Below are 72,089 nucleotides of genomic sequence, written 5' to 3'. Positions count from 1 at the left end.
AACACCTCTTTGATCCTTTTGTCTGTGACATCTTTTGATTATCTGCTCCTATCACTGCTTGCTTGTCCCTACAACCACCCCACCCTCAACTTCTCTCTCCCCCCGCCCCCCACCTTAAACCAGCTTATATTTCACCCCTCTCCTAACTATACTTCAGTTCTGTTGAAGGGTCATGTTGGACTCGAAACGTCAACTCTTTTCTTCTTCACCGATGCTGCCAGACCTGCTGAGTTTTTCCAGGTAATTCTGTTTTTGTTTTGGATTTCCAGCATCCGCAGTAGCTTTTTGTTTTTATTTATTGCCTATTACTAATTACCCTTGAAAATGTGATGGCAAGTCATCTTCTTGAATGTAGCTGAGTAGCTTGCTAGGCCATTTCAAAGGTCAGTTAAGAGTCAATAATATTGCTGTGGTCTAAAGTCACATACTGTATAAGACTGGGTAACGTTCTTTTCTAAAGGACATTGTTGAACCAGATGGCTTTTTATGACAATCTGATAGTTTCATGTTCACCATGACACTAGTGTGTTACTCCAGTTTTATTTAATTAACTGAACTTAACTTCCCCATTTGCCATGGTGGAATTTGGATGCATGTTTCTGGACCATTAGTTCAGCCCTCTGGTCCAGTAAAATAATCAGTATGCTACTGTACTTGCTGTCACCATTTTAAAAAATCAATCAGGTTCATCAGCATGACCGACCTTTTACTAAATCCATGCTGGCTCGTGCTGATCAGCTGAAAGTTTTAATTATAGACTCTGATAATTTCTTGATGTCAGATGTTAGATTAACTGGCCTATAATTCCTTTGTTTCCCTTTTCATATAGTGGCATGCAACTTTCCAATCTGAAAGTGCAATTCTTGAATCAAGTAAACTTTAGAAGACCATAGTTAGGGCACATGCAATCTTCTCACCTACTTCCTTTAAAACCCAGGGGTGAAAATCATGTGGTCCTGGGGATTTGTCACTCTTTAGCGCCATTATTTTCTTCATTACTATTAATTCACTTACATTAATTATGGTGATCTTTGCGTCTGATTCAGTATTAGTTTTTTTAGGATGTCCAGCATTCTATCCTCTTCACAACAAAAACAAAAATACCTGGAAAAACTCAGCAGGTCTGGCAGCATCTGCGGAGAGGAACTCAGTTAACGTTTCGAGTCCGTATGACTCTTCAACAGAACTAAGTAAAAATAGAAGAGAGGTGAAATATAAGCTGGTTTAAGGGGGGGGTGGGACAAATAGAGCTGGATAGAGGGCCAGTGATAGGTGGAGATAGCCAAAAGATGTCATAGACAAAAGGACAAAGAGGTGTTGAAGGTAGTGATATTATCTAAGGAATTCTATCCTCTTGCTGTACTGTAAATACAATAGAGGAGTAATTAATTAACATGTATGCCATTTCCTTATTTTAATTTACAACATCACCATTGTCAGTTTTTAAGGGGCCCCATTTTGCTTTTAACATCCACTTCTTTCTAATATAAATTTACCTTTTTGTGTTGATTAAAATTAATAAAATTGATAAAGAGGGAGAAACTAGATTGAGAGTAAACTAGCAAGACATATAAAAGGCAGTAAGAGCTTCAACTAGTATATAAAAAGGAAGAGAGTAGCTAAAGTTGGTCTCTTAAATGAGGAGACTGGGGAGCAATGAGAAACAAGGAAATGACAGAGACTTTGAACAAATATTTTGTGCTATCTTCATGGTAGAAGATACTATAGGAACGCCATTAGAGAGGAACTTAAAACAATCATTTTCATGAGAGAAGTACTCGGAAAACTTATGGGACTAAAGGCTGGCAAGTCCCATGGTCCTGATGGCCTACATCCTAGGTCTTAAAAGAAGTGGTTGCAGAGATCGTGGTTGCATTGGTTGTAATCTTCCAAAATTCCCTAGTTTTTTTAAATGTCCCAGCAGATTGGAAAACTGTAATCATTATGCCCCTATTCAAGAAAGGAGGGAGCCTGAAAGCAGGAAACTCTAGATCTTTTAGCCTAACATCTGTCATTGGGAAAATGTTGGAATCCCTTGTTAAGGAAATAGTTGCAGGATGTTAAGAAAATCATAAAGCAATCAAGCAGAATCAACGTGGTTTCATGAAAGGGAAATGGTGTTTGATAAATTTATTAGAGTTCTCTGAGAATGCAATGAGGGTGGATAAAAGGAAACAAGTTGATTTAGTCTATCTGGATCTCCAAAAGACATTCAATAAGTTGCTACATAAAAGGTTACTGCACAAGGTAAGAGTTCATGGTGTTGGAGATCATATATTAGCATGGACAGAGCATTGGCTAACTAACAGAAAACGGAGAATCAGAATAAATGTGTAATTTTCAGGACAGGAAACTGTAATTAATGGGATGCCACAGGAATCAGTGCCGGGGATTCAACTATTTACAACCTATATTAATGACTTGGATGAAGGGATAGAGTGTATTATAGCCACATTTGCTGATGATACAAAGGTGAGAAAGCAAGCTGTGAGGAGGACATAAAGGGCTGAATTATATAAGCCCTTTGGAGGTAGACTGGAAGGCAGGCTGGTAAAATGGTGTGGGAAGACATTGCAGGGTGCCAGATATCTTACCACCACTAAGTCATTTTGCCAGCAGTGGGAAATATGACAGATTGGCCATCCATTGGGTGGTTAATTGAGCCACTCAAGTGGCCAATTAAGTGCCATTTCCTGCCCCCACGGGCATTTTGACTGCATCAGGGGGCCTGCTGCCATGTGGAGAGACTACCTAGTAAAACCTGATGGCATCCCAACAGTCTCCATGGTCAGGAGGCCTCTTTAGGGGCACTCTATGGCCCACAGAGGAGCCAAGGGCAGCAATGGCAGCTTCCGTTGCAACGCAACTGCCTGCTCTCAGCAACTGTCCCCTCAGTCACTTGGGCCTGCCTGCCAGGCCACATGTGCTGGCAGCCGCATTTACCATGGTTTAATGGCGCCTGAACTTTGAAGCGTCCTAAGCCTGCGCGTGCAGACTCAGCAATGGCCACTGCTAGCAGTGGTGCTGCTGAGCTGTGATTGGTGGTGGGCCAGCATCCTTAATAGGATAGCAACCTTAGCAGCAACGTGTTAATTGGCTGCCACCGGCAAAATATGGCCCAGGTCCCATTGTCCACTGAAGCAGAGACTTTTGTCGCCTCAGAAAAATTCCAGCCAAAGAGTCTGCAAAGGGATATAGATAAGTAAAGTGAGTTAACAAAAAGGTATCAGATGGAGTATGTTACCATCAGGTGAGGAGAGGTCAAATGGCTCCCCTCTTTCCCACTCCTCATGTGACTGTAATAGGGTTTTTGTGAAAAGGATAACTTGCCAATTCATTAAGCATTTAACTGGTCATGCGCTGTGATCATAAAATAACCAATTAGACAGGTTTTTTTAAGTTTAACAAAGAAAGAGGCTAGTTTTATTATATTTAACATGGTCTAAGTAAAATAGTAAAATATGCTCCAACTTTCGCATTTACAAACATGTGAAGTTCACACACACAGAAATAGTGGCATGAATACTTTAATCACACAAAATGGTTCACTTCAAGGACTAAGAACATTCTGGAAGAATTTGTGTTTTAAAAGACACTGGCGCTTAAAGGGTTAATGCAGGACTCTGAATGCTATTCCTGGAAAAAACACCCGTTTACAAGAAAAGGTAATTAAGCAGTTTTAAAGAAGTTGGAAACCTCTTGATCGTGGTGGACTGTGTACAAAAGGGGTCACATGGTAGTTTATGGCTCTGAAGAAAACCATGCCTGAAAACTGTGTTCAAAAGTTTTGGCTTTGCTTTGAGAAGAGAAAGGACCAACTGCTTGTGAAAGGAAGACAGCAGCTTTCTTGCAGTCCATATCAGGAAGTGAATATAAGCTGCTCCTAAGTGGCTACATGCTGGAATAGAGTACCTGCAAGCATTCCTCGAATCCGCCTGAAGAGCAGTGCAAGTGTGATCGTTTGTTTCGCAGATCAGCGCTGAGAGACCAACCGTATAACTTGGACACCATTTCAAGGGCGCCACCATCTTTCCTTTTCCATGAACCATTGACTTTTAACCTTTGGCAGCGTCCCTCTATTTTTATTTTATTATGTGCAAGTGTGTGTATGTGTGTGTGTGTGAGAGATTTAGGGTGTCTCAAATGAGACACATGAGACATACTTTCATATTCCATACTGTATGGTAATAAACTTTGTCTTTCTATTCAACAATATTGGCTCTAGAATAAACTAATAAGTTTGTTGTTTATTGAAAGAGGCCTGGTTAAAGTCTCTTTTATTCTGGGTAACAGTAGCAAATGTAAATGATTGGCCATTTTGGTGAGTGAATCAAACTTTTGAGCTAATGTTGCGACCTGTGGAGTAATGGGGCAAGATCAATTGTGCACTCCTCCCATTCCCATCGTAAAAACAGAGTCGGGGAAAGGTAGATTAATCGAATTAGAGTCCAGAGAAATAGAAGGGGTATACAGTCCATAGTTTGGTGACTTTGCTAGCTTCAGGATGAATTCGGTGATCCTGTCGTTTCCCTCATGGGTGCAATTTAAGGATGTAGTCAATTGATTTGGTTGCCCTTCTGGGGACAGTAATGTGGGATTGATTTCCTTCAAGAAGTCTCTGTCTGCAGCAGGGATGTCCCTGGGTGGTCGCAGTCAACAAACAGGGTTCAAAAGCTTGCAAAATGGATTGGAGAGACAGGCAGGAAGGAGGGACCCCACTCGCATCTTCTATCATCAGCTTCTCAGCTGCTTGTTTTCTTACTGCAGAGAAAGCAGAAGTTTAAACACGTACAGGGTGGGCTTGTCACATGACATCACCCAGTGATTAAAACATTCCCCCTTCTAGCTAAATCAGTTCATGTCTGGCAATCTCTGGAGCTGGAGTCCCATTGTTCAAGTGATTAGATTTAAAGGTTTGTCTCCACTTGTTGAATATCGCAGGTGATTGCATTGATGCCTTGCTGATGGGGACAGGATATGTGGCTCACTCATACTCCCTTCGTTATTGTCCTTGATGGCTCTTTGCAGACATTGGCCTGGATTTCCGCTCCCGGACTGGGAGCGCTGAGTCAGGACATTTCCGAACTCTGCAAATCCAACCCGAGAGAAAGTGGCCCAGAAAGTTGAATTTTTGTTCTGGGGTGGCAGGGTTCTTTGGGAGTTGGGCTGGGCAAGCCCAGTACGAGTGGGGAGAATGCCAGGTGTGGAAACAGGCTGGGCAGAAGGCCTGCCTCGATCTACCGGCAACATATTGAAGTTTTTAAAAATATATAAAACAACCCTACACTCCTCACACCCCCTGGTGCCCAACATACTCCCCATGATCCATTCATGCCACCTCATGCCCGCATTTACCCCCATGTCCACTCATACCCTTCATGCCACCTATTCCCCTCTGCCTATTTCCCATGGTCCTTCATACCCTCCGTGTCAACCTATGCCCTTCTACCCACCCACATGGTTTGTTATAAACCCTATGCCAACTTAGTGCCAACTCATACCAACTCTTGCCTCCCCACTCACCATCCTTTTCCCTTACACTTACCATGTCAACTCACCCAGTATCCACCATGGGCAGACCTGAGGACCCATGCTGAGATTAAATAAAGTTCCAAGTATCTATTGCAGACTTTATTTTTTAAAAAACACTGTCATTCATAAAATCCTATTTACTACATTTACATTCCTTCAACTATATTATCCTATATGACAACAAACATTTCATTCAATGGCATAATCCCTTATAAAAGCAAGCATTGGAATTCATTATCCCACTTCAAAGAGTCCATAACCACTTCATAACTTGGAGCTGTCAATCAAACTGTGAAATGGCAGGTACCCTACTGAGATAATGGACAGCTGTGAAATCAGTCATGCAGCACTAATCTAGTAATGGTAGACCTAAGGCAAGGTACAGAGCAAAATTGCAAGCAATCTTTTTTTCTTTTTTTTTAATACTCCAGACAGTTTTTTCAAAGAGTTAAAGGGTAAGAGTTTTAAATGCCAGCTTGACAGCTCTCTTTGATAGTTCATCTTGATACTTTTGACAGTTATTATTGGACAGCTCCTCTTGACAATTCATCTTGATAGTTTAGACAGTTCTTGACAACTCCTCTTGACAGTTCATCTCGACATTTTGGATAGTTGTTTTTGACAGTTCCAATGAACTTCACATTCCAATGACTTTATGCACTTTTTACACACATTCATGTCTAATTTTAGAAATCCCAAAGGGCACCTGACCTCCCCCAGAGGTGTTTTGGGACCATATCCAAAGGAGTATCTTACTTTATGCAAATGAATTCACAAAGCTCAGACCGGCTCCTACCAGGCCTAATCTGCACACATCAGGTTTCAGACACCTCTCACACCAAAATCACATATGAGTAGAGGTAACTACTGATTTCTATGGGCAGTCACCTCCTCAAAATGTGCATGCATGAAATGTGACTTGACCCCACCCTGCCCCCCATGAAAATGGTAGGTGCTGTGTTCAGGGCAGGATTCTGATTTTCGGACTCGTCCGTCATTTTCACAACGATGGAGAGGCTCTCCGTTATTGCAAAGATCCAGGAATGGAATGTGGATGGCTCAAATTGGGTAGCCATCTTTGTCTGCAACCTCACGTCACCTTTAGTCTCTGTTTTTAAAAACATTCAATTTGGGTTTCCAGCCAATGGATTAAAAATTATTTGACATAAAGCACATTTTTGTGACAGAGTATAATGTGGAAAATGTAAGTTTTTCCTCTTTGGTAGGAAGAATAGAAAGGCAAAATATTATTTAAATGGATAGAGGCTACAGAATGCTACAGTACAGAGAATTCTCAGTGTCCTTGTACATGAAAGACAAAAAATTAGTATGAAGGTACAGCAAGTAATTAGGAAGGCAAATGGAATGTTGGCCTTTATTGCAAGACGGATGAAGTATAAAAGTAGGGAAGTCTTGTGACAGCTGTACAAGGCATTGATGCAACCACACCTGGAATACTGTGTACAGCTTTGGCCTCCTTATTAAGAAGGGATATACTTGCATTAGATACAGTTCAGAGATGGTTCACTAGGCTGGTTTCTGAGATGAAGGGATTGTCTTATGAGGAAAGGTTGAGCAGGTTGGGCCTATACTCATTGGAGAATGAGCGGTGATCTTGTTGAGACATATATGAGGCGGCTTGACCTGGTGAGAGGATGTTCTCCCTTATATGGGAATGTAGAACTAGGGAGTATAGTTTCAGAATAAGGAGTCTCCCATTTAAGATGGACATGAGGAGGAATTTCTTCTGTTAGAGGGTCATTAATCTTTGGAATTCTCTTCTCCAGGGAACAGTGGATGTTAGGTCATTGGATATATTCAAGGCTGAGTTAGACAGATTTTTGAACTATAGGGGAGTCAAGAGTTCTTGGGAATAGCCAGGAAAGTGGAGTTGAGGTCAAGATCAGATCAGCCATGCTGCTGTACGAGCCATATGACCTGCTCCCATTTCTTATGTTATTAGGATTTTTACACCCCTTTTTCTAATCCCGTTTTGTAGATCCTACTATTTGTTTTGCTGTTCTTTTTGTCTCTTCAATCACCAGCACTTTACATTTTCTCACCTCTTTAGTCACCTGTGTGTTTCTGGCATTAAGGCTTTTGTCCCTAAGGGGTACCAACCAATCCTGCATCACGTCAAATTCTTTTTTGAACACCTCCCACTGTTCTTTTATCTTATTACACATTCGACAGTCTTTGCCTCTACTCCTTTAAATCAATGGGCGGAATCATCTGTGCCTGTTGGCGTCGGGCTTGTTCGGTGGTGTGAGTGGACAATATGGCAAGAAGGCCAAAAATTGGTTTCACGATGCATGAAACCAGTTTGCAATCGTCCACTCTGCCTGCCAATGGTGGGCCATCAGACGTCGGGAACCTCATTGTAATACATCTGCATGTTATTATAAGGCCAGCCCAGTGGAATCGTTCCCCACTCCCACCCAGCTGGATCGTCCGCCCACGTTGGCGTGATTGCATGCCGACATGTTTCACTACAGCATATAAAAGGCATGCATTTGGCGGGCTGCACTTTGAGGGGAGCTTGGAAGTGAGTACATAGTAGTTGGACTTCAAGGTTGAGGTGCGTTGTGGGGGGTGGGTGTGCAAGGGCTGCCCTGCGGTTGTGGCGTGTTCGGGGGAAGGGGGTCAAGGGCTGCCCTGTGGTTGAGGCACATGGGGGGGCAAGGTTTGCCCTGTGTTTAACGGGACTTGTGGGGGGGGGGGAGCGAGGGAAGCAGCCACGCATCAGGGCTACCTTGTATAAAGTGACCATTCCTCTGCAGCTGAGACAGTTTAGGCACAACCACATTGATACGATTTTAATCGGGCCTCTAGCTTATCTGCCCATTCAAGCAACGCAGAGGCATGAAAGTGCCACCAAGTGCTCCAGAGCTCTTCACCCCTCAGGCACAGACTGCAAACTAATGAACGTTTTAGTGGACTGCAAAACAGTTGGATAACTGCGCACATTATCCAATCTCCTTGCGAAAGCTGGCCATGGAACAGTCACTGCTGGAGGTGCTCACAGCCCCTTGTAACGTCATCATCCCGGTTTGGACCAGTCACCCCCATGGTTCAAACTAACAGTGCAGCCTAGCAGCACGGGTTAGGAGAATGACTGCGCCTGAACTGAGAGCACAGCATGCAACTCAATGGGCAAAGGTACTGCCAATCGGTCGGATGGAGTGGGGCAGAGGAAGGTGGGGTTTCAGGCAGCCATGCAGTGCACTAATCTCTGACCATCCAGGTGGTGGCCAGCGTTCTAAGATGCATTAAGGGGCCTTCGGACTTTACCAAGAGAGGTTATTAGTACACCCATGCTAACACATGCGTCTCTTTCTTTCATCCTGCAATAGGAGTACATCAGGATCATGGAGCCTGGTGAACTAGCTGCATGCCTTGTGGCTTACAGAGAGAGAAGGTGATGGAGAAGAGAGTGACTGAGGCTCCTGGCTGCGCAGTGGGCGGAGCAGCACCCTCTGGAAGAAGGTGCGGCTAGGGCACCCGCACTTGCCGGTGAAAAGCCAAAGCGAGCCGTCGCTGGTCATGCCTAGCTAGGCCCAGGGTCTATAAACGCCGCCTTTCATTCCTGCAGATGACCAAGAACCAGTGTCGCTGAAGACTGCGCGTGTCTAGGGGACTGGTCGGTCACGTCTGCCACCTGCTGCAGGATTTGGTGCCATGGGGACATGGAGGGCATCCACTGCCAGTGGCCGTGAAAATGACTGCAGCGCTCAATTTCTACTCCAGTGGCTCCTTTCAGGGCTCCGCAGGTGACCTCTGTGGGATGTCACAAGCCTCAGGTCATGGATGCCATCTTTGCGACGGCACACAACTTTGTGCATTTTGTCCGGGACCAGTACAGCCAGGATGCAAGAGCGATTGGATTTGCCCAGATCTTGGATTTCCCACAGGTGCAGGGTGTCATCGAATGCACTCACCTGGCACTCAGATCTCTGTCACAACAAGCAGTCAACTATGCCAACCACAAGGGATTCCATTCACTGAATGTATGTGTGACCACCACAAACGCATCCTGCAGGACTGGGCATTGTTTACAGGGAATGTCCACAACTCTACATTCTCAATCGGTCACAAATCTTTGACGTCTTCCAGGGTCCACAGAGGCTGCAGGGATGGCTCCTTAGGGACAAGGGCTACCCGCAGAGGCTGTGGCTGATGACACCCATGCGGCGGCCTCAGACTGCAGCAGAGTGAAGGTATAACGAGGTTCATGCTGCAGCTCGCAACTTGGTGGAGCAAACCATTGGGATGCTGAAGATGCAGTTCCAGTGCCTGGACCTGTCTGGTGGAGCCCTGCAATACAGTCCACAGAGGGTGTCATACATCCTCTTCGTCTGCTGCACCCTTCGCAACCTGGCACTGCAACGGGGAGTGGAGGTGCCTGGGGAGGAGATGGAGGAGCTGGGGGTCTCCTCCGATGAGGAGGACACTGATGGGGACGAGGGTGAGGAGGTCCTCGAAGGCGACGATGATGGGGATGAGGCCCTCGCACTGGCCAGACAAGGCAGGAGTGCTCAGGAGGCCCTCATTGCTGCTTGATTTGTGGAGAATGATGATGACGATATGCAGTGATGCATTGGATCCTCACATTGTATCTGTGAACATTTGACTCTAGTCTGGCTTATGGCAATGCAGATACACTTTGTGATAATGCTCCTGTCATGGAAACGCTGTGAAGGCCCTAATAGTCTCTTGGTTGTAGGAGGATGATGACAACATGCAGTGAGGACACTTCACAGAGCCCCTGAGAATGTCTAACTCCTGTCTGGCTGAGGGCAGTTCGCTTGCACTGTGATCAGGGTCATGTCATGGAAACACAGCCGTGAAACTTTAAATGCACCTGGTCCTTTGTCAACCTTCAGTACCTGCCCCCTTCAGGAGCACAGCGTCACTGGTCACAGATGCTGAAGAGATGGGGGGCCAGCCCCACCTGTGCTGAGAGCACAGAGAGAATGACGGAACTCTGTGACACCTGCCCACAACATTCTGGCAGCAATGACAAGCACCATCGAGGTGCAGGCATCAGTAATGTGTCCAGGGAGTGTGAAGCTGGACCATCACTTTAGTCTGAAGACTGCACAATGCATAGGGAAGAGGCCCGAACAAGGAGCCATAGGCAGGGAGACATTCTTGGGAGCTTATTGACAATAGTGAACACTATGTACAAGTGATTAACACCAGTGCCTAGGCTGTGCAACTACATCTTCTTAAACTTCCTAATCCTGCCGCTACGTCTTGGTGCTCAGGCAGCCTGTGATGACTTGACAGGCATCCTCTGGAGGGCCCAGACCTGGAGGGCCCCGGCATGCTTTCGTGGCAGTGGCACCCTCCTCGAGCTGTGGTGCTGCAAAGGTCACAGGAAGAAGGGATTCGAATGGGCCGGTCACTCCCGGATTCACCTGGATGGATGGCCCTGGAGGGTACACCTGCTGATCCGCCACCCTATGGGTGCCCAAGGGCCCCTGGCTGATACCTTGAGGAAAGGGGTAACTGGAGTGAGATCAAGCTGTCCCGCACCTCTCTCATGTACATACACCAGCTATGACATCAGAGATGGAGTTCAGCCTGTGCAGCAGTGCAAGAGCGACGTCCTAGACTGAGGTCTCCATGGTGGCCGCAATCCTACTAATGTTGACCTTGGTGCGTTGGCTTGTCGGTACTCCATCCATCATGCCTTGCAATCTGAGGAGTGCAGCTGACATCTCCTTTCCTGATGTTCCCGAGTTTGCCTTTACAGCTCCAGGAATTGTGACATGACCGATTCCAGAGACTTGTCATCTGACTTGGACTCAGCAACGTTCTGGCCTCCAGCAGTCTTCCAAGTGCTGGGGACCTGGGATGTCCCTGCTGTTGCATGCTGCGGAGCAGAAAGTGCGATGTGCTCACCAGATTTTGATCCCGAGGCTACTCTAAAGCTAGGTCCCAACGAGGTGTGTGTGTCTCTGCGCTGGTGGAGGGTGTGGGTGAGCACTGTGACGGGATTTCAAGGAGGGTGCCTCCAGATTCCTCTTCAGAGGTTTCTTCGGGGCTTGATTGAAGGCCCTGGATCATGGACTCCATCAGCTGTTTCCTAGATGTGCCTGCAAAAGCAACGAGAGATAATTAGTGCATGACAGTGGCCTGTGGAATAGGACACATCATAGCTGTCTGATGGATGTTGCACTGCTGGACCTCACTTCACAGGGCACCGCTGGCCCCACCATCAACACAGGACTGGTCCAGATCCTCGCCGACCAGCTGGGTGGCTCTGTTTTCAAAGGCTGTGAGGACCTTGATTTCAGGCATTCCTCCACCATTCTGCGACGTCTCCCTCTTGTTGAGTGCTAGCTTGTCCTGCATGGATAGAAATGGAGAACATGTAAGCAGGGCACCTGCCAGGCCAGATGATAACTATGCCTGGCATGTGTGGGTGGTGAGTAGCTGGACTTTAAGTATGGCACCCAGCATGCTGAAGCGGCGAGGTGATGGCATGGCGCGTGAACGAGAACCCATCTGCCATCAAGATGACATGTTTCCTGGGAATGAATAATTAATGCGGCGGGATTGGGACGATATGGCATGAAAAGCTGCCATCGCAGCCGGTGGGTAAATCGTCGTTTTACTCACCTGCTACTGCACATAGTGCAAATCTGGGACGAATCTTAGCCATTTCAAGATTGTCCCATTCAAACAAAATGTTGAATCACTATTAGGTAAATATTCGCGCACTGTTAGGCTGTTAACTAAATCTGGTTCATTATTCATTATTAAATCTAATAAAGCCTGTTCCCTTTTTGTTTCTACCACATATTGTTGCAGAAAACTCCTGAACCTATGCAAGAAATTTGCTCTTTCTGACATAAGCTCGACAGCTTATCCCCATCTATATGAAAGTTAAAATCCCCTACCTCTCAGCCTTTACTACATGCTCGCCTAATCTCTGCGCTATTACATTCTGTCACTTCATAGCTATACCAGGGAGCCTATACACATGCTCCCGTGCCAAGTTTGGGAGCGGGGGCATTTAATCGGGCAAGAGAATGATGGGGGGGCACCCCTCTGCCTTCCCGCCTCCACCCCGGTTAAGTCCGTGGCAGGAAAGCTCGTGGACAGCCTTCTCGCCCCACCGCCAATTGAGGCCTTTAAGTGAACAATTAATACCCACATAAAGGGCTCATCACACTGCCACTAGTATTAAACTAGTGGTGGGTGGGGGGCTTACCATGCGGGGAGTACGACAAACAAACCCTGGCATGTTTGTTTGCAGGCTCCGGGGGTGAGGGGTTTCCTCATTCAAAAGCACTCAGTGCCCGGTCGTGGGACCCAGCATCAGATGGGGGTGTTGGCCTGCTGACAGCCAATCCCACTGCTGTACCTGCCAAGCCCCCTCCCCCACGACCCCCCTCTTCCACCATCAATTACTTGCGATCCAGTGATGAGAGTAGGCCTTGGAGGAGTGTAGTGCCAGCAGCAGCCACCAGTTCCCTGGTGGCACTGCCGTTCAAAAGACATTTAGGTTTTCTGTCCCTGAGGTCCTTGATCCTGGGGAAGACCAGCCGCTGTCCAGTTATGTGCCTGAGTGGCACTTAATGCCTTCCCTAAAAGAAGTGATGTGGGGCACTTACTGACTCTCCAGCGGGCAGGCAAGACCCCCCACACCTCCATTAAATGTCACCCCAACTGTCTCAACACTTGCTGCCAGACCTAAGTATTTCTAACATTTTCTGTTTTTATTTCAGAATTCCAGCATTCACATTTCATCTCCAATCACTAAGGCTACTCTTCCACTCTGCCAAATTCCTTATCTGGCCTACTGGGGGGAGGTGGAGGGTGTCCCTTGTTCACGGGCAATTGAGGAAGTCAGCATTGGGATGGGGGAACCTGCAGGTAGACACTTCCTGCCCTTACTTCCGACACCTGCCAGCTGGCGACCCCCTCCCTATGACCCTCATCCTGCCCACACTCATCTCTGTTTGAGGATCCATGAGCAATCCATCTTGCAGGCCCAAATGTAATACCAGCAGTGGCCACCACAACCAGTGGAACTGCTAGAACGAAAGAGCAGCTGGCCTCTGATTGAGATGGGGTTTCCGCCCTACTGGGGCCTAATGGAGTGGGGGGGCCCAACACAGTCCAGGTAAGTGCCTGATTACCTGGTAATTGCATCAGGCTACCCGGAGAGAAGTGACATGGTTCTCCAACCAGTGGGCGAGAATCCCGTCACACTCATTAAATTCCACCCAATGTCTCTAATGCCTACCATGTTGAACCCTCTAAGTACAATTTGCGCCTGCAATTCATTCAAATTGTTTCTTACACCCCAGGCATTTGTATTAAAAATCTTTATTCAGGCTGCATAGGTTAACCTGTCCTCTGCTGTAATATTTTTCTCTTACATTTCTTATTTCTCCCTCCTGACTTAATTACTTTACACCTTTTAGTTTTCCCTTTACCTGTTGTACCTAAAGTACGAATGCTGTCTATTGTTCTACTGACCTTCTTTTCATTTGTTTTAGAATTATAATTTATACTACCTTTTTCAGCTGTGCCCTCCCCACATTTACTGGTTTAAAGTCCTTGTGACTGCCCTATTTATCGTTTCTATGAGTACTTTCATCACAATCCAGTTTAGGTGGAGCCCGTTCCAACAGTAAAATGTTCATGAAAAGGAAATAAATAGAATATGAGGGTAAATGAGCCAGGAATATAACAAAAACAGACTGTAAGAGCTTTTGAAAGTGCATTAAAAGGAGAGTAGCTAAAGTAAACATTGGTCCCTCGAGTCAGAGACAGGAGAAATTATCATGGGGAGTGAGGAAATGGCAGACATGTTGAAAATAAGAAATAGGAGCAGGTGCAGACTATATGGCCTTTGAGCCTGCTCCACATTGAATATGTTCATGGCTGATCTTCTGCTTCAACTCTTTTTTCCTGCCCACTCCTCATCCTGGATTCCCTGAATGACTAAAAATCTATTTCAGCCTGGTGGAGCATCCACAGCCCGCTGGGATAGAGAATTCCAAAGATTCACAACCCTTTGAGTGAAGAAATTTCTTCTCATCTCAGCCCTAAATGATTGGTCCCTTATGTGCCCCTTTGTTCTAAATTCCCCAGCCAGGGGAAAACAATGTCTCAGTGTCTATCCTGTTAAACCCCTTCAAAATCTTGAATGTTTCAATGAGATCACCTCTTATTCTTCTAAACTCCATAGAGTATAGGCTTGATTTACACAGCCTCTTATTGCAGCACAACCATCTCAACCCAGCGGCCAATCTCATGAGCCTTTGTTGTACCACCTCTAATGCAAGCATATCCTTCCTTAGATATGAGGATCAAAACTACAGAAAGTACTCCAAGTGTGGTCTAATTGTACAACTGTAGCAAGACTTCCTCATTCTTGTAGGCCAATCCCTTTTCAATCAAGGCCAACATGCCATTTGTCTTCCTAATTGCTTGCTGTAGCTACATGTTAACTTCCTATGTTACTTGTACAAGAACATCCAAGTTCTTCCTAACATCAACATTTACAAGTTTCATAGCTTTTTAAAAAATCCTACCTTTCTATTCTTACTACCAAAGTGAGTAATCTTACACTTCCCCACATTATACGCCATCTGCCACTTTGTTGCCAATTCATTTAATCTGTCTAGATCTCCTTGCAGCCTCTCTGTGTCATCCTCATAGCCTACATTCCCACCTAACTTTGTATCATCAGCAAACTTAAATACATTTCTCTCGGTCTCTTCACCTAAGTCATTAATATAGATTTTAAATAGCTGAGGCCCCAGCTCTGATCCTTGTGGCACTCCTCAACCTGCCAACTTCAAAATGCTCCAGTTATGCCTGCTCTTTGCTTCCTGTCCATTAACCAATCCTCTATCCATACTACCCCCAACTCCATGCACCCTTACTTTGTCTATCAACCTTTTGTGTGGCACCTGATTTAATGCCTTATGGAAATCCAAGTATCCTACATCTACTGGCTCCCCTTTATCCACCTTACTAATTACAACCTCAAAAACTAATAAATTTGACAAACATGATATCCATTTCACAAAACCATGAACACAGGTGGTGAACCCAGATGTCTGGCCATATGTTTGTACTGAAACAGTTCCCAGATGGGTTCTTTATGAATGCTTGGCTGAGCTCCAAGACTCACAAATGCATTAGCTCAGCAGGGGATTCTGTTTTGACAACTGAAGTGGAGTGTTTTCTTTGCTTGATTGGCATCTTTATGTGGTTATAATAAATTATTTTATCTGTGATCTCTTTTTTCAATGTCTGAATGTTTATTTGGACAAGATTAAAAGTTGTGAAGTGATTAAAGCTTGTTATTAATACTATAACTGCCCTGTCTGATTGATACTTTTATAGGGTTCTAGGAACAGCAGTTTTTTTCAAGGAAGATTTCTGAATGGATGCTTTCTCTCAGTATTTCAACACTTGGGTGAATGGACATGGAAGATCCATGGAGGCCATGGGACAGGGTGTGGGGCAGCATAGAGGAAGCATGGATGACATGGAGGTGGCATGGGGAGCAGATAGGATGATGATGGGGCGTAAGGGATGCGGGCTAGAGGGATCAACTGCTTTTAATAAAACTGGGAGGAATCACCCTTCTTCATCTCTCCACAGCAAAGACTGGGCATAACGGGCCCTTTGAACCACGGCAGGTCTGCTGAGTTGGGAAATTTCCCAACTCAAGCTACCCACCTCAAAAGCAAAAGTCCAGTTGTGTCTGTCAAGGGTAGATCATGAATAATGACCAAATCAACCAGATGGCAGTTGATACCCTTGGATCCGTACCTCAGCATAACTCTATCAGGATAGAAGGAAAGCAGTAGAATAAAAGCTGTGTTTGTATTAGGCTTACAGGGGTGATTATGCAGCAGGCAGGTCCTGACATGTGGATGTCACACGCCAGCAACAATCTCAAAGTAAGCTTAATGGATTTGCTAAGACCAGCTGCCAGGAAGATAAAGTAAAACTAAACCTTATAGTGCAAAGATAAAAACGGGTAAAAACTGAAGAGAAAAGCTTCTATTAAATCAACATTCTGAGTGTACCATTTCAAAACTTGTTATTAAGATTGGCAAAAGGTGAATCAGTGCCCAAAGAATGTATGATACAACATGCCAATCAGTAAGGCTAATTTATTTTACAGATCTGAACCAAGAAATGGAATTGAGGTTATATAAATAGTCTCAGTATTCAAATCTAATACTAATTTGTTATCTTAACTTAATGAACATTGTCTCAAGTGATTTTGACTTAGTGGTGAAGTTAACAGGGATTTAAATTTATAAGAAACATTTTCTGACAAAAGGATTTGTTTAAAACGTATAATCCAATAATGAAGATACTTTCAATTGTCAGGATCACCCAGTTAAAAGATCTAAATTATACTTTTTATTTGCTGTTCTGGCATTCCTGTCAGTGTGCAGGAAGTCATAAGGAGATTATTTTTTAAAAGGTTCAATTTATCTGGTTCCATAGATTCCACCCATTTCTTTGATGTTTAAAGATGAAAATGTAATGCTTTACTGATCGTTATCCCTAGGGCATAAATATATTTTTCATTCAAGTATTTAGAAAGCTCTTAATGCAGATAAAAAGCGAAGCAATTATTCTCAATAATACTTCCATATATTAAACTAAAGTACTCATTACGCACGACCTCCATCAGGTTTGGACAGTTGGATGTCTTCAATCATTTTTCCTACTTTTCTATTCAATATCCCCACTTAAACTTTTTTATTAAAATAGCAAATCTCCCATGGCAATCCTCAGTCAGTCAGCAGTTTTGCTGTTGCAAGAAGGTATGGTCCTGGCTGGTGGGAATGCGCAAGCGGGGGACAGATGTACATCTCCACTGAAGGAAGAAACCTTGGTGACAGTGCAACAACTGTTTTCCTGGAAAATAAATAAGTAACATTTACCTTACCCAGCTCAGCTAAGTAAATGAATGTCTGTAGGTAATATGCTGTCTATTAGGCACGGGTTTTTAATGAAAGCAAAGCCCTCGGTGAATTTTAATATTTCTATTGTTCATATCCCTATTAAAATTTTTTTGTTACTTACAGTACTAAAGAGCCATTTCTTTTTAATCTTTGCTATTTTAATTTTGTAGTTCCTCTTTGCATTCCTAATTGTCTACCTCTTTCCTAAATAGATCATGTTGTCTTTTGTAATGGAATATATATTTGATCATAAGAAATAGGAGCAGGTGCAGGTCATTCGGCCCTCTGAGCTTGCTCCAACATTCAACAAGATCACGACCTTAACTCCACTTTCCCATCAGCAGCTAATAAGCCTTGACTCCTTGTAGATCAAAAATCTGTCTAACTCAGCCTTGAATATATTGAATGGCCCAGCCTCCAGTGCACTCTGAGGAAGAGAATACCAAAGATTAATGATCACAGAATAAGTTCCTCCTCATTTCTGTCTTAAATGGGATACCCCTTGTTTTTAAACTGTGCCCCTAGTTCAGATTACCCCAAGAGAGGAAACATCCTCTCAGCATCTACCCTGTCAATAACCCTCAATAAGACCAAATCTCATTCCTTTAAAATCGATTGGCTATAGGCCCAACTTGCTCAACCTTCCCTCATAAGACAATCCCTTCATCCCAGGAATCAGTCTAGCAAACCTTCTATGAACTAATTCCAATGCAAGTGCATCTCTCCTTAAGTAAGGAGATTAACACAGTATTCCAGGCGCAGTTTCACCAATGCCCTTGCAACTGTAGCAAGACTTCCCTACTTTTATCCTCCATCCCCCTTGCAATAAACATCAATATTCCATTTGCCTTCTTAATTACTTATTGTATCTGCATGCTAATTTATAATGTTTCATGTACATGGATACCTGGATCCCTCTGTTCTGCAGCATTCTGCAGCCTCTTTCCATTTATAGAATACTCTGCTTTTCCATTCATCCCGCCAAAGTAGACAACTTCACATTTTCCCACATTATACTCCATCTGCCAAATTCTGCTCATTTATTTAATCTGCCAAATTTTTGTCCACTCACTTAACTTTGAGTTTAGGATTGCAGCTGAGGGGGCGAGGGAGCAACTAGGTTTGGCTGTTGCAGAGACTCTTGGAGTGACTATCGAGCCCCCTGTCGAGCTCTACCTGTCCCACCCCCCTCTCCCAGCTTATATTTCATCTTATTTCTATATGTCTTAGTTCTGATGAAGGGTCATACAGACTCGAAACGTCAACTGTATCCCTCTCCGCAGATGCTGTCAGACCTGCTGAGTTTTTCCAGGTATTTTTGTTTTTGCTCTTGGAGTGACTATGTTCTTTATTGTCATCTGCAGTTCAATCATGTGCAGTTTGTGGAGTCATTGATCAACATCCCCAAACCATACAGGCTGCATGGCACACAAATAATTCCACTGCTATGTTGAACTTCCAAATTAAGTTTATAGGCTCCAGGTTCTGAAATTCCTGGGTTCTGCAGCTGGAAAAGGCTTTGAATTGGTCCTCCAGCCAGCAGATTGAGTCAGTGCATATATGACGTACTCAAAGAGTTGCCAAAGCACAATACGTTGTCCTCTTTATTAACACACCAAAGGTATATTGTAAACTCAATTCTGAGTGTTACAAAATCAGATTCTTGTGGCTAGCAAGCCCAAGACACACAGCACTCTCACAAAGGGGAAGCACCTTGGGAAACCATGCTGAAGATATCTGTACATAAATTTCAGCATTTTGGAACTGTACTGTGTAATGGGATTTCGTTTTAAATGGGCTGAACAAAACAATTGAGGAGAAATGCTATTGCAGTGCTCTGACATAAGACTGGAGGCAATGGTGATAATGATTTAGTGGGTCAGGGCTTTGGGCAGATGTTGAGAGATGTTTGATGTCTTCGGATGCTTTAAACAATTAAGTAAACATGTCATTTATCAATTTACATTTAGAGTCTTGCTGAGTGATTGGTTGTTTCTGCAGATCCATGTTGCATCTGGATCAGTCATCATTCTAGAGTTTGTGGCATTCTCAAAAGCAGTGTTGGAGTTCAATTTTTCCCATCAATACTTTATTATGTACCAATGCCTTCTCTTCTCCTGAATCAATATTTTAAGACTCTTACGCCTCCCCTTAAGCTAAGGTAACTAAAGTTTCAGTTTTGTTGCAGTTCTCTGCACCTTTTACAACATCTGGTCAACTTTACCATAACACAGCAACTTGGACACAACACTCTGGACAACAGGTAAGGGCAGAATTAGGCTCAGTTGAATAGACTGCCAACTATTGAAGGCTCACATAGAATTAATGACCTTGGGTGATAACCAGAGGGTAACCAATGCCTATGGATCTATACCCAAAAAGGGATCAATATTTTCAGAAAATGTGGTGTTGCAGAGAAGAAAAATGCCATGCACATCACATAATTTTCCCTAATCCACTGTATACAAGACACCTTTGTGGCTGCGTGTTTAATTTTTGATTGGAAAAAGCAACTTAAGCCTTAAATAAGTGAGGGCACTGAAATGTACAGTGAAATATACACCATAAAGAGAAACAACTTATGTCAGGAGGAAGCTTTGCATATGGAGGCTCAACATCATTTAAGCACTAGGGGAACTACAGAATATCTACAGTCAGCTATTTCATACTATCCTTCATTTATTCAGCTTTTAATACAATCTGTAGTATCCCGAAAACATCAGAGGGCCCTGAGATGAACACCATATGATAATCTAAGGAGGTGATCACAGCAAGAAGAGAGTCAATCCCGATTCTCCATTCACAAGGAGTATTGCCACCCTATCTGCAGGCCCAATCATGGTCCATACCTGCAGAGCTTTGGAATCCACAAATTTAGGTGGTTATGGCTCCAAGGTGGCCAATACACTGAGAAAAAAAATGCCTTCTGATCCCACTCATCCAGCAGTGACACTATATAGATAGTGAAGAAAGAAAGATATAGATAGAAGAAAGGAAAGCACAATCATTGTATTTATGGGGCTCTATTTAAATGCAGGTCTCTGAGGTAAAAACAAAATCCCTCCAGTTCTCTGTACCTATTTTCAAAGTTTTTTGAAATTGTAAAGTAAAATTTTTGTCACAAATTGAGGTAATTAAAATGGCAAGGGTTTCAATATAATCTTTTGTTATACTTATAGTAATAATGTTTTGAATATAGAACAAGTGCAGAAACAGAGAACCCTATTTTCCTCATGCTGAACTCCATCCTGTCCTGTCATAACACTTAACACACATGGTAAGGATTTCCAGTGGGGAATCATCAAGGTGAGAAGTGCTGCACAACTTTTTTTGCCCTCAAAGCAAGGATTGGCATCACTCTCGGTTGAGATCAGAAAGCTCAGCCTAGACCAGAAACAATTTATCATGAAACATTTCACAAAGCCCGAATCAAAAAATCTCAACAAAAACTTCTAGAAAATTCTAGAAATGCACAGAATAGCATAGGGCAGTTTTATCCCATTGGCTCTGCCTGCCAAACTTTACTTTCATCTTCTGTTTATATCGGCACTGAATTGTTTAAATGATGCATGTACTTTTTAAAATCACTATTTAATGCCTCAGGTCAAATAAACAAAAAATGATCACCTAAAGGTACTGAAATAATTAGGGGTTAATATACACTAACACTTCCACTTTAGTATGGATGCATACGAATGTATGCATTGCAACAGTTATATATTCCTTTCTAGTGCAAAAGCAACAGGGAAAGTGGCCTAGCCATGGCTAACAAAAGAAATTAAAGATAGCATTAGATCCAAAGAGGAGTCATATAAAGTTGCTAGAAAAAGTAGTTTAGAATTCAGCAAAGGAGGACCAAGAGATTGATTCAGAGGGGGAAAATGTTTGAGTAAACTTGGAAGGAACATAAAGGAGGACTGTAAAAGCTCCTATAAGTATGTAAGAAGAAAAAGATTGGTGAAGACAAATGTAGGTCCCTTACAGTCCGAAACAGGGGAATTTATAATAGAAAACAAGGAAAAAGCAGAGCAATTAAACAACTACTTTAGTTCTGTCTTCACGGAGGAAGACACAAATAACTTCCCAGAAATACTAGGGAATCGAGGGTCTAGTGAGAAGGAGGAATTGAAGGAAATTAGTATTACTAAAACAAGCACTGGAGAAATTAATGGGACTGAAAGCCAATAAATCCTCAGGGCCCAATAATCTACATCCGAGGGTACTAAAGGTGATGGCCATGGAAATAGTGCATGCGTTGGTTGTCATCTTCCAAAATTATGTAGATTCTGGAACAGTCCCTGCAGATTGGAGAGTGGCAAATGTAACCCCACTGTTTAAGAAAGGGAGGGAAAAAAACGGGATTACAAACCAGTTAGCCTAACATCAGTGGTAGGGAAAATGCTAGAGTCTATACTAAAGGATGCGATAACAGGACACTTAGAAAATATCAACGGGATTAGACAAAGTCAACATGGATTTATGAAAAGGAAATCATGTTTGATAAACCTACTGGAGTTCTTGAGGACGTAACTAGCAGAATAGATAGGGGAGAACCAGTGGATGTGGTGTATTTGGATTTTCAGGAAGCTTTTGATAAAGTCCCACATAAGAGGTCAATGTGTAAAGTTAAAGCACATGGGATTGGGGGTAATATGGATTCAGAATTGGTTAGCAGACAGGAAACAGTAGGAATAAATGAGTCTTTTCAGAATGGCAGGCGGTGACCAGTGGGGTACTGCAGGGATCAGTGCTTGGGCCCCAGCTATTCACAATATACATCAATAATTTGGCTGAGGGAACAAAATGTAATATTTCCAAGTTTGCTGACTACACGAAACTTGCTGGGAATGTGAGCGGTGAGGAGGATGTTAAGAGGTTTCAAGGTGATTTAGACAAGTTGAGTAAGTCGGCAAATACATGGCAGATGCAGTATAATGTGGATAAGTGTGAAGTTATCCACTTTGGCAGGTAAAACAGAATGGCAGAGTATTATTTAAGTGGTGATAGATTGGGAAATGTTGATGTACAAAGGGACCTGGGTGTCCTTGTACACCAGTCACTGAAAGCAAACATGCAGGTGCAGCAAGCTGTTAAGGCCGCAAATAGTATGCTGGCCTTCATTGCGAGAGGACTTGAGTACAGGAGCAAGGATGTCTTACTGCAGCTATACCAAGTGTCCTTGGTGAGACCACACCTGGAATATTGTGTGCAGTTTTGGTCTCCTTACCTAAGAAAGGATATACTTGCCATAGAGGGAGCACAGCAAAGGTTCACCAGACTGATTCCTGGGATGGCAGGATTGTCGTATGAGGAGAAATTGGGGCGACTAGGCTTGTATTCACTGGAGTTTAGAAGACTGAGAGGGGATCTCATTGAAACATATAAAATTCTGACAGGGCTGGACAGGCTGGATGCAGGGATAATGTTTCCTCTGGCCGTGGGGTCTAGAACTACCTGTGGAATTCTCTACCAGAGGGCTGTGGAGGCCGGGTCACTGAATAAGTTTAAGAAAGAAATAGATAGATTTCTAGACTCTAAAGGCATCAAGGGGTATGAGGAGAGAGTGGGAGAATGGCGTTGAGATAGAGGATCAACTATGATCATATTGAATGGCGGAGCAGGCTCGAATGGCTGAATGACCTACTCCTGCTTCTATTTTCTATGTTTCTAAATATTATATAAGGCAACATTAGATGTTTTCACCTGCGTATTTTTCTTGTGTCAGTGACTTTCAAACATGCATAATCCTAAAGCACAGTTTGGAAGCTCATATCCTAAATCTGGCACCTTACTATTAATATTGTGAGAGTACTGACTGATCTGCCAGAAGATGCTCAGAGATCATTTTCCTTTATACTTATCTTTAATAAAGACAATCAAAATAACAGCAGAATCTAGATCCCAAAATATACATTGGCTGAAAGAGAACTCGAACTTGAAATATAGATACGGTATTTCCATATTTTGGTAGAATATGTATGTTTGTTAGCACCAAAGTTTTATCGAATGAACTCTCAATCTTTACTGAAAGAATTCATCAGGGAGATGAAGATTCAAGAGTAATCTTGTGTCATCTTCCTAAAACTGCCAAAATGCAGTCCAATCCTGAACATTAAAACTGCAGCACAATTTACAGGAAGCATCTCTGATCAAAGGATAGCAATTGAAGACGTCAAAAGATTAAAGGAAGGAGAAACTTTTCCTCAGATCTTTACTTCAAAGCTGTTACCTCCACTGGAGCACACACCAGTTTAACGGCAGGTGCACTGACCTGTATTAAACCACATCCTAGCATGTCTGCCATTTATGATTATATCCTTCAATTATGTTTCTGCCTACTGAAAGTTTAAACCCTTTCATGCAATGCAGGCCAATGGCTCTGGATAAATTACTTATCTCTTAATTCATTCAATATGCTGGAATTTGATGCCATTTCTCAATTTCTACACAAGTTGTTTATTGGTTGTTATAAAATTGTTGCTGTAAAGTCTATAAAATCAGTATATTATCTAATTACAATCACTGAAGATGTACTAGGTTATAATCAATACAATTTATCTTGAAACAATTCATAAAGCCGCAGATGAACTTACTTGAAAAATAGAAATTCTAGAAGTATATAAGTAGCATTCAACCCTTTTCATCCCATTGGTCTTTGCATTGATTTGAATTCATGGTGGCAAAATTAAGATTGCAGTTGCTCACGAGGGCAGAATTAAATGGGTGCTGAAATCAGAGGGTGTAGAGCTGGAGGAGATAACAGAGACAGGGAGGGGTGAGCCTTATGCCATGCAGGGGTTTGAAAACAAGAAGCAGAATTTTAAATTTGCTTGACCAAGAGTCAATGTAGGTCAAGGATAATGGTGAACAGGATTTGGAGCAAGTATGGACTTCGCCAGCAGAGTTTTGAATGACTGCATGTGGGTGACTGGACTAGAGTGCATTGGAATAGTTGGGTCTATAAATATCAAAGGTATGGATGCAAGTTTCAGCAGATGTGTTATGTCAGGAAGAGAATTGTCCATGCTGTATATATCTGTAATTACACTTTACACACATGTTTCAAGGACATTTTAAACCCATTGTGTTTTTACACTGCTTTTAAAAATTAAAAAACATCCAAAAATGTCACTATTTTTCAATGTTATAAAAACCTAACTTTTCAGAAAATTGAGTAAACTTGCCATTTCAGTCTGCTCCAAAAGTAACATTCACACCACACAAGTGCCAGGCAATGACCATCTCCAACAAAAGAGAATCCAAATATCACTCCTTGATGTTCAATGGCATTACTACCACTGAATCCTCCACTAACATCCTGGGGGTTACCATTGACCAGAAACTGAACTGGGCTAGCCATATAAATACTGCGGCTACAAGAGCAGGTCAGAGGCTAAGAATCCTGCAACGAGTAACTCACCTCCTGACTCCCCAAAGCCTATCCACCATCTGCAAGGCACAAGTCAGGAGTGTGATGGAACACTCCCCACTCACTTGGATGAGTGCAGCTCCCACAACACAAAAAGCTTGACATCGTCCAGGTCAAAGCAGCCCACTTGATTGGCATCACATCCACAAAAATTCGCTCCCTTCACTACCGACGCACAATAGTAGCAGTGTGTACCATCTTCAAGATGCACTACAGGAATCCACCAACGCTCCTTCGACAGCACCTTCCAAACCCATGACCACTACCATCTAGAAGGATAAAGACAGCAGATAGATGGGAACACCATCAGCTAGAAGTTTCCCTCCAAGTCACTCACCATCCTGACGTGGAAATATATTGCTGTTCCTTCACTGTTGCTGGGTCAAATCCTGGAACTCCCTTCCTAACAGCACTGTGGGTGTATCTACACCACATGGACTGCAACGGTTCAAGTGGGCAGCTCACTACCACCCTCAAGGGCAACTAGGGATGGGCAATAAATGTTGGCCTAGCCAGCCAAGCCCCCACATCCCGTGAATGAATTTTGAAAGAATTTTAAAATTGATAAGGCTAACAGAATAGGCAGACAAATGGCAGGTGGAATTTAATAGAGAAGTATGAGGTGATGTATTTTGGCAGAAGAAATAGAGAAAAGGAATATAGCCCAACTGGCAATATCCAAGTGACTTGGGTTTCATATGGATAAATCTTTGAAAGTCACAGGCCAGTGAGAGAGTAGTTAGCAAAGCATATGGGATTTTGGGCTTTGAGGTATTGAGTGCCAAAACAGGGACATTATGCTAAATCTTTATAAATCTCTGGTCAGGCCACAACTCGAGTATTTCATCCAGTTCTGGTCACACTTTAGGAAGGATGTCAGGGTCCTTGAGAGGCTGCAGAGATTTACCAGAATGGTTCCACAGATGAGGAATTTTAGCTGCAGGGTTAGATTGGAGAAGCTCAGGTTGTTCTCCTTGGAACAAAGGAAATTAAGGGGAGATTTGATAAGAGTTGTACAAAATTATGACTGGTTTAAGTAAGTAGAGAAAGGAAAACTGTTTCCATTAACTGACGGCACAAGAACTAGGAGAGGTCTTGTAGTGCAGTAGTAGTCCCTACCACTGTGCCAAAAACTTTACCAAATCCAAATCCAGGACTCGATGGCCACAGGACATGCATTCAAAGTGTGACCAAACAGGTTAACAGTCTGTAAATTCTTCCTATATACCTGGGAATCTGAAAGAAAAACAAAATGCTGGAAAACTCAGATCTGACAGCATCTGTGGAGAGAAAAACAGAGCTGATGTTTAGAGTCCGTATGAACCTTCTTCAGGGCTGGCTGAGTTTTTCCAGCATTTTCTGTTTTTCTTGCAGGGCTACAGCTCTGATTAAGATTGGTCTACAGAGCCAGCATGGACTCAGCGGGCCAAATGGCCTTTTTCTATGCCATAGTGACTTTACCAGTTCCAAGTAGCATCTTAGCTTCTGCAAATCTCTACATTTCAATCCAAAGAATGTCAATCTTATCTTTGCTAGTATAACATTGATATTTTTCAGAGCCATTGACAAATATTCAAAGAAACCATCTTGGTTTTTTCACTTTGTGGAAAACTTGAAAACATTGACGATACTCTTTTCTAGTATCTATGGTGATGCCAAGGGTTACTTAGAGCTCACTGATCAATCTTATCAATTACATTCAGAGGCTATAAATTCACTCAATAGCTTTCAAATCTTTTGTTCAAGACATTGATCTAAAATAAATTCCATTACGCAAATTTTTGAAACTGCAAAATCCCTGAGAGCATTCCCCATTCTTGGATCATTTGAATAGTTTCTGCTCCTCTCCAAGGTGGATGTACCAACAGCTGTTATAGGCAAGAATGAATTTTACTAATTCTGGACTTCTTTGGTGGAACGCCCATAAATTTGCCTGGGCGTGATCTAAACTGTCTTCTGGAGTTCCTTAGCAATGTGACACATTGTTTTAAATCTGTTCCTTTTGGGGAGCATGGGCAGTGCAGTATTGTCCATCCCATTCACTGAAATCACGTTACTCTCACAGAATGGTTAGTGAACTGCTTAAAATTTATTGCTTTTACAACAAATTACCATATGGAATTCAACTTTATATCCTGGTATGGTAGGACCTTAACTCACGACTTCTAGGTTGTAAATTCAGAACTGTAACCACAAAACCACCATACCTGCATGTCAGAAGGACTTTGTCAGCTGTCTGCCATGTTGAGTAATTCTCAAAGGGGAACTTGTGATGTTTAATATAGTGAAGAGAAAAAGTTGTACAAACACTATTGTTGCAGCGAAATTCCCCATAGAACAGACTGCAGTTATAAACTTCTATATGCAGCGATCTGAGTTTTCTTCCATATATTTATCTAAAGTAATGCGGAGTACACAGCTCAACCAAATGCAGAACCCACACATTGACCACCTTAAAAACATGGTCATGCAGCTCATGTCATTCTAGCAGGGCCAACCATGTTAGCTGCCTGACAGGAAAACTTGGTTTTCACCACCGCTTTCCCAGTGAAACTGAAATTTGACAATCCACACATGCACAGAATGCAAAAATCCTGAAATTGCTGTCAATGATTTATGCTCCTTCACGAAGTTCCTGTGTATTGCAATAACTTCAATTCTGTTATTAGTCTCGTTAAATGAGATGTAACTGGATTTTTAAATGGTGTACTAACTTCAGAATTACTGCTCAGCACACTTAATGGTCCTAAAAACCTAATTATATTTGCAGATCGTCAAATTTCTCCATAATGATAAATTCTACATTTTAAAACATTTTATTTTAGCTTTCATCTTAATCCAATCATAAGCATTAATTTCACTACCTGAAAATTTAAAAATGACGGCTAATAAGTGCTTTTTTTTTAGTTTGCTGTACAGGAAGATTGGTTTTTTATGATTGCTGCCATCACTACTACCGTATGCTAAAACATTCTCTTGACTTGCCTGAGGGGAATTCAAACTCCTTTGAGGTCAGTAGCAAGTGTCTTTGCTTCACCATTTACTACAAATCAGGGTCAACATATCCAGTGATGAACAAAACATTATAGAATATTTAAGCCAGCAGAACGATGACACTGAAACACATTACTGTTGGTGTCCATGTTCTCTGACTTAACAAATCACAACCCAAGCTCACATGACTTTACTCGGGCTTAACTCACCGTTCCCTGTAAAATGCTTGATAACAGACAGCCAGAAGTCTCCTCAATCATTTTGGCCAGCTATATTTTCTAAGTCACTACAAAGCTGTCCACCACAAAGCATATATTTCATGCCAAATGTGACAGAAAGGAATAAGAAGGATTTTGCCTATCAGCAATTTGCTCTTGAATTGCATTGCAATCCAGTGGCTGAAAGATTTAAGGTTTTGTCTACAACATTGCCTCCAGTCACTTTATTTATCTTTACACATTGTATTTATTCTTCTCAAGTGACTCATCTGGCAGTTCATTCACCCAAATACTTTTGAGCTGGATCTACACAAGAAACATTTTCAAATTCCACGTCTGGGAGGTGTGACGCAATCAGTTGCTTCCGGTACTTTTGATTGCTTTGGCTCCAACCCATTTGCTTCCAGTAACTGAACATGTCCCTCATTCACTTCGATGAACAATCCAGATTCCAATGAGTACTTCATTGTAATGAACATCTACAATAAACTGTGCATCATAAAGATGTGGAGCAAAAAGTTTCATACACAGCCTAGAGACAATGCATGCCAATAAAAAAAAATGCAGATTTTATGTAATATTTTGAATGTTTATTTTATTTCACATGTTCAACCTCAATTTTGTATAGCTTTCTTGAGGATTCACAACACTGTCCTTTCAAACAAGACACATCAGCATCCTGCAATAGTGTGGGGCTTATGTTAATTAAAATATTTTCAAGGAACAAATGTAGATGAGCCAACTGCGGTGACTCAGTTAAAAATAATTTCTCTGCTTTTGCCACATTCCCCATATTATTCCATACAGAACGAGAAATTCAGCAACAAGGTATTTTACGATAATGAAGGAGAAACTCCATAGTTTCTAAAGTATACCTTTACTTTGGGTATATCCCATGTTAGTTTTTTTTAAGCAAATTAATGAAGCTTTTAGAAAAGTTTAACAAATTTGCATTTATTATCCTTTTATTGCAGCAAATGATAAATTACAATAACCACAAAACATTACATGGATGAAGTCAATAACTAGGACAATGGTAAACAAATTCCAGCAAGTAGATGTTCAAGGGTGCGAAGTTTCAAATCTTTGTTTTTTGTCTATTCCTGCAAAAAAAATTAAGAATCAAGAACATATACTTACCCCCCCCAATACACAGAAGTTATTTTGGCACAACAAATGAAAAGGGATTAGTTGCATCCTAACTCTCACTAGTGATTTAAAAATAAATTCTGTAGCTATTTCTAATGATTGTTGTCCACAACCATTGTGATGGCACGAACAGGGTGCTGTCACAGTACCTGGCACACAAACAAATAGGAAACATTCCATATTCAATTAATTTGGCCGAATTTCCATTTCTTTAAAAAAATAACTCCATCCCTGAACAAAAACAAACATCGACAGCAATTTCAAAATTCAGTACTATTCTGGCAAAAGCAAAATTACTTTTAAGACTAGAATGTGCATTAAGTATTTTAAAGTGCACAGGTGGTGCTACTTTTCATTCAAATTACTGTACTTTCCACAAACTCAGCAGGGTGAAAGGGTGCATTTCCTAATGAAATACAAAATACCAATATTTTTTCCTTTGAATTGGAGAACCCACTGTCCACTGTGTATCACTAAGAACCGAGCTGTCTTAAACTTCCAACGTTGGAAACAAAAATTAGAAATAAGGTGGTCGTAAATTTAAGGTGAGTCACTGCACTTCAAAGGCGATTCACTGTAAAACACTGATATTGAGACCACATAAAGATTCTACACAAATATGCAAGTCTTCACCTTCAGTTTTCGTTACTTTGCAAGATCTGAAAAATCCCATACAGGAAATCTGAAAAAAAAAAAATTCCTCTCTTTTGGATCCAAGACTTCAATTTGTATTTATGTAGCACCTAAACATAGTAAACCATCCCATCCCAGTCTTCTTGGAGTGCTATGAAACAATATTTTACACTGTTCACAAGAGGATATTAGAGCAAATGAATAAAAGCTTTGACAAAGGTAGAGTTTAAGGAGCGTCTTAGAGAAGGAAGAGAAGTGGGGATGTTTAGGGAGGGAATTCCAGGCTTTACAGTCTTGGCCACTTATCCGCTGAAGTCGCAGCTGCCAAATGTGCAGCAAGTACAATTGGGGATGCTCAAGAGGTTGGAATGGAAAAGCTCAGGAATTTCAGGGTTGGAGGTTAGATACACGAAAGAACAAGAGGGATTTGAAGAGAAGGATGAGTATTAAAAAAATTACAGCTTTGTTTAAGCAGGATCCAATGTAGGTCAGTCAGCAGAGGGATGATGGGTGAATGGGACTTGGTGTGAGTTAGGGCAGCAAAGCTTTGGATGACCTTGTTTACGAGGGTAAACATGGGAGGGTAGCCAGGGGAGTGTTGCAATAGTCGAGTCTAGAGGTAGTAAACGCATAGATAAGGGTTTCAGATGAGTTGAGGCAGGGGCAGATATGGCCCATGGAGGTGGAAATAGGTGGTCTTAAATGATGCCCTGGATACGTGGCTGCAAGCTCATCTCACGATCAAATATAATACACTAAGGTTGTGAACAGTCTGATATAACCTCAGACAGCTGTTAGGGAGGGAGGAGTCAGTGACAAGGGAATGAAGTTTGCAGTTGTGGCAGAAGACAATGGCTTTAATCTTCCCAAAAATCATTGAGGGAAGTTGATGCGCATCCAGTATAGGATCTCATACAAGCAGTGTGACAACTAGAGACACAAGGAGGATTGAGAGGTGGAGGTAAGGAAAAGCTGGGTGCTGTCAGTGTACATGGAAAATTATGCTAGGTTTTCAGATAATATTACCAAGAGACAGCATGTTGATGAGAAACAGGAGGGGGAGTCAAGACTAGATTCCTTGGGGAACACCAGTGGTAATGGCATGAAGCAGGCAGAGAAAACATTGCAGGTTGCAATATTTTGACTACACTGGAACCTGGTGAATGCAGTCCCACAAAGCTGGATAACCGTAGAGAAGCGTTGGAGGAGAATGGTATCGTCAACCATGTTAATGGCTATAAAAGTCAAATTGCTTTGTATTTTGAGAGAATAATGGCCTTGACTTTGATGGAACAATAATGGTGACGCTATCAGTGCTCACCATTATTGAGCAAATCAGACAGCTGCCACAGACTCAAGAGGCTGTATGGCCTACTCATTTCTTAAGGGAAAAATCTTAATTACTGTCAAACAACCTCTGTTGTTCTGAAAATTTACATTCAAAAATGCGGAGATTCCTCCAGGTTGCCATTTAAAATAATTATTTTTTCATTATTCTGTCTATCTTTCTAAATCTCATTTTTCTGCTTCCCTCCGTTTCACTTTTTGTACATAATTTTACATTGAATTAAATATTCTAACTGGTACTTCCTTGTAATGCTTTCGACACTGCGTCGCCATGAGGAAAGTGCCACTCCTTCGTTGCTGACCACAAATCATGGGTCACTATTTTCTCCTGTGTTTTGATAATTTAACTTGTGTGTCTTAAGATGGTCAAAGGTGAATGAAATGTGCAACGTCTTCAAATGTTTGATACCCACCATCTTGCATGCCCGTCAACATTTCTCCAGGTGTACTACTTCATAAACATTGCCTTGTTTAATTCAGTTAATTTCTTTCCTGAGAAAAATAAATTGATGTAATAAGTTACTTATATAAAAACGCATTTCTTGTTTTCCTGTCACCAATCTTCTCCTTCTATTCTATCCTTACCCAATATCCATCTGTCAAACAGCATAGCCAGGAAACAATCAGAAGCAGCAAACACAATCAATTTCCACCCCCCCCACAATCTGTAAAGGTAACTAGTGCAATAACCAGCACACCAGCTAAGGGACAGCTAAATCATCACAGAACAAAGGTCAATTCTTGGACCTTTCCCTTTTGCAATGGTTCAGCTATTCACTACCCTGGACAAGATCCCACCTTGAAAGAAAATCCATTAAAAAAACACAAATTAACTCACCACTTACAATGAGTTTGGGAAAACCAATAAGCTATTATGCAAATGCATGTCTTACTTTAACTGGTAATGCTACCAGGTGAACATTTTCTCTGCAAAATGCAGTCAGTATGAACAATGACAAAATTAATGTTTGTTCCTCCCGACAGGATCCAAAGCATTGATAATCCATTTGCTTTGGGTTTGAGAGAGAGTTTTATCTCCCCCTTTATGTTGGCCATTTGAGACACTGCCTGTCTTAGATGGGCAAAGCTATTAAGGGGTACAGAATGATGCTTCCACGTATTCAAGTGTTTGATTCCTCCACATACCTCAATGTTCCTCCAGGTGTATTTTTAAGCATCCTTTTTCTGGTTCGGTTTATCTATTTGCGAAAAACAAAATACTTTTGTTCACAGGTGCCAGCAGCTGCTCGATGACAGGATATCAAAGCAGATCAAGTACGAACTATGACGAAAAGCCCACAGAACACTAACTGCTTAGCAAAGTCTGATGTTAGTCATCCAAAGATTTCAGTCTGTTATGGTGAACTCCAAATTGGGTTTGAAGTTATCTATTTTTTCCCTTAGCTATATAGTGAATAATAATATAGCTGTTCCTCCCGACAGGATCCAAAGCATTGATAATCCTTTTGCTTTGGGTTTGAGAGAGAAAATTTTGTCTCCCCCTTTATCTTGGCCATTTAAGACACCGTCTGTCTTAGATGTGCAAAGCTGGGAAGGGGTATAGCAATAAATATTTTTGATACATGTTTGAATTTTCCTTCGTCCCCATACCCCTATTTCTCCAGGAATATTTATTTCAATATTGCTGAAAAGAGACATGTTGCCAAATCTTTTCATCTTGCACTCTTCAGGACAAACACAAGAATGCCAAATTTCAAATTGTCACAACAATATATACTCGAGAGGAAAAGGGTGCTGATTGTTTGGCAAGTTGGCTCTGATTGGCCAAGGCTTGGTCATGGAGAAAGCAGAACTATAGGTGTTCTAAGTTCCCGAGTAACTCAAGGACACAAGGCTTGAACATATTCCTTTGATTTGCAAAGAATGGGTACCTGTGTATGAACGTATGTCTTTTCTGGCGAGTGTAAATGAGCCACATTACAAACTTAACTGATTGTTGTAAATTGGTTGTTGAGGCATTCTTTACCTGTGCATGAAGGTGTTTGTCTATTTGCATATGGAAAAAGAGACCCCAAATGCCTGCTTGTGATCCCTGCTACAACATTGGTTTGCCATGAGGCAGCCAGCACCAGGATTAATGTTAACTGTCATTTCTAAAAGGCAAATTATTATTCATACCTCACTATACAATATCCATCATGTTAGTTATTCACCACTCCTTTCAAATGTATATACAGCCTGTGTGAACAAAACAAATTAGGTTAGAAACAAAGGATATGAATGGTTAACACATATTTCATTGCAAAAATTCTTCTAGATTTTGCATGCCTCAAATTCCAACTATTTCACATGCTACTTATCAGCTATCTACTACAGCTTTTTAAATCATATTTAGCACTCGGCACACGTACTTGCAAAATTCTATTGCATTTAAATTTGGCTGAGCTCTGCACAGAGCATGTCAGGATATACCTCACTGCACACACCTGCGTTATGCAAGTTCTCTTCTCAGAAGCAAGTTCAAACTGGCCTGCAATAGCACCATGGACACAACATAAAACTGCCTAAAGACCACATGCAAACAAGGTTAAACCCATACGGGAGACAGAGTGCTTTGCAAAGTCTGATGGCAGCCGCCCAAAATACACAATCTCAGTTTGCTACAGTGAACTTTACACATATTTGAACAATGATTCTTTTCAAGATAATTATAGTCGATACAGAATATAGCTGTACCTCTCGACAGGATCCAAAGCAATGACAGTCTATTTGCTTTGGGTTTAAGAGAGGAATCATCTACCCTTCTGTGTTATCCACCTATGACACTGCCTGTCTTAGATGGGCAATAATGGAGGGGGAGGCAAAATAACAAAATCCAAATGGTTCTCCCCCCAGTCATACCTCAAGGCAATTTTTTCAGATGCATTTTTCTTATGCCCATTGTTTCTGTTCTGTTCACTCCATCCCTCTGCAAATGGAGAAAATAAAGTTACTGATATACCAGCAAACAACCAAATTTAGGTCTTCACAAATCAAGTCAACAAAACTAATTAATCTGGAAATCTTGCATTGGAATTTGATTCAAAAGCCAGCTTGCAGTAATGAATTAAGGACAGCTAGAAAGAAATATGTTCCACTCGACAGGATCCAAAACATTGACAATTCCTTTGCCTTGGGTTTGAGAGAGAAAATTATCTACCCTTCTGTATTGGCCACCTAAGACACTGTCCGTCTTGGATGGGCAAAGCTGAAGAGGGGCACATGGACATTCTTATCTGATCGTGCACTCAGATTTATTATTGTAAATATTGTATATTTATTAATATTCATCAATCCAATAGACCCTATATATTGTTTAAGGGGGATGGAGCAGGCAAAGCTGGATAGAAGGCCAGCGACAGGTGGAAGCACAGGAGAGATTGACAAAGGTGTCATGAACAAAAGGACAAAAGTGTGTTAATAGTAGTGGTACTGGCTAAAGGATGGTGGCATTAAGAAAGCAGAATGTGGCCTTACCTTAGCGCCCCCATTGGCACCTCCTTTAGCCAGTACCACTACTATTAACACCCCTTTGTCCTTTTGTTCCTGACATCACTGTCAATCTCTCCTTTGCCTCCACCTAGCGCTGGCCTTTAAATTTCATCACATTTTTACTTCTCTTTAGCTCTGAAAAAGAGTCACCCAGACTTGAAATCCGGACTCTGTTTCTCTCTCCACAGATGCTGTCAGACCTGCTGAGTTTTTCCAGCATTTTTTGTTTTTGTTTCAGATTTCCAGCATCCCAGTATTTAGCTTTTATTATGGAACCTATATATTTCCTGTATATAAACAAAACTTTCCCCTAACACTTTAAACCACATGAACCAAAAGCATAAATTGGGCTCTGAAGAAGTGTCATAAGGACCCGAAACAATTAACTCTGATTCTGAAGTGCTTTTGTCGCTAAACAATTAAGAATACACACAGCTATCTGTTTCTGAACCACAGCTTCCTGTGCAAAAAACAGAAGGTTCCTTTATTCCTTATTCTACACCAGAGGGCAATACATCCAGGACTTAGCACACCCTGTCAGGTTTTTTTATATAACACTTCTTTTTAACTAAAATGACCTTTTACAAACTTCACATCTCCTCACCCCTTAGCCAGGAACAAATCAGTCAGGTGGTTTGCAGATTCGCTTTGATCTAGAGAGGAATGTTAGCTTAGGCATCTCAGTTTGTTTGCTTATACATGGAAGGTTCTGCTGTTCCACTTGTTTCTGTTCAGGGTCTAACAGTTGCAGCTACAGGTTTGTCAGTTGAATCAAGTCAGGTTTCGCCAACTGGAGCAGACGTTTCCCAGAAACCTTCCACTGTGACTCTCATGCCATGTCCGTCCTTGGCTTGCTGCATTGTTCCAGTGAAGCTTAACGCAAACTGGAGGAACAGCACCTCATCTTCCGACTAGGCACTTTACAGCCTTCCGGACTGAACATTGACTTCAACAACTTCAGATCATGAACTCTCTCCCCCATCCCCACCCCCTTTCTGAACTCCCTTTTTCCAATAATTTATAATTTTTTTACATATATATTTCTTTTCCCACCTATTGCCATTATTTTTAAAATGTATTTCCATCCATTGTTTTATCTCTACCTTTTAGCCTATTTCAATCCCTTCCCCCCACCCCACCCCCACTAGGGCTATCTGTCACTTGCTCGACCTGCTTTCTACCCTTAATGTCATCATTAGCACATTCCTCAGCTAATATCACCACCGTCAACACCTCTTTGTCCTTTTGTCTATGACATCTTTGGCAATCTCTTCTTTGCCTCCACCTATCACTGACCCTCTATCCAGCTCTACCTGTCCCACACCTCTTCAACCACCTCATTTCTTTGTTCTGATGAAGAGTCATACGGACTCGAAATGTTAACTGTAGTCCTCTCCGCAGATGCTGTCAGACCTGCTGAGTTTTTCCAGGTATTTTTGTTTTAGTTATACAAGTAACTTGTTATACAATCCAGTTATATTAATCTGTTTTCTGGTGATTCTCCGAATTCCCTGCAATTCTTTGAATAGTGATACAAGGATTTCCAACGTTTAGCAGGACAGACAGAAGGGGGCTTTGGTTAAAATCTCATCTGCAAGATGATGCCTCAGACAATGCAGCACTCTCTGTACTGCACTGAAGTGTCAGAAAGATTATGTGTTGAAATCCTGGGATAAACTTGTTGCATAAGAGGGGTCAGGTTGTTCAAGTTTGTTCATCAACATGTGAAGTGTTATACCACCGTCAATCTCTCTTCAAGGAAAGCCCCTCATATTCCACCATAGCCTCCTGTCTAAACCAGCGACCCCATAGTTACTGAATCTCCATAGATTATTCCTGCATTCATTTGGCATTTTCTACTTTAAAATAAACTTTTCAAGCCTCATCATCTCCCAGGTGATTTAGTCAGCAAAATTTCCTCCCTCAATGGTTTAACCCCAGTCATTGGGTACCAAGGTGACGGACTTGATCCAGTATGTTCTCTACTTCAGGACACCAACGCGAACATTAAGCACCCCCAGATCACAGTGTTAGGTGTAGAGTAAAAAGTTCTTTCTGGTCTGACAACAATGTGCCTCAGTGGCAGTCTCAGAACAGCATCCATGCTGTACCAGTGCAGCATCTTTCCATTTACCATCCCAATCATTTGTAGGCCTTAATGATATTACAAATTAATATAATTTTTGAACCAATCTTGTGCTGTGTTCACGTTCATTAGGTGAACCAAACATTTCACAAGAAATAAAAGTCTCCTCTCCACTTCAGGTTGCATGGTGAAAGACCAGTGTCTAACCCATACAACCACCTAGTCCTGCCATATCCTCCATTGTAATTCATTCATTTCAAATGACAAACAGCATGCAAATTTTTTTTAAATGTGTCATTTTTTTAACAATCATATATCGAGCTGTATTAAAAACAGTATCACGATTTTTAGCAATAATCTAATTACTTTATTTTTATCAATGCTCACCTACCTGCACATTATTCAATTCCATGCATATTTGGGGATTTGCAGCTCCTTCAGGTCACCAGTCCCAATCTCCATTCCTCTAATTTCCCGGTCCTTTAATGGAAACATCAAAACATCTTGATAATTTAATTCACCAAACCTGCTCGGTTTGACGTTCTCACCTTCATTTATCGACCTCCTTCCCTAAAGTTGAAACTCGAGTAAATTCACTGCAGAGGAAGTAGCTGAGACACCACGAGGCACTAGATAAAAACAGCAAATGAGGGGCCCTGGCCCTCAGCTGCAGCCCGAGCCCCGGAAAGGCGATTCACCATCAATCCCCCACCCCCCAAAACAGCCCACGGCTTTCCCGGCAGCAGGAATTCCCCCTCTCTCCATCGAGTGGACGGAGTGAGTCCGAGCCCAGGCCGGGCCGCATGGGCGAGCCCAGCCCCAGCCGAGCCGCATGGGCGAGCTCAGCCCCAGGCCGGGCCGAGCCGCATGGGCGAGCCCAGCCCTAGGCCGGGCCGAGCCGCATGGGCGAGCTCAGCCCTAGGCCAGGCCGAGCCGCATGGGCGAGCCCAGCCCCAGCCGAGCCGCATGGGCGAGCTCAGCCCCAGGCCGGGCCGGGCCGAATGGGCGAGCCCAGCCCTAGGCCAGGCCGAGCCGCATGGGCGAGCCCAGCCCTAGGCCGGGCCGAGCCCAGCCCAGCCCCAGCCGAGCTGCATGGGCGAGTCAAGCCCCAGGCCGGGCCGCATGGGCGAGCCGAGCCCCAGGCCGGGCCGCATGGGCGAGTCGAGCCCCAGGCCGGGCCGCATGGGCGAGCCGAGCCCTAGGCCGGGCCGCATGGGCGAGCCGAGCCCCAGGCCGGGCCGCATGGGCGTGTCGAGCCCCAGGCCGGGCCGCATGGGCGAGCCGAGCCCCAGGCCGGGCCGCATGGGCGAGCCGAGCCCCAAGCCGGGCCGCATGGGCGAGCCGAGCCCCAGGCCGGGCCCCATGGGCGAGCCGAGCCCCAGGCCGCACTCGGCCTTCGCCTTACCGAATGGGCCGCTTTACTGCTCATTCTCCTCCTGTAGCCGGTGTGGGTTACACCGCGGCAGCCGCTCGGCTCGGGATCTCCCGACCTCCTCAACACGCGGTCAATGCTCAAGGACCCAGATCTCAGCAACAGGAGCGAACTCATCCAGAGCCCTCGACATCCAACAGCACAAGGAAAAGGCAGAGCCACGGCACACCGCCTCCTGTGACAGCCCGTGTAGGCGGAACCACAGAAGCCCCGCCTCCTGTGACAGCCCGTGTGGGCGGAACCATAGAAGCCCCGCCTCCTGTGACGGCCGAAGTGGGTCTTTGGAGCAGTAACTAAAAATGCTGGAATAACTCAGCAGGCCCGGCAGCATCTGTGGCAAGCGAAACAGACACAACTTCAGAACTAAAGAGAAGTAGGAGGTTTGTCTTCTAAGTTTGCTTTGACGAGATCTCACACTGCACTCTGAATAGGCCTTCAATGTTGAGTTGATCAATGTTTTACATAGAAGCATCTTAGAACCATAGAAAAGTTACAGTACAGAAGGAGGCCATTCGGCCCATCGTGTCCATGCCAGCCCGAGGACACCCAGGTGCCCTTTCTAATCCCACCTTCCTGCACCCGGCCCATAGCCCTGCAGCTTACAGCACTTAAGGTGCAGATCCAAGTACTTTTTAAAAGAGTTGAGAGTTTCGCCCTCTACCACCAACTCAGGCAGCGAATTCCAAACACCCACTACCCTCTGCGTAAAAAAGTTCTTCCTCATGTCCCCCCTACACCTTCTGCCACTTATCTTCAATCTATGTCCCCTGGTTCTAGAATTCTCCACCAAGGGAAACAATTTTATCCTGTCCACATGTTGAGTTGATCAATGTTGAGTGCTGGACCAATTATCTTGGTTGGTCCTGAACATAACAGCATAAGAAATAGGAGTAGGGGTAGGCTGTTTAACCCATCCATCCTGCTCCAGCATTCAATAAGATCATGGCTGACCTGATTGTGGCTTCAACTCCACTTTCCTCCCAACCCCATAACTGTTGACTCCCTTATAGATCAAAAATTTGTCTAACACAGCACTGAATATATTCAGTGACTCAGCCTAACCACTACTTATTGTGGGAGAGAATTCCAAAGACGCTGGGAGATGAAATTTCTCCTCATCCCTGTCATAAATGGGAGGCTCCCTAATTTTAAACTGATTCCTGTAGCATACCACTTGTTACAGTTAGCTAATTGAAAATCATCTATTTATCCCAACTCTGTTTCTGGTTAGTTAGCCAATCCTGTATCCTTGCAAATATATACTCCCAACATCCGCACTATATTGTGCAGTAACCTTTGAGGTGCCACCTTATTGAATGCCTTTTGGAAATGCAAATATACTACATCTGCAGCTTCCCCTTTATCCACATTGCTTGTGACAACCTCAAAGAATTCTAATATATTTGTCAAACACAATTGCCCTTTCAGAAAACCAGGTTGACTTTGCCTGATGTATTGTGATTTTCTAAATGTTCTACAACTACTTCCTTAATAATGGATTCTTACATTTTCCCAATGTTACACTAGTTGACCTATAGTTTCCTGCTTTCTGTCTCCCTCCTTTCTTGAATAGAGTTGTTACATTTGTGGTTTTTCCAATCCACTGTAACCTTTCCTGAATCAAAGGGAGTTTGGAAGTTTACAACCAATGCATCCACTATCTCTGCAGCCACTTTTTAAAGACCTGTCTTTATACCATTCTAATTTCCTTTATATAAGTTTAAGACTCTAGGTTCCGACCTACATTTCTCACCCTCAGACTGAATGTGAAATTCTATCATGTTATGATCACTTTTACCAAGAGGTTCCTTTACTATGAAATCCTGCCTCATTATACAATATCAGGTCTAAAATAGCCTGTCCTCTGGTTGGTTCCAGAACACATTGTTCTAAGAAACTGTCCCAAATACACGCTATGAACTCCTCCTCCAGGCTAACTTTGCCAAGTTGATTAATCTATTTGAAGATCAAAATAGCCCATAATTATTGCAGTTCTTTTCCTACAAGTCCACATTATTTATTGATTTATACTCTGTCCTACAGTGTAGCTACTGTTAGGGGGGCCTATAAATTACTCCGACCAGTGGCTTTGCTTTGCTATTTCTGATCTCCACCCAAACTGATTCCACATCCTAATGCTCTGAACCAAGATAATTTCTCATTTCTGTACTGATCTCATTGTTTGTTAACAGAGCTACCTTACCTCCTTTTCCTTTCTTCTTGCAAAGCTGGACAAGGAAGGCAGGTGAAGGCTGGAAGGGGGGTGAGGATGGGGAATCAGTTTGTGGGGATGATAATGGGTGTCGGCTCTGATGGGAGGTGGATCATGATAGGGTTCAGGGCAGCAGGGGAAGGCTCAAGAGTGACAGAGGGGAGAGGAATGGTGCGATTGAGTGAGTCTATGTTGATGAGGGGAAGTTGGTGGATCACAGGGGGAGGGTAGAAGGTGGCGGAGTGAGTTTGAAAGGTGATGCACACCATTTGTCCAAACTGACATTGACAATGCAGTTAGTCAGTCAATGAGATCCCTTGAGGTGGGAGAACGGTCTTTTCAGTTGGGTGAAGTTCAAGGTCAGCACAAGTGGCCGACTAAAGGGACATCCTAATCATTATGTCAAAGATGCTCAGCTGTGTTCTCCTCTCTATGGTAAGGCCCACATAGCAGCAGGTTTGTTCCTGACTCATGGGTCTCATAACATCAATATCCCAGCAAGACGTGGAGCTGCCATTCATTCTGTGCCATTTGCCATAGGCTGCAGGCAGAGTTGGGAGGGAGATGGATGCCTCCAAGGGGCATGGCTGGCGGAGAGCAGCCAACTCGCGACTCCAAATTTCCATCCTCCCGGGCGAATGGTCATGGCTGACAAGGGGGCAGCAGTTCTATGCTGCCAAGACAATGGTCTCTCTATAGACTTTCGAGTGTCATGGAGACAAGTGAAAAGTGTCCGTGTGAGGTTTCTTGCACCTGGCTCTTATCACCCTAGTCAAAGAGCAATGTCCCCATACACATTAATATATGAACAAGAAGAACACCCATCTCTGGTCCTCCAGGATGTCCTTTATCTGGAAGGAGTGGGATGGGCATGCCATGTTTAGAGGAAGGCCAGGTGAAGGGCTTCGCACTGGCCTGCTAGCTTTGAGATGAATAAGTAAAAGACATACTCACTTAACGTATCACCTCAATTCATTCACACATCCACCGAGGCATCGATGATGCAGGCTGCAGGCAACCTTGGTATTGGCTGTCATCTAGCTGGGGAGAAGAAGGGCTGATCGCAGGTTGGCACAGGGCCAGGAAGAGCAAGGGCCTGAGCAGTAAGAGGCAGCGGGGCTTCTATAATGTCACGAGGCTGGGGAATATAGACCTCTGCAACGGTGAGCGTTGGCCCAACCATGGGCGTATCGCCGGAAGTGCTATTATTGTTATGATCACAGCAGATGTTAATTGCTGAGCAAACCAAATCCCAGAGGGAAGGGGTATGGCTTTCGGGCCATACCCTTTTTTTTGTATTCTGAAAACGAGAAGAGAACATACTGATCTCAGCAGCAAGAAGTCTAGATTTTAAAATTTATAAGTAAAAATTTTATTAACAAGAAGAAAACTGAATTCCGCAAGATTACAGTTACACAGTTAAAATTGGTCTTACAAAACATCTCCCAAAAGACTCCCTACTTGGTCAGACCCACAAGTAAACACCTTTCAGGCAACACTGTTGAAGGGTCATGTGGACTCGAAACGTCAACTCTTTTCTTCTCCACCGATGCTGCCAGACCTGCTGAGTTTTTCCAGGTAATTCTGTTTTTGTTTTGGACTCCCTTATAGATGTTTAACTATAAAAATCTGGTAATACTGCCCAAGGCAAACTGCTGTAGCTTTAATAAAGGCATACCACGTGACCTCTTAAACGCTCTTCCACTCTGCCTTGGAAATCCAAGACTTCAGAACAAAGCTTTTTCAGCCCAAGACTTCTGGCTTGTCTGGATGACTGATTCAAACTGCACCTTCTCTCAGCCAAGAGCTGTTTCCAGGAGATCTTCTTCACATAGCCAACAGCCAACCCAACAGCCCACCAAGCTCTGCACAGTAACTCTAAAATACCTTTCCCCCCCTTTCATCTCAGGTTCCATTGTTCTCACACCTCTTTGAAACTCAAATCCTACCAAATATAAAATTTTTCATGTTTCTATTTTGTCTCTGCTTCCAGATCAATAAAATGTAATATACCCTCTTCTGTTTACCAATGGAAATCCTGTAAAATGCAAAAATGTTTCCTGTCACCTCTGACTTCCCTTTGATGTTCAAACAAACTCTCAACTTATCTAAAAATGCAAATATTAGATCCAGCCTATTTACTTGTACCTCAACCCACCACAATATCATATTACAAATGAACAACCTAACGTCTCTACTCTTTCAAGTCTTAATCTCCTTGACAACCTGTCTACAGTAACCTTTCTCCAGCTTAATTAAATCATTTACACATGCAAACACACACAACCTTCTTCAAAGAATAACACAATATTGCCCAAAATTATTTTTTTAAAAATCCATTCTCGCATTATCTAGAGATGAGCGAAAGGCAATACTGGAGGCACCTTATATGTTCCGGGATGTGATTGCTCACATCAGCGAGCTTCTCCAATATGAGCTATGGCTGCAAGGACTCTGGAGAAGTAGTGTGGAGCTCCAGGCCTGCAATGAATGAACATCTGTCCAGGTGTAGTTCAAATATGGCACCAGTACCTTTGACCACATGAGGTAACAGTGGAATGGGCAACTTCCTGCCCGCCCAGCCACAAAATTCACTAAGCTCATTGTGGATGCATAATTAATGAGCTCAGAAACAGGCATGGCAGGTCTTGCAGCATTCAGCCACATCAGACCACAGGCGAGGCTAGTGAAAGCGCTTACTGATGTGGGTTAAGGTTTTACAGGTACCCACATGTCCAGCCATCTGAATAGCAATGGGCAATTTTTAGAATCTTATTCTGGCAGTGCTACAATCTGGTGGAGCACTGTCCACTCCTTGTCCGCAGGCCTCCCAGTGGGGTCTCCACTTCCACATTACTACCCTATCTCGCAGGTAGTAACACTCAGGGATCTGGGTGGCTTCTGCTTCAGAGCAGGCAGTCTGCACTATGCGCTTGACTTCAGGGTCTGCCTGTTGTGCTCTAGTCAGGGAGGTTCGGCTGAGCACCTTCTCCCCTTCAGTCAGGCCTTTGAAGAAAGTCCCCGCTAACCTGACCTCTGGCTCACCCAGCTGGAGCTCTGGTTCCCTTTCAACTAAGCTGGCCTGTCTAGCTTTGGATCGGGTTACTACACAGCCAGGCAGATCCTTGGAACTTCCTCCTGTAGCTGTTCAGTCTCTCTTTTTTCGGTTGGCTGGTCTAGAATTATACGGGACACTACCACCTGACTGCCGTTCCCAAGAGGGAAATATATTCCTGCGGCTGGTAGGTCAGGGATGATTCCTACAGTCATTGGACCCGAGACTAGGTCGCACTGTAGGTGGACCCGATGGAGGGGCACAGACATGTACAAGCTCCCACTCCACTGATCAATGTCTGGGCTTTCAGGGAGGACTTGGGGGTAAAGCTTATGTTTCCCTCCAATATTAAGGATTGAGTGGCCCCCATGTCCTGGAGCAGTACAATGGACATGCTCACATCCTAGGATGGGTATAGGGACACTGTTCCTGGAAGGACAAAACTCCAGTAGCTCCCGGGGGCTTTGTCTGGCTCGACCACACAGGGTAATACCCTCAGGGAGGCTAGTATATGCAACGAGGGTCCCTGCCTGCTCTGTTGCACTACCTATTGGGATTTCCTTCTGGGGACTACATTTGTGGAGCCCTCTAAGACCCACAGGCTTCCCTTTCAACCTCCAGTATTCAGATCTGAGGTGTCCTATTTTGTTACAGTGGGAACAGACCGGTCTCCAGGTGTTCTCCTTTCGGGTTTGTGGAGGACTTCTCACACCCTCATTTGTATTTTCTGAGTGTGGCGCTATTTCTATCCATTTCACGCTTCTTATCGTTCCAATAGCATTGGGGGTGGTTTGGAAAGGGTCTGTCTGAGTTGCCAGGCCTATGGTTGAGGTCAAAGCTATATGCTGTGACTACTGAATCACTGGTGGTGAGGACTTTTTGCTCATCCAAGTGCATTCTTAGGTTGAAGGGTAAGCAGTTTTTAAATTCCTCCAGCAACATCAATTCTTGCAGTCTGTCGTAGGTGTGCTGTATTTTTAAAGAGCAGACCCACCGGTCGAACGTGATTTGCTTCAGCCATTCAAACTCTAGGTAGGTCTGCATAGGTTTCTTGCCAGCGTTCCAGAATTGCTGGTGATATGCCTCTGGCATGGACACTAAGGATGGCAGCCTTGGTCTGTTCATAATTAGTGGGCATGTCAGGAGTCAGCATGGAATAGACCTCTTGGGCCTTCCCTGTCAACTGACTTTGTATCATAAAGGTCCAGAAAGTAGGACAGCTAAAATGGTGGCCATTTTAGCTGTCCTACTTTCTCAGAAGTGGTAAAAAAGGATTCCACATCACTCTCTTCAAATATGGGAACAAACCTAGCATATTCAAAGGCTTCAGAGCTGGGTTCTGGGATAGGTAGATTTGGACAGTTACCAGGTAGAGAGAGGTTTTCCCTAGCAACTTCCATCTGCCTGATCTCTGTCTCCCTTTGAGCATCTAACTCCACTTCCAATTTTTGGAGCTGGAATTCTATCTCCCTTTCTCTCTCCCTTTCTCCAATTCTCTCTCCTGAGTTTCCCTTTGTATGTCATTTTCTCTCTCCTGAAATTCTAGCCAGATTCTGAGATTTTCCAGCTCAAACCTGGCCAGGGAAGGGGCTTAACTCCTCGTTTCCCTGTTCTGGTTGATAATTGGGGTCCAAATACCTGACCAGCACCTGGAGTAGCTCACTTCTTTTCACTTTACTAGGTAGCTTTATTTGTACCTCCCTAGCAACAGCTTTCAGTTGTTCTGTGTGGGGACATAAGTCCAAGGTGAGGGGCAGGAAGTTTAGGGGGGGATGTGAGGAAAAACCTTTTTACCCAAAGGGTGGTGACGGTCTGGAATGCGCTGCCTGGGAGGGTGGTGGAGGGGGGTTGCCTCACATCCTTTAAAAAGTACCTGGACGAGCACTTGGCACATGATACCATTCAAGGCTATGGGCCAAGTGCTGGTAGTACTGGATTAGTTAGGTAGGTCAGGTGTTTCTCACGTGCCGGTGCAGACTTGATGGGCTGAAGGGCCTCTTCTACACTGTGTGATTCTGCTTAGAGATGCTAGTGTTTCACTGTTGAAGTTTCTTTGTTTTACCAACATCTGTGCATTGAAATTTGCCCTTTTTCTAGTGTTAGGGAAGGGAATTTGCTAGTTTAATTGTGTTTTAAAGATTGTTTCAGCCACAACTTTCCCTCTTCGCTTCCATTTGGTTCCTTTTGTATCAGATTCAGCTCGTTTCTTAAATTTGGACTTTGGTCAACTTTTTGGTCAGATTTTGACTCGCTTATAATGGATCCGATCCCGGACCTGAGACCCCAATTTCTGTTACAGACAGGAGAGAGAGGCAAAACTGGACTCCTTTTTTCTCTCACCATCTGTCCATAAGCAGAGGTGTTCTTATTTGAAAAATAGGCTGTGGCGCTTATTCCCCCAAAACTCTTTGTGTACTTAATTTTAAAGTAACTTGCAGCAAACTCTCTTAGGATTAAATTGGAAATTTAGTTTATTCACACGTTCAAACCCAGGGGGAATGATCGCAACTTCACGAACACACACACACACACACGCATATACAGTAAAGGGATAGGAAAGAGGGAGTTTACAACTCTGAATAACTAAGCAATAAAAAGAGCCACAGAAATGGATATCAGTTCATGTGATTTCCAGAGTCGCGAAAGTCCCAAAGGGGTTTCCCTCACGGAGAATTTCCAATTCAGGCAGGTTCCTGGCTGAAGGCAGAAGTGCGGAAATCCTTTAAGGTGATGGCGGCACAGTGAGGTGAGGTTGATATTCAGAAAAACGGTCTGCTTGGCAGGCTGTGGCCAGTGATTTCCAGATAAGAAGGCTTCGAGGAGGGCTTGATGCAGACTGATTGGTCAACCTGGAGTCCTGCTGTCAGAGGTTTGCAGGTTGGAGATATATCAGCAGACTGGGCTGCTTCTGAGTTCTCAACTTTATATAGAGATTTCAAAATGGTCACTTGAGTCATGTGGCCTCCTTCCTCCACAATGATTACATAAAAGGATGTTTATCTGGTGTCTGGATCTGACATTTGTTTGGTGGCTCATAATGTCCCAGTCATTAGCCTCTGAAAGAGTCATCATCCATATTGATGACCCTGTTCCAGGTAGCTATTGTCTTGGTAGACCCTCGGATTCTGCTAGATGGGTAAGCTTATAAAGATGCACATGAAGTCTATTTCCTTTCAATAGTTCCTTTTTGAAATGCACCTTGACAGTCCCAGGCATGAGATTCCATGAGCACCAAGTCAGGGCATGTTTCCAGTGGAATCCATATAATGCCTTAGTGGTCACCTTACAATTCCAGACATCAGGTGACTTGTGGTGACCATCTTTTCATTCAGCAAAGTTCATTTTTAAGTAAGCAAAAAAGAATAAAGTTTGATTTATATAGTTTTTGATTTCCTTTATGTCTTAGGGACATGTCAGAATGCTGTGTGCATTCAGATAAAGAGCCTTTAATTCTGTCTTTTTACCATTTTTCCCTACTCTGACCATATTTGTTGGTGCACTCTTATGTTTGTACACTCTGTCTCGTCCTGTCATAATTATATCACTACCCTGCACCATTGCCTTGTTCTTTCTCGTTAACTTTCCAAATCTCCCCTCACGAGCACCTCTCCCCCAAGCCCACTATTTAATTTATAGCCCCCTCTATAGCTCTCATTATACAATTTGCCAGGACATTAGTTCCAGCATGGTTCAGGTGAATGGTCCCAATGGTACAGCTCCCTCTTTCCCCAGTACTGGTGCCAGTGCCCCATGAATCAAAACCCATTTCTCCCACACCAATCTTTGAGCCACACATTTAACTCTCTGATCTTATTTACCCTATGCAAATTTGCTCATGGCCTAGGCAGTATTCCAAATGTAGTTGTATAGAGGACAGTATGTTTAGGGGGATACATACCATTCTCTGCAGCTAAGAGTATGAGTCATGAAGGCCATGTTGTTGCCCATTGTCAGGGTTAAGGATATTTCCTCAGGGCTTGACAGGAACATGAGTGGGAGGGAAAGGATCAAGTTATCATGGTGAACCTTGTAGTTCTGCTTTTTAATTTAGCCCCTAGCTGCTCATACTCCCTCAGCAGAATCCCTTTCTTAGTCCTACCCATGTTGTTGGTACCCAAGTGCACCATGATAACTTGATCCTTTCCCTCCCACTCAAGTTCCTGTCAAGTGCTGAGGAAATATCCTTAACTCTGACACCGGACAGGTAACACAGCCTTCTTGACATGTACTCTCAGCTGCAGAGAACAGTATGTATCCCCCTAAACATACTGTCCCCCCATACAACTATATTCCTTTTTACTTCCCGCACTTGAATGGTCCCTACTCCACAGTGCCGTGGTCAGTTTGTTCACCCTCTCTGCAATTCCTGCTGTCTTTCACACAAGCTGCAAGAACCGTGAACCCGTTGGACGATTGCAGGGGTTGAGGGTCATCCATTGTTACCTTCTGGATCCCCATACCTGTCTCACTCACAGTCACATCCCCATGACCATGGACCAAATCTGAAGTACTAAGCCTAAGGGTTGTGACTTTCTCCTGGAGTTAAGTGTCCAGTTAACTTTCCTCCTCCCTGATAAATTCAGTGTCCTAAGTTCAGACTCCAGCTCATCAACTTTGAGCTGAAGTTCTTCAAGCTGCAGACATTTACTGCAGATGTAGTTGCCTTGAATCATACTGGTGTCCACCAGGACCCACATGCTACAGCTGCAACATATCACCTGCCCTGCCATCTTTAGTTTGTTTTATTTAACTAAATAGGTCTCAAGTTTAGAAATATTACTCAATGATTATCTGTAGTTATGGAGTTTAACTAGGTACTGTCTAAACTTAATACAGTACTAAAGGGAAAAAAGCTAGAATACTCACCAACCAATCAACTCACGGCCTTCCTGTGATGTCACAATTTGATTTTTTTTTTATTCTCTCACTTTTTCAAACTCGACCGGCTGCCAGTCCCCACTACCCAATCACCCCCTAACCCCACACCACCCACCAAACACCCCCAAACCCCAACCACATCAACCCCTCCAACCACCATCTCCCAAAACCCCCACCTCCACAACCCCGAAAGCATCAAAGCAAAATATAGCTTTAAAGAATGTCTGTTTATTGGTTACAACCCAATTTTATGACTATTACCTCTTCTGCTAAACATTCCTAAAAATGTTTTACCAGTGACTCTGTTTATCTGTCGGTGCTCCCTCCCCCAACCCAGCTACCACCCCTCCCCACCCCGGGTTGAATTGCTTCTGCAAATCTCAATCACAAATTTTGATTAAAAGTACAATTAAGTCATTCAATAATATTACAGCTTCTTACATCAGTACCATGTGCAACTTTTCAGATACTGAAGCAGTCTGTGTCTACAAGCAGTAAGACCTGGTCAACATTCAGGCTTGGGCTGATAAATGGCAATAACATTCGCGTTACACAGATGCAAAGCAATGACCAAGTCCAACAAAAGAAAGTATAGCCAACTCCCCCAGACATTCAATGGCATTACCATTGCTGAATCCCACTCCACCAAATCCTGGAGACACCATTGACCAGGAACTTAACTGGATCAGCAAAATAAATGCTGCAGTTTCAAGAACTGGAATGTGATGGAATACTCTCCACTTGCCTAGATGAGTGCAGCTCCAACAACACTGAAGAAGTCTAGGCATGTCTAGGACAATGCAGCCCGCTTGATTGGTACTCCATCCACTCTCAATATTTACTCTCTCCACCACCGGCACACAGTGGCATCAATATGTACCATCTACAAGAAACACTGCAGCAACTCGACAAGCATCCTTCAACAGCAGCTTCCAAACTTATGACCTCTACCACTTAGAAGGACAAGGGCAGCAGACACATGCCTCCTTCAAGTTTTCAAGTTCTCCTCTAAGTCATGCATTATCCTGACTTGGAACTGTATCAATGTTTGTTCACTGGCACTGGGTTAAATCCTGGAGCTAGCTCCATGACAGCACTGTTGGTATACACCATATGGACTGCAGCAGTTAAAGAAGGTGGCTCACTGCCTTTTCAAGGGCAGCTCTCTAGAGTTGAGCAATAATTGCTGGCCTTACAAGTGATGTTCAAATCCTATAAACTAATTTTTAAAAAGTTGATAACAGTAAGGCGTAATGAGGCTGAGCAACTGATGTTATCAAATGTGGGAGCAGTTGAGTTGCATAGCAGACAAGCAGCTGAGACCGATTACAGTTAAGGGGAGTGCCTGGGCTATTCAATTTTCCTCTTGAGAATATCCTACATTTTTCTCTTGGCTTGCTGTGGGAGAATAATCTTTAATTCCTGAAGACTCCAGGACTATGCTGTCTAGTTCCCTCCGCACTGTTGCCTAATTCCTGTTTTAAAAAAAAATCCTTGTCAAGATTCTTCTTTTCCACTACATCTATGTGTATTCTCTGGCCTGATTCATTTTCTCCTACTTGTCAGTGTCTCCTATTTTATCCTCCCAATATCAAATGACTGGAGACATTCTCCTGTCTTTGTTGAGTGCTATAGAAATGCAAGTTGTTGATGTAATTCAAGGGAACACATTAAAACTGATGACAGGAAAATTTAACACTGATATCAGGCTATTCCTTTCATAAAGAGTGATTAATATTTGGAATAGCCTACTGGGTAGGCTAGTGCATTAAACCCTTGAATTGTTTAAGAAAAATAGAGAGCATTGGGAGGGGTGAACATACCAATGAGTTTTCAACCTGCTCATGTCTGTATTGTACTATTCACATTAATCTTGTCCGATATTCACATCTACATGAATAGCCATGAGATAATTTTAGTACATTACTGTTTTATACTTCTAAAGCTTGCTAAATTTCCGAAAATTAATTTCATCCATAAACTGGCCTTACACCTGTACATTTTTTTAAAAATAAATCTGAAAAGCATGCACACAAAAAACTAGAGGCATAAACAAATATGTATGAAATCTATTTCATGGTTTCTGACTTTTACAGATAATCAGTTTCTACACGATGTGTGAATGAATGTTTTCATCATACTGTATAGTGTTTTGTGCAGTCCTGGCACTTTCAGAAAGCGTATGATTGAATTCAAGATAAGTTCATAACAAGGTGATGGAAAGAGTTGGCATGATTTTCTGAAAGGCTTCCACCATAATTCATTGCATATTATCTTTGGTTGTATAGGCAAGTCTCAGCAATTTGGGACATCAGGTGGCATTTTTAAAATTTCATGTTAATGAAAATCATCATCATTTGATATAGAAACATAGGGGAGAATTTTCTCCCTGTCAAGGCGGGGGTTGGGCGGGAGCGGGCAGGCACGCAGCCGATCGCCACCCGCGATTGGCTGTGCGCCGCCATTTTACATGGGTGGGCCAATTAAGGCCCGCCCAGCGTGACGCGCGCCTGGAAGTACTGAGCGCTCTCTGTGCGGGGTGGGGGGTTGCCTGAGTCGGGGAATGCACTCTTTTGCACTCAGGGAGATTAGTTTAAGTTCTGAAAATTCTAATGAAGAAGAAAAAAAAATGTAAGACATGTCTCCTCATGTGAAAGTGTCACATGAGCTGGGACATGTCTATGAATGTTATTAAAAATGTTAATAAAACTTTAAATACCATCATGAAACCTCATCCCGCCTGTGGATGAGGTTCCATGATAAATGCAAAGGCCGCCTGGGCTCTTTGCCTGCCCGCCAACCTGAAGGTTGCTCAGTTTATTGTTTTAATTGATATTTAAATGGCCTTAATAGGCCTTTGACAGTTCAGCGGGCACGTAGCGGAGTTGGCTGCGCACCTGCCGAACTGAAAATCTGAATGATGCGTGTTGACATCGGGACGCACGCCCGACGTCACCGCGCGTCATTTTACGTGTCGGCGAGCGGGCCCCGCCCCCCGCTCGCCAACCTGAAAATTCTGGCCATAGAAAAGTTACGGCACAGAAAGAGGCCATTCAGCCCATCGTGTCTGCGCCAGCCGAAAAAGAAAAAAAGAAAAAACTACCTGCCCATTCTAAACCCACCTTCCAGCACCCGGTCCATAGCCTTGCAGATTCCAGCAGTTCAGGTGCAGATCCAGGTACCTTTTAAATGAGTTGAGGGTTTCTGCCTCCACCACCAAACTGAGCAGTGAATTCCAGACACCCACCATCCTCTGGGTGAAAAATATTTTCCTCATGTCCCCTCTAATCCTTCTACCAATCACCTTAAATCTGTGCCCCCTGGTAATTGACCTCTCTGCTAGGGGAAACAAGGCATCCCTGTCTACTCTTTCTAGGCCCCTGATAATTTTGTACACCTCAATCAGGTTATCCCTCAACCTCCTCAGTTCCAAGGAAAACAACCCCAGCCTATCCAATCTTACCTCATAGCTGCAAATTTCAAGCCCTGGCAACATTTTTGTAAATCTCCTCTGTACTCTCTCCAAAGCAATTATGTCCTTCCTGTAATGTGGCGACCAGAACTGTAAACGAAATTCTAGCTGTGGCCTAACCAGCGTTTTATACAGTTCAATCATTACTTCCCTGCCTTTGTATTCTATACCTCATCGAATAAAGGAAAGCATTTCATATGCTTTCTTTACCACCTTATCCACCTGTCCTTCCACCTTCAGGGACCTGTGGACATGCACACCAAGGTCTCTCACTTCCTCTACCCCTCCCAATATTCTCCCATTTATTGTGTATTCCCTTGCTTTGTTTGCCCTCCCAAATGCATTACCTCACACTTCTCTAGATTGAATTCCACCTGCCACTTTTCTGCCTACTCAACCAAACTATTGATATCATTCTGGAGACAACAGTTATCCTTTTCATTATCAACTACACGGCCAGTTTTTCTGTCATCTGCAAGTTTCCCAGTCGTGCCACCCACATTTAAGTCTAAATCATTAATATATACAACAAACAGCAAAGGATCCAACTTAGGGTCCTGTGGAACACCACTGGAAACCATTTTCTATTCACAAAAACATCCATCGTCCATTACCCTTTGTTTCCTGTGATTGAGCCAATTTTGGATTTAACTCGCCACATTCCCCTGTATCCCATGGCCTTTTAATTTTCTGACCAGCCTGCCATATAGGACCTTGTCAAATGCCTTAGTAAAATCCATGTAGAAACATCCACTGCACTACCCTCATCAATCCTCCTTATTACTTCCTCAAAAAATTCATTAAATTAGTAAGACATAACCTTCCCTTAACAAAATCATGCTGACTGTCCCTGATTAATCCAATCTTTTCTAAGTGACAGTTTATCCTGTCTCTCAGAATTGATTCTAATAATTTGCCCACCACCGAAGTCAGACTGACCGGCCTATAATTATTTGGTCTATCCCTCGCACCCTTTTTAAATATTGGTACAACATTTGCAAACCTCCAATCCTCTGGTACTTAGCCTATATCTAGTGAGGATTGGAAAATGATCCTCAGAGCATCCCCTATTTCCTCCTTGGCTTCCTTCAACAGCCTGGGATACAATCCATTCAGCCCTGATGATTTATCCACCTTCAAAGATGTCAATCCCTCCAGCACTTCCTCTCTCACTATGCTAATTGTATCTAATATTTCACATTCCTCTTTAACTAGAATATCTGCATTATCCCTCCCCTTAGTGAAGACAGAGACAAAGTACTCATTGAGAACCCACCCACATCTTTAACATTAGAACACAAATTACCATATATATATATATATATATTTATATATATCTCTGATTGGTCCTACCCTTTTAGGATTCTCTTGCTCTTAATGTAATGGTGAAACATCATCGGGTTATCTTTGATTTTACCTGCCAATATTTTTTTATATCCTCTCTATGTTTTCCTAATTACCTTTTTTACTTCACCATTGTACTTTCTATACACATCTTGGCTTTCTACAGTATTAAGTTTTTTACGATTGTCATAAGCTTTCTTTTTCTGCTTTATCTTACCCTGTATGCTTCTGGATAATTAGGCAGCTCTAGATTTGTCAGTACCACCCTTTTTATTTGTGGGGACATGTCTACGCTGTGCTGTAGAATCTCACTTTTGAATACCTCCCACTGGTCTAGCACTGATTTCTCTTCAAGTAGCTGTAACCAGCCCACTTTCACCAAATCACCTCCCAGCTTCATAAAATTTTTCTTTCCCAATTTAGAACTTTTACTCCTATTCTATCTTTATCGTTTCCATAATTATACTAAACCTAACTGTATTTCCATATTTGCTTTCGGTAAGACATAAGGTTTGTGAGTTAAAAGAAAAGCAAAATACTGCTGATGCTGGAAATCTGAAATAAAAACAGAAAATGCTGGAGAAACTCAGCAGGTCTAACAGCATCTGTGGAGAGAGAAACAGAGTTAATGTTTTGAGCCCATGTGACTCTTCTCCAGAGCTCAGGTTTGTGAGTTAGATGTTTAAATTTTCTACCATTACCTATATATTTATGTGTTGGAGGTTGGTTGGCTTAGGTGGCTAGTGTGTGGTCCAGAATAATGCCAACAGCGCAGGTTCAATTCCCTTTCCAGGTGAGGTAGACTTGGGACCTGTTTCCTTGCCCTGTCCCTGAGAGTGAAAAGCAATGGCAAACCACCACTGAAAAAAAACTGCCAAGAAAATGGCTCAGGATGAAGCATCAGCAGACAATGAGCCAAGGACCTGCCTTTGGGCAGAGCACAGATGACATATATATATACGCTAAATCTAGATTATGAATGTTGCGTAAAATTAGCAGGTGATTTATAATCTGCATCCATCTTCAATTCAAATTTAATCTGGAAACTGAGCATTTGTTCACAGATTAATCAGAACTGGGATCAAGTCTATTTTAAAACCTGATATGCGCCTTAATATGTTTATTGCAAAAAATAAGTCCAATAATTATATTAGAGAGCCACAGTCTTTCATCCTTTCACCCTTTGATATTGCTCATCATGTTGTACTGTCTTCTGAAAGTAAACTGACAACAAAATGAAAAGTTAACATACTTTGTGAAAGTGTTTCATTTTTGTCCAGAATTATCAAAATGATAGTGTAAAGATATAAAAATACACATGGCTAAATAAAATTGCAGTATATTTTGAAGACAAGTTGCAATATAATATTTAATTACATTACCCTCTGCTCAAATCACTCTCTGCTTTAAAGTTAATGAAAGTACCCTGTACCATCAATCTCAGTTCCAGATAATTGACAGCAGAGTATTAAGTGATACATTTTCCTTTCAGTATCTATAAACAATTTTGGTTGGATGTACCAGAACACAAAATCCAAAGGTAGGAAACAGTAGGTTAAGTAAATCAGTAGTACCCGACTACCATCATACCCCACTAGTTAGCCCAAATTGAAGATGTGGATAGGATGCACTTCATCCCCATGCAAGTCCATGAACAATACAATACCATCTGTGAAAAGAAATGCTATTGTCCTGTCAGGATTGTCTGGAACAGCCACTCCAAGTCTTTCATATAAGGTGCCACCCAACACCAAACCTAACAACAGCAACTAACATCTATAAACGCCTTTAACATAGCAAAATGTCCCAAGGAGCTTCACATTAGCGGGAAGCTTGGTACATGTGATGGAAAAGGAGTGGCAGTAGAGAGCAGCAGCTGATTAACCAAAATGTGAATCCCAGGCACCAGGGATGGAAAAGTGATGTCACAGGATGGCAGGCAAGTGAATAGTTGATGAGTTTTACAGTTTTATAGTCTCTTCTCGAAGCTAAGGAATTTGTAACTTTACTAAATGAGTAAGTTAAACTAGATAAATCAATTAATTAATAAAACTAAAATAATTGATTCAGTTAAAAATTAATTGACTGATCAAATCAATCAATAAGTAGCTTATATAAACATGGCAGGACAGATGGTGTGCTATGATTACAGTGTGTGGGAGCTTGTGGAGAACATTGCGTTCCCCAACAACCATATCTGCTTGAGAATCTTTGGCTCAGAATTGTTGAGCTGGAATTTGAGCTGCAGACATTGTGGGGCATCAGGGAAGGGGGGAGTTACCTTGAAACTTTGTTCCAGGATGCAGTCACAACCCTTAGGTTCAGTAGAACTTTAAAGTTGGTCAATAGTCAGGGTCAGGAGGGTGTGACTGTGAGTCAGGCAGGTATGGGATCCAGGTGATAGTGGTGGAGGAGTCTCAGCCCTTGACCAACAGTTATGAAGTGCTTGCTACCTATGTGGCTGAGAATAAGGACTGCCTGGTGGATGGGCAAACTGACCCTGGCACCATGGAGGAAGTGGAAAGGAAGGTGGTAATGATAGGGGACAGTATAATCAGGGGAATAGGTATTATTCTCTGTATGGCCAGGAGTTCCAAAGGTTGTGTTGCTTACCTCGTGTCAGGTTAAGGATTCATGGCTGGAGAAGAACTTATTGTTGGAGGAGGAGGTTCTAGTTGTCGTGGTCCACATTGGAACCAACAACATTGGCCCTGCTATGAATGATGCACTGCTAAAAGTGTTTGAGCAGGGTCCAAATTAAAATGTAGAACTTAAAAGGTAATAACCTCTGGATTGCAAATAAGCTACTTCCCAATTGGCATAGAGGCAAATAGATTAGAGAGTAAAACACATGGCTCAAAGAGCGATGGAGGAAGAAGGGAATTGATGCATGGAGCACCGGCACCATTACTGGGAAAAGGGGCACCTGTTCTGTTGATGAATTGCATAACTAGAGCTGTGGATAAGGCTTTAAATTACTAGCAGGTGTGGGAGGGGTCAGGTGGGGGGAAGTGTAGAAATCTGAAGAGAAAGGTTCAGGTCATAGGACACTGTAGTAATTTGGGTAAAGACAAACAGAGTGGGATAGGAAGGAACAGAGTGTTTAACTGCAATAAAATAAGGTTCATGCAAAGAATAGCAGTAAAAAAATACAATTAAAGCCTCTTTACCTGAATGCACAAAGCATTCATAACAAGATAGATGAGCTAATGGCACAAATAGAGATAAATTGGTTTGATCTAATCACCATTACAGAAACCTCGCCGGAATGCCCATTGATGGCATTTCCCGCCATTGGACCTCGGGAACCTCATAGTAATACATCTGCATATTATTATGAGGCCAGCTCGCCAGATCATCCCACCCCTCCCCCCGCTGGATTGTCTGCCCAATCATAGAAAATAGGAGCAGGAGTAGGCATTTTGGCCCCCTGAGCCTGCTCTGCCATTCATCATGATCATGGCTGATCATCCAACTCAATAGCCTGCTCCCGCTTTCTTCCCATATCCTTTGATCCCTTTCACCCCAAGAGCTATATCTAACTCCTTCTTCAAAACGTACAATGTTTTGACCTCAACTACTTCCTGTGGTAGCAAATTCCACAGGCTCATCACTCTCTGGGTGAAGAAATTTCTCCTCATCTCAGTCCTAAATGGTCTACCCCGTATCCTCAGACTGTGACTCCTGTTTCTGGATTCCCCCACCATTGGGAACATCCTTCCTGGATCTACCCTGTCTAGTCCTGTTAGAATTTTATAGGTTTCTATGAGATGCCCCCTCATTCTTCTGAACTCCAGCGAATATAATCCTAACCGATTCAATCTCTCTTCATATGTCAGTCCTGCCATCCCAGGAATCAGTCTGGTAAACCTTCGCTGCACTCCCTCTATAGCAAGTACATCCTTCCTCAGATAAGGAGACCAAAACTGCACACAATATTCCGTGTGGTCTCACCAAGGCCCTGTATAATTGCAGCTAGACATCCCTGTTCTGTACTCGAATCCTCTCACTATAAAGGCCAACATACCACTTGCATTCTTTACCACCTGCTGCACCTGCATGCTTACCTTCAATGACTGGTGTACGAGGACACCCAGGTCTCATTGCACTTTCCCCTCTCTCAATTTATAGCCATTCAGATAACAATCTGCCTTCCTGTTTTGGTTACCAAAGTGGATAACCTTACATTTATCCACATTATACTGCATCTGCCATGCATTTGCCCACTCACTCAGCTTGTCTAAATCACCCTGAAGCATCTCTGCATCCTCCTCACAGCTCACCCTCCCACCCAGCTTTGTGTCATCTGCAAATTTGGAGATATTACATTTAGCTCCCTCATCTAAATCATTAATATATATTGTGAATAGCTGGGGTCCCAGCACAGATCCCTGTGGTACCCCACTAGTCACTGCCTGCCATTTGGAAAAAGTCCCGTTTATTCCTATTCTTTGTTTCCTGTCTGCCAACTAGTTTTCAGTCCATCTCAATACACTACCCCCAATCCCAAACGCTTTAATTTTACACGCTAATCTCTTATGTGGGACTTTGTCAATCACGCCAATATGTTTCATGGCAACATATATAAGGTGTGCACTTGGCGGGCTGCACTTTGAGGGGAACTTGGAAGCGAACTCGTGCACAGTAACGTTGCGCAGCGCTCGCCTGGGTCGCCTGTTGGACTTCAAGGTTGAGCCACATTGGAGGCATGGGGGCAAGGGTTGCCCTGCAGTTGAGGTGCATTGGAGGGGGGTGGCAAGGGCTGCCCTGCAGTTGAAGGTAGTGCACAAGTACATTCAGGGTGGTGGGGAGGGAAGCAGCCACCATTAGGGGAAACCTTGTATATAGAGACCATTCCTCTGCAGCTGAGACAGTTCAGACACAGCCACATTGACGTGCATGGAGTTGGGCCTCTAGCTTATATGCCCACTCAAGCAATGCAGAGGCATGAAAGTGCCACCAAGTGGTCCAGAGCTTATCACCCCTTGGGCGCAGACTGCAAACTACTAAGCATTTTAGTGAACTGCAGAACAGTTACACAACTGGGCATGTTGTACAATCTCCTTGCAAAAGCTGGCCATGGAGCAGTCACTGGTGGAGGCGCTCACAGCCCCTTGCAATGTCATCATCCCGGTTTGGACCAGTCTCCCCCATGGTTCAAGGTAACAGTGCAGCCATGCAGTGTGGATTAAGAGAATGCTTGCACCTGAGCTGAACGCACAGCATGCAGTCCAATGGGCAAGGTCAGGTGGAGTGTGGCGGAGGTGGTTGGGGATTTGGGTAGCCATGCAGTGCACTAAACTCTGGCCATCCAAGTGGTGGCCAGTACTCTCCAGGATGTGTTACGGGCCCTTCAGACTTAACCAAGACAAGTTCTTAGTATGCTCAAACTAACCCCCATGTCCCTCCCTTTCATCCTGCAGGAGGAGTACATCAGGACCATGAAGCCTGGTGAACTAGTTGTAGGCCTCATGGTGTACAGAGGGCGGAGGCGGTGGAGAAGAGAGCGTTGGAAAGGCCTGGCTGCGCAGAAGGAGGAGCAGCACCCTCAGGAAGAAGGGGCGGCTGTGGCTCCAGCACATGCTGCTGAAGAGCCATAGTGAGCCGTCGTTGGTCGGTGCCTAGCTAGATTCAGGGTGTATAGACGTCGGTTTTCATTCCTCCAGATGACCGACAACCAGTATCGCCGAAGACTATATGTGTCTAGGGAACTGGTCGATCACATCTGCCAGTTACTGTAGGAATTGGCCCCATGGGGATATGGAGGGCATCCACTGCCAGTAGCCACGAAAGTGACTACGGTGCTCAGTTTTTATGCCAGTGGCTCCTTTCAGGGCTCCACAGGTGACTTCTGTGGGATATCACAAGCGTCCACGCACAAATGCATCCATGAGGTCACAGATGCCATCTTCGCGAGGGCACACAACTTTGTGCATTTCGCCCGGGAGCAAGAGAGCCAGGATACAAGAGCGATTGGATTTTCCCAGATCTCAGGTTTCCCACAGGTGCAGGGTGCGATCGATTGGACTCATATGGTGCTCTGTTGCAACAATGGGTCAACTATGTCAACCACAAGAGCTTCCATTTTTTAAATGTGCAGCAGGTGTGCAACCACCACAAATGCATCCTGCAGGTCTGCGCACGGTTTCTAGGGAGTGTCCACGTCTCCTACGTTCCCAGTTGGTCACAAATCCTTGACCTCTTCCAGGGCCCACAGAAGCTGCAGGGTTGGCTCCCAGGGGACAAAGGTTACCTACAGAGGATGTGGCTGATGACACCTGTGCGGCAGCCTCAGACTGCAGCAGAGAGAAGGTATAAAGAGGCTCATACTGCAACTCACAACTTGGTGGGGCACACCATTGGGATGCTGAAAATGAGGTTCCAATGCCTGGACCAGTCTGGTGGAGCCCTGCAATACAGTCCATTGAGGGTGTCACGCATTGTTGCTGCCTGCTGCGCCCTTTACAACCTGGCGCTGCAACGGGGAGAGGAGCTGGCTGAGGAGGAGATGCAGGAGCTGGTGGTCTCCTCCAATGAGGAGGACATTGTTGATGATGACGGTGAGGAGGCTGTCGAAGGCGACGATGATGGCAATGAAGCCCTCGCACTAGACAGCAGGCATGCTCGGGCGGCCCTTATAGCTGCTAGATTTGTGAAGGATGATGATGACATGCAGTGAACAGACACCGTAGATCCTCACATTGCATTTATGGACATTTGATCCAGTCTGACTTATGGCAATGCACATACCCTCTCTGATAATGCTCCTGTCAATGAGATGCAGCAGAGGCCCTAATAGTCGCTCGATTGCAGGAGGAAGATGACGACGTGCAGTGAGGACACTCCATAGATCTTCACACAGCCTCTGAGAATGTCTGACTCCTGTCTGTCTAAGGGCAGTTCGCTTGCGCTCTGTGATCAGGTCGTATCATGGAGATGTAGCCATGAAACTTTAAAATCACCTGAGCCTTTGTCCGCCTTGAGCACCTGACCCCTTCAGGAGCACAGCGTCACTGGTCACAGATGCTGAAGAGATGGGGCCAGCCACACCTTAAAGGTGCTGAGAGCACAGAGAGAGAATGATGGAACTCTGTGATGCCTGCCCACAACATTCTGGCAACCATGGCAAGCACCAGCAAGGTGCAGGCATCACTAATATGTCCAGGGAGTGTGAGGCTGGACTACCACTTTGATCTGAAGGCTGCACAAAGCACAGGGGAGAGGCCCTTGACTGAAACACCTGCCTTTATCTTGTGCAGAAAGGTTTCACATGTGAGTGATATGAACACTGCTGACCAGAACGAGGAGCCATAAGCAGGGAGACATTCTTGGGAGTTTATTGACAATAGTGAAATTTATGTACAAGTGATTAACACCCGTACCCAGGCTGTACAACTACATCTTCTTAACTTTCCTAACCCTGCCGCTACGCCTTGGTGCTCCCTGGATATCCACAGCTGAGGTTGAGGCAACCTGATGACTGCTACACCCTGTTGTCTGTGATGGCCTTGGCCGGCGTCTTTTGGAGGGCCAAGTCCTGGAGGGCCCCGGCCTGTCTCTGCGCTGGTGGAGGGTGTGGCTGAGCACTGTGATGTATCTTCAGGGAAGGTTTCAGCGGATTCCTCTTTTGAGCTTCGCTTGGGGCCTGATTGGAGGCCCTGGGTTGTGGACTCTCTTGGCTGTTTCCCAGATGTGCCTGAAAAAGCAAAGAGAGATAATTAGTGTATAGCAATGGCCTGTGAAACAGGACACATCACTCAAGGCATGGTTGTCTGATGGATGTTGCACTGCTGGTTCCTCACTTGATAGAGTACTGCCGACCTCACCATCAGCACAGGAATGGTCAAGATCTTCACCTGCCAGCTGGATGGCTCTGTTTTCAAAGTCCGTGAGGACATTGATTTCAGGCATTCACCAATCTGCGGTCTGTCCCTCTTGTTGTATGCCAGTTTGTCCTGCATGAATAGAGATGGAGAGAGTGTAAGCAGGATGCCTACCAGGCCAGATGATAAGTATGTGGGTGGTGACTGGTGCATGGACGGGATGAGGACAATGAAGGTTTGTATGAGAGAGTGAATGGTGACGTTCCTTGAACTGACAGTGAGTGAGGGCCCTGTGGATGTGATGACCAACTAAGAATGAAACTATTTTAGATCTAGTGTAGGTAGGGTTAATTAGTTACCTCATACTAAAAGACCATCTGGGAAAAAGTTATCATAACGCAATTGAATTCCATATTAAGTTTGAGAATGACATTCCCGAGTCCTAAACAAGAACTGTAAACTTAAACAAAGCCAATTACATAGGTAGAGAAGAGACCTGGATAAGGTTGCTTAGGTAAATAGACTGAATGGTATGGTGGTAAATAAACAGTGGGAAACATTTCAAGAAATTATTTTAAACTTACAAGAAAAATACATTCCGTTAAAAAAATCAAAAACCCAGTAGGAAAGATCCATCTGTGGCTTACTTGGGAAGTTAAATACACTATTAGATTAAAAGAAAATTCATATAATGTTGTGAAGAACAGCAGTAAACCTGGTAATCAGGAAAGTTTTAGAAACCAACAAAGGGCAACCAAAAAATTGATAAAAAGTGAAAACATATTATATGCGACTAAACTAGCCAGGAATATAAAATTAGATTGAAAGAGTTTTTCATCGGTATCCTTCCATCTACAAAGGATGATGGACATACAGCAAACAATCTATTTCAGACAGGGTGTCTTCATATGATGAAACTTTGCTGATGGCTGAAGAGGCCAATCCTTGAGAGGCAGGTTCCGCCACAAGTGCCAGGCATGAAGCTTCCAAGTATCATTGTGGGCTGTTGACTTCAGCTTTGGTGCCTGTTGTCAATTCACTATAGCCACGGGTTATTTCTCGTGGTGCACAGCAGTCCACAGGAGGTGTCATCGCTTTCCTCTATCAGCAGCTTGTGACTCCCAGGTGTGATAAACGATGTTTAGGGCCACCGTGCAACACTTGTAAGCATCCTTGAAGTGGAACTTGGGACATCCCACTGCTTGTCTGGTTCCCCCAACCTCACCATACAGAAGGTCCTTAGATATGTGACCATCATCCATCTGCGGATGTGCTCGAGCCAACGAAGCCACTTGTGTTTGATGAAAGCAGCAAGCTTGGGAGCTCCTTTGAGAGGACTGTCGCATTCATGATTTTATCATACCAGGATATACCCATAATGCACTGCATATAGCAAAGATGGAAATTATTGAGCTTCCTTCCTTCATAGCTGTAAATCATCCAGGTTTCACAGCCATACAACAAGATGCATTCATACAACATGATGCTGAGAATGCAGGCCTTATGCAGCTTGGTCCTAAGGGTTCAGCTTGGTGTTATCCACATGCTTTGTGAGTTCGCCAAAGGTGATAGCTGCTTTCCCAATGTGTGTATCAAGTTCTGCATCAAGGAACAGATTGTCTGTTACTGTGATAACCGAGGTAACAAAACTTACTAACCACTTCCAGTGAGGTGTTATTTAGTGTGATCAGAGGTGGAGATGCAAAACCTTGTCTCGTGACCACGGTTTACTTGATGCTTATAGTCAGGGAGAACAAGTTACAGGCATGGGAGAGACAGTCCATAAGTCTTTGTAGCTGAGTTTCCATGTGGGCAACTAGTGCAGCATGATCAGCATAGATGAATTCCCTGATAAGGATGTGATGTGTTTTTGTCTTTGCTTCCAGAAGCCTGACTCCCAATCTTAAATTTTACTCCAATCTTATTAATAACAGAGATTTCAAATTCCGCAGTACCACCCCATAAGAGAACATTAACTTGCATCACGAAGATGCCTGAATGCTTTCATTTATACGAACATACGAATTAGGAGCAGGAGTAGACCACTCAGCCCCTTGAGCCTTCACCGCCTTTCAATAAGACCATGGCTGATCTGATTGTAACCTCAACTCCACATTCCCCGCCTACCCTAATAACCTTTCACCCCCTTGCTTATCAAGAATCTATCTACCTCTGCCTCAAAGATATTCAAAGACGCTGTTTCCACCACCTTTTGAGGATCTCGACCCTCTGAGAGAAAAAAAATCTTCTCACTTCTGTCTCGAATGGGTGACCCCTTATTTTCAAACAGTGACTCCTAGTTCTAGATTCTCCCACAAGAAAAAACATCCTTTCCACATCCACCCTGTCAAGGCTCCTCAGCATCTTATATGCTTCAATCAAATTGCCTGTTACTCTTCTAAACTCCAGCAGATACAAGCCTAGCCTGTCCAACCTTTTCTCATAAGACAATACGCCCATTCCCATTATTGGTCTAGTAAATCTTCTTTGACCTGCTTCCAAAGCATTTCAATCCTTCTTTAAATAAGGAGACCAAAACTGTACACAGTACTCCAGATGTGGTCTCACCAATGCCCTGTACAACTGAAACATAACCTCCCTGCTTTTGTATTGAATTCCCCTCACAATAAATGATAACGTTCTATTCACTTTCTTAATTACCTGCATACAAACCTTTTGTGATTCATGCACTAGAACACACAGATCCCTCTGCAGCTCAGAGCTCTGCAATCTCTCACCATTTAGATAATATGCTTCTATTTTATTCGTCTTGCCAAAATGGACAATTTCACATTTTCCCACATTATACCCCAATTGGTAGATCTTTGCCTAGTCACTTAATCTATCTATCTATCTTTGTAGCCTCCTTATGCCCTTTTCACAACTTACTTTCCTACCTATCTTTGGGTCATCAACAAATTTAGCAACCATACCTTTGGTCCTTTCATCAAAGTCATTTCTATAAATTGTAAAAAGTTGAGGCCTCACCACTGATTCCTGTGGCACACCACTCATTACATCTTGCCAACCAGAAAATGACCCATTATCTAACAGGTTCGAGATTCTTGCTCCCTGTGTGGACAAGAGCGGGACTGTAGGGAGGATGAGCAAACTGACCATAGCACCGTGGTACAGGGACCCATTCAAGTTGGGGGAGAAAAGAGAAATGTAGTTGTAATCGGGGATAGTATAGTTAGGGGAATAGGTACTGTTCTCTGTAGCCAGGATTGAGAGTTGCCTACCTGGTGCCAGGGTTAAGGATATCTCATCTGGGCTGCAGTTCAACTTGAAGTGGGAGGGGAAAGATCCAGTTGTCGTGGCCCACGTAGGCACCAACGATATAGGTAGAACGAGGAAAGAGGTTCTGCTGAGGGAATACGAGCAGCTAGGGACTAAATTAAAAAGCAGAACCAAAAAGGTAATAATCTCCGGATAACTACCTGAACCACGAGCTAATTGGCACAGGGTCAATAAGATTAAAGAGGTAAATGCATGGCTCAAAGATTGGTGTGGGAAAAATGGGTTTGAATTCATGGAACATTGGCACCAGTACTGGGAAAGAGGAAGCTATTCCATTCAGACTGGCTCCACTTGAATCATGCTGGGACCAGTGTCCTGGTGAATCGCATAACTAGGGTTGTAGATAGGGCTTTAAACAAGCTAGTTGGGGGGAGGGTTCAGTTGAATGGAAATATAAAAAATCAAGTTTAAGGAGAGGGTAAGAGTGCAGGTTAGTGATGAGGCTGATTGTTACCAAAAAGTGAAAGGAAGGGACAGAGTGTGTGAACACCATATTGCACCAAAGAATCATATAAGAGTAGAGAAAATTGACAATAGAGCAAACTTAAATGCTTTGTATCTGAATGCGTGTAGCATTCGGAATAAAACTAATGAGTTAACAGCGCAAATAGAGATAAATAGGTATGATTTGGTGGTGATTACTGAGACGTGGTTACAGGGAGAACAGGTTTGGTAGTTGAATATCCAGGGTACTCAGTGTTTCGGAAGGATAGGCAGGAAGGAAAAGGAAGTGGTGTAGCTTTGTTAGTAAAGGAAGAGATCAGTGCTATAGTGAGGAATGATATAGGCACTGGAGAGCAAAACGTAGAGTAAGTCTGGGTAGAAATAAGAAATAGCAAGGGAAGGAAGTCCCTGGTGAGTGTAATCTATATGTCCCCAAACAGTAGTTCAGCAGTAGGGCATAGTATAAACCAGGAAATACTGGGAGCATGTAAGAAAGGCATGGCAATAGTCATGGGGGATTTTAATATGCATATAGACTGGACTAATCAAATTGGCAACAGTAGCCTCAAGGGAGAGTTCATAGAGTGTATTAGAGATTGTTTCTTGGAGTAATATGTTGTGGAACCAACCAGAGAGCAGGCTATTCTGGATTTGGTTTTGTGTAATGAGATGGAATTAATTAATGATCTTATAGTAAAGGATCATCTAGGGAAGAGTGATCATAGCATGCTAGAATTTCAAGTTCAGTTTGAGAGCGAGAAACTTGAGTCCCACACTAGTGTTCTGGAGTTAGACAAAGGTAACTACATAGGCATGAGGGCAGATTTGGCCCTAGTGGACTGGGTAGGAAGACTACAAGGTAGGACAGTTGATGAACAGTGGCAGATATTTAAGGAGATATTCAATTCCTCCCAAGTGAAATATATTCCAAAGAGGAAGAAAGATGGTAAGAGGGGGAAAAAGCATCCATGGCTAAGCAAGAAAGTTAAAGATAGCATAAAGGCAAAAACTAAGGCATACCAAATTGCAAAGGTCAGTGGCAGGCTGGAAAATTGGGAAACTTTTAAAGATCAACAAAGGGTTACTAAAAAAATAATAAAAAGAGCAAAGGTAAATTATGAAAGAAAACTAGTGCAAAATGTAAAAACTGATAGCAAAAGCTTCTACTAAGTATATAAAAGGAAAGAGAGTAGCTAAAGTGAATGTTGGTCCCTTGGAGGATGAGACTGGGGAGTTAATAGTGGGGAACGCAGAAATGGCAGAGACGCTTAATCAACATTTTGCCTCAGTTTTCGCGGTGGAGGACACTAGTACCACCCCAATAGTAACAGGTAGATCAGAGGGTATAGAGAAGGAGGAACTTAGAACAATCACCATCACTAGAGAAAAAGTACTGAGCAAACTATTGGGATTAAAGGGTGACAAGTCCCCGGGACCTGATGGCCTACATCCCGGGGTCTTAAAGGAGGTGGGAGCGGAGATAGAGGATGCATTGGTTATAATATTCCAAAATTCCCTAGATCCTGGAAAGGTTCCAGTGGATTGGAAAAATGCTAATACAACACCCTTATTCAAAAAGGGGGGAGGCAGAAAGTAGGAAACTATAGACCAGTTAGTTTAACGTCTGTCATTGGGAAATTGTTGGAATCCATTATTAAGGAAGTAGTAATGGGACATTTGGAAAGCCAAAATGCAATCCATCAGAGTCAGCATGGTTTTATGAAGAGTAAATCGTGTTTGACTAATTTGCTAGAGTTCTTTGAAGATGTGACAAGTAAAGTGGATAATGGGGATCCTGTAGATGTAGTATATCTAGACTTCTAAAAGGCCTTGATAAGGTGCCGCACAAAAGATTAATACACAAGATAAGATCACATGAAGTTAGGAGTAATATATTAGCTTGGATAGAGGATTGGCTAACCAACAGAAAGCAGAGAGTTGGGATAAATTTGTCTTTTTCTGGATGGCAAACTGTAACTAGTGGGGTGCCACAGGGTTTGGTCCTTGGGCCCCAACTATTTACAATCTATATTAATAACTTGGATTCAGAGATAGAAGGTACTATAACTACATTTGCAGATGACACCAAAATAGGTGGGAAAGTAAGTTGCAATGAATAAGAAATTTACAAATGGATATGGACAGGTTAGGTGAATGGGCCAAAATTTGGCAGATGGAGTTTAACGTGGATAAGTGTGAGGTTATCCATTTTGGTCGGAAGAATAAAAAGGCGACTTATTATTTAAATGGAGAGAAACTTCAGAATGCTGCAGTGCAGAGGGATCTGGGTGTCCTCATGCATGAATCGCTGAAAGCTGGTATGCAGGTGCAGCAGGTAATAAGGAAGGCAAATAGAATTTTGGCATTTATTGCTCAAGGAATAGAGTATAAAAATAGGGAAGTGTTGTTGCAACTGTACAAGGCATTGGTGAGTCCGCACCTGGAGTACTGTGCACAGTTTTGGTCCCCTTGAGGAAGGATGTAGCTGCATTGGAGGCGGTTCAGAGGAGGTTCACTAGGTTGATTCCAGAGATGCGGGGCTTGTCTTATGAGGCGAGATTGAGCAGTTTAGGCCTATGCTTGCTAGAGTTTAGAAGGATAAGAGGTGATCTAATTGAGGTATATAAGATGCTAAAGGGGATAGACAAAGTAGACATGGAGCAAATGTTTCTCCTTGTGGGGCATTCTAGAATAAGAGGCCATAGTTTTAGTCTAAGGGGTGGTAAATTTAAATCAGAGATGAGGAGGAATTACTTTTCTCAAAGGGTCGTGAATCTGTGGAATTCACTACCTCAGAGTGCAGTGGATGTCGGGACGCTGAATAAATTTAAGGAGGAGATGGACAGATTTTTAATTAGTAATGGGTTAAAAGGTTATGAGGAGAGGGCTGGAAATTGGAGTTGAGGCCAAAATGAGATCAGCCATGATCGTATTGAATGGCGGGACAGGCTCGAGGGGCTGAATTGCCTACTCCTGCTCCTAGTTCTTATGTTCTTATTTATGCCTACTCTCTGTTTTCTGTTAGCTAGCCAATCATCTATCCATGCCAATATTTTACCCCTCCACCATTAGCTTTCATTTTCCTCATTAACCTTTGAAGTGGCACCTTACCAAATACCTTCTGGAAATCTAAGTACAATATATCCCTGTATCCACAAAGGGCTCTTCTTCAAAGGACTCTAACAAATTCGTTAACATGATTTCCCTCTCACAGAACCTTGTTGACTCAGCCTGATTATCTTGAATTTATCTAAGTGCCCTGTTGTAACATCTTTAATAATAGCTTCTAACATTTCCCTCTGACAGATGTTAAGCTAACTGGCCTGTAGTTCCCTGCTTTCTGTCTCCCTCCCTTTTTGAATGAGTTACATTTGCTATTTTCCAATCTAATGAATCTTCCCTGAATCTAAGGAATTTTGGAAAATTAAAACCAACACATCAACTATTTCACTAGCCACTTCTTTTAAGATCCTAGGGGTGGAATATTCCGTGTCCATTGGTGTCGGGCATGAGCGGACAAGATGGCGGGCAGGCCAAAAATCAGTTTCACAACATCGTGAAACCAGTTTGCGATCATCCGCTCTGCCGTCATTGGTGGCCACCTTTCCCGCCCTGGACACCGGGAGCTGCAATTTAATACATCTGCATATCATTATAAGTCCTGCTCAATGGAATCATTCCCCCCACGCTGGATCATCCGGGCACATCGGCATGATTGCACGCCGACTAGTTTCACAATTGAACATAAGCGACATGCACCTGATGAGCTGCACTACAGCCGGGACTTTGAGGCTTGTTTGCCTATCTTGCTTCGGTGTAGAGGAGAACACACCTTCCAGGTGAAGCAGCACTTCTTTCAATTTAGTCTACTGTATTTGCCGCTCACAATGTGTTCTTCTCTACACTGGGGAGACAAAACATATACTGGGTGACAGCTTTGGGGAACACCTTTGCTCAGTCTGCAAGCATGACCCCGACCTTCCAGTCTCTTGCCATTTCAATTCACCATCTTACTGTCATGGTCACATTTCAGTCTTTGGCCTGTTACAATGTTCCAGTGAGTCCCAACACAAGCTGGAGGAACGGCATCTTATCTTCTGATTAGGCACTTTACAAAGCCCCAGGGTTTTGGACGGTGAGGAAGGCGGAGGTAATGGGACAGGCATTACACCTCCAGAGATTGCATGGGAAGGTGCCGATTGAAGGGAATGAGGTGTTGGAGACGATAGAAGAGTGGACCAGGGTATCAGGATGGGAGTGTCCCTTTGGGATGCTGACAGGGGAGGTTAGGGAAAGATGTGTTTTGTGGTGGCATCATGCTGGAATTGGCTGAAATGGCAGAGGATGATCCTTTGCACATGAAGGCTGGTCAGATGGAAAGAGAGGACAAGGGGAAGCCTATCGTGGTTCTGGGAGCGAGGGGAAAGGGTGAGGGCAGAAATCCATGAAATGGGTTGCACACGGTTGAGCGCCTAGTCGACTACAGTGAGGGGGAATCCTTGGCTGAGGAAAAAGGAAGACGTGTCAGAAGCACTGTTGGAGCATCATCAGAACAGATGCAACAGAGACAGAGAAACTGGGAGAATGGAATTGAGTTCTTACATGAAGCACAGTATGAGGAGGTGTAGTCGAGGCAGCTGTGGAAGTTGGTAGGCTTGTAATGAATATTGGTAGACACCAGAAATGGAGACAGAGAAGTCATGGAAGGGAAGGGAAGTGTCAGAGATGGACCATGCGAATGTGCGAGAGAGGTGGAAATTGGAAGCAAAATTGATGAATTTTTCCAGTTCCAGACAAGAGCATGAAGCAGCACTGATACAGTCATCGATGTTCCAGAAAAAGGGTTGTGGAAGGGGGTCTGAGTAGCACTGAAACGAGGAATGTTCCACATACTCCGCAAAAAGACAGGCATCACTGGTGCCCAGCCGGGTACCCATAGCCACACCTTTTATTTGTGCCCAGGTTTGCTGATGCTATAAAGTTAGGTGTGAAAGTGAGCTGTAAGGAGGACAGGAAGGGGGGTGCAGTTTTTACTGACCCGACCCACAGGGAGTGTGTTGGTCAGAAAGTTGCTAGATCCAGCAATTTGGAATTCCCCAACATGCTGTAGAATTTTAACTCTACATAGTGTCATTGATGTCCTTGATTAGTTTCTCACCTACAGAACCAACCGGACTGACAGGTTGGGCCTCCAATCAGATGGGGAGCAAATCAGTGAGGGCTGCAGCAGCAGTTAAGTTCGTGCCAGGGATGGTGAAGGGAGGAGTGGCGGAGGGGAAGTTAATTGGGAGATGGAGGAGGGAGAGTCATTGGTTAGGCTGCCAATCCAGAGTGGTGGGTTGTCAGGGGTTTGAGGAGCGGAAGTTTGGTGGCTGTGTGGTGAGGGGGGGGAAGAGTTGCAGTTTGGAGGCTGGGGAGGCAATTTCTAGGAGAATGAATAAGAGGCCTTGGGAAGGGGGATCAGAGCTCTGGGATTGAGGGGAAGGAGATCAGAGGCTTTACGTTTGTGGGAGGGTGGGATCAGGGCCCTGGTGGTGGTGGGGTGAAGTCAGAGACCATGTGGTAGGATCAGAGGCCACAGGAGAAAGGTTAAGGGAAGGTACCGAATCATGAGGCTCCACAGGCAGGCACCTGCTTCTAAGAGGCTGGTGTTAAGGACTTAAATCCACCAAATCTTTGCCTCAATGGAGTTACCAGGTTCCCCAACATTTGGGAAGCTCAGCTGATAACAGCTAAAGTTGAAACCCTGCATGGCAGTAGGCGATGGACTCGCAGCCTCATTATGATGTTTAAAGTGCCAGCCTGCCTCCTAGGATCAAGGTGATCTCCCCCTACCCTGCAGCCTCAATTAAAGCTGAAAGTGGGAGGTGGGGACGGGGTGTGGTGATTGGAGGTGATTTTGGGTCAGGAATCAGAGTTTTCAAAATTTAACCTCCCATCTAACACAAATCCAACCTTCTTTTCGGTTAAATTTCAGCGCAAAGTGTCTGCAAAGTGCTATAGACAGGATGAATGAACAGGCAAGCAGATGGCAGTTAGAGTATAATGTGAGGAAATGTGAGTTATTCACTTTGGTAGGAAGAGTAGAAACACAACATTTCTTTTAAATGGTGAGAAGTTATTATCAATTCAGAGGGATTTCAGTGTTCTTGTATGGAAAATACCACAAGTCACGTGCAGGTAGAGCAAGCAGTTAGGAGGAGACATGTATGTTAGCCTTTATTGCAAGGGTCTTGGAGTACAAGAATAAGTCTTGCTGTGATTGTAGTGGGCTTTTGTGAGACCACACCTGGAGTATTGTGTATATTTTTTGCCTCTGTGCCTAAGGAAAGATGTGCTTATTTTTGTATGTTGGGGCATCGGGGGGGTGGGAAGGGGTAGAAGAGGGACGCAGGGTGGCGCAATGAAGGTTCACTAGATTGATTCTGGGATCAGTGGGTTATGCTATGAGGAGAGATTGAGTAGAATGGGCAAATATTTTCTGGAGTTTACACAATGAGAGATGATTTGAAAGGTCTTGATGGGGTAGATGCTGAGCGGCTGTGAAGGTCAGCAGTGATTTTATTGAATAGCAGGGCAGGCTTGAGGGACCAATTGACCTATTCCTGCTCCTGTTTCTTCTGTACCCATTTTAAAATTGTACTATTTATTTCATATTGCCACTCCTATTTTCCTACCAAAATGTATTGCTTCACATTTCTATGGCCAGGATATTGAGGTCGGCAAGTGGGGGGCGGGGAGATTTCTGCGCTCTTAGGCATACATGCGCGAAAGAACGCACTTCCCAACTCAGCCTACACCCCCCCACCCACACAGAGAGCGCTCAGCGCTTCTGGGCACGCATCTATCTGGGCGGGCCTTAATTGGCCCGCCCACATAAAATTGCGGTGCCCAGCCAATCGCAGGCGGCGATCGGCTGCGCGTGCGCCCGTGCCCGCTCACGCCCACTTCCCCTAACAGGGAGAAAATTCTCCCCTATGCTTCCCTTAGTCTGAAAAACAACTATTCACCACTATTTTCTGATTCCTTTCTCAGCCAATTTTGTATCCATGTTGACACTGTCCCTTTAATCGGATGGGATTCAGTTTTGTTAACAAGTCTATTATGTGGTATTTTGTCAAACATCTTTTGAAAGTCCATATCCACAACATCAACTGTACTATCCTCATCAACCCTCCCCATTACTTCATCAAAGAACTCGATCAAGTTACTCAAACACAATTTGCCTATTCAAAACTTTAATACAGGAAAGTAGTGTACTTAACACCAGTCTCCTCAGACTCAGT

General features: G+C 43.5%; 1 long non-coding RNA gene and 4 other non-coding genes across 7 annotated transcripts; all 5 read right to left on the bottom strand.

The window, feature by feature from the left end:
* Window positions 1-29,074: 29,074 nt before the first annotated feature.
* On the bottom strand, window positions 29,075-38,470 carry LOC144684198 (uncharacterized). Of its 3 annotated transcripts, none has more exons than XR_013577446.1 (7): window positions 38,249-38,470; window positions 37,235-37,323; window positions 34,128-34,194; window positions 33,405-33,464; window positions 32,412-32,464; window positions 31,679-31,757; window positions 29,075-29,239 (listed from the first exon to the last, which is right to left on the bottom strand). It is a non-coding gene; the product is annotated as an uncharacterized LOC144684198 (long non-coding RNA). The 3 variants fall into 3 exon arrangements; XR_013577448.1 differs by lacking the exon at window positions 37,235-37,323 and adding an exon at window positions 37,392-37,472 and having other exon boundaries at window positions 38,249-38,438; XR_013577454.1 differs by lacking the exon at window positions 38,249-38,470 and having other exon boundaries at window positions 37,231-37,323.
* On the bottom strand, window positions 32,232-32,350 carry LOC144688925 (small nucleolar RNA SNORA26). The gene has a single exon (XR_013578508.1). It is a non-coding gene; the product is annotated as a small nucleolar RNA SNORA26 (small nucleolar RNA).
* On the bottom strand, window positions 32,691-32,811 carry LOC144688933 (small nucleolar RNA SNORA26). The gene has a single exon (XR_013578511.1). It is a non-coding gene; the product is annotated as a small nucleolar RNA SNORA26 (small nucleolar RNA).
* On the bottom strand, window positions 33,955-34,072 carry LOC144688920 (small nucleolar RNA SNORA26). Its single transcript, XR_013578507.1, has one exon. It is a non-coding gene; the product is annotated as a small nucleolar RNA SNORA26 (small nucleolar RNA).
* Window positions 34,353-34,471, bottom strand: LOC144688929 (small nucleolar RNA SNORA26). The gene has a single exon (XR_013578510.1). It is a non-coding gene; the product is annotated as a small nucleolar RNA SNORA26 (small nucleolar RNA).
* Window positions 38,471-72,089: the final 33,619 nt, after the last annotated feature.

Source organism: Cetorhinus maximus, chromosome 1 (genome assembly GCF_964194155.1).
Source record: "Cetorhinus maximus chromosome 1, sCetMax3.hap1.1, whole genome shotgun sequence".
Lineage (NCBI taxonomy): Eukaryota > Metazoa > Chordata > Chondrichthyes > Lamniformes > Cetorhinidae > Cetorhinus > Cetorhinus maximus.
This window is presented reverse-complemented; position numbering and strand designations above follow the sequence as displayed.